The sequence below is a fragment of the Lynx rufus genome, unplaced genomic scaffold, assembly GCF_022079265.1.
Source record: "Lynx rufus isolate CCGP_SWC_20201006 ecotype Redwood Valley unplaced genomic scaffold, mLynRuf1.p SCAF_9, whole genome shotgun sequence".
Taxonomy (NCBI): Eukaryota; Metazoa; Chordata; class Mammalia; order Carnivora; family Felidae; genus Lynx; species Lynx rufus.
This window is the reverse complement of record NW_025814897.1, coordinates 102,615,409-102,683,134: the sequence shown is the minus strand read 5'-3', so window position 1 is coordinate 102,683,134 and position 67,726 is coordinate 102,615,409. Positions and strand designations below refer to the sequence as shown.

At 55.1% G+C, this 67,726-nt stretch overlaps 3 protein-coding genes across 4 annotated transcripts in view; 2 read left to right on the top strand and 1 right to left on the bottom strand.

Annotated features, from left to right (window-relative positions):
* The window catches only part of P2RX3 (purinergic receptor P2X 3), a 26,203-nt gene extending 4,058 nt beyond the window's left edge, over nucleotides 1-22,145 (bottom strand). Inside the window, exons 1-8 of the mRNA XM_047072254.1 lie at nucleotides 22,027-22,145; nucleotides 14,904-15,039; nucleotides 14,385-14,456; nucleotides 14,085-14,148; nucleotides 13,328-13,421; nucleotides 12,946-13,023; nucleotides 12,074-12,215; nucleotides 11,476-11,612 (exon numbers count right to left, since the gene is read on the bottom strand). Coding sequence (XP_046928210.1) covers nucleotides 11,476-11,612; nucleotides 12,074-12,215; nucleotides 12,946-13,023; nucleotides 13,328-13,421; nucleotides 14,085-14,148; nucleotides 14,385-14,456; nucleotides 14,904-15,039; nucleotides 22,027-22,145 — 842 coding nt within the window. The remainder of the gene's footprint in view (nucleotides 1-11,475; nucleotides 11,613-12,073; nucleotides 12,216-12,945; nucleotides 13,024-13,327; nucleotides 13,422-14,084; nucleotides 14,149-14,384; nucleotides 14,457-14,903; nucleotides 15,040-22,026) is intronic.
* A 1,895-nt stretch (nucleotides 22,146-24,040) lies between these two features.
* Nucleotides 24,041-33,658, top strand: SSRP1 (structure specific recognition protein 1). 2 transcript variants are annotated; one of them, XM_047071456.1, is made up of 17 exons: nucleotides 24,041-24,182; nucleotides 24,673-24,808; nucleotides 25,735-25,920; nucleotides 26,453-26,558; nucleotides 27,089-27,279; nucleotides 27,384-27,614; nucleotides 27,742-27,845; nucleotides 27,948-28,076; nucleotides 28,320-28,541; nucleotides 29,245-29,317; nucleotides 29,726-29,864; nucleotides 30,032-30,077; nucleotides 31,236-31,365; nucleotides 31,792-31,962; nucleotides 32,115-32,203; nucleotides 32,735-32,921; nucleotides 33,161-33,658. In XM_047071456.1, the coding sequence occupies exons 2-17, from the start codon at nucleotides 24,755-24,757 to the stop codon at nucleotides 33,230-33,232; spliced, it is 2,130 nt and encodes a 709-aa protein (XP_046927412.1). In that variant the 5' UTR covers nucleotides 24,041-24,182; nucleotides 24,673-24,754; the 3' UTR covers nucleotides 33,233-33,658. The 2 variants fall into 2 exon arrangements, with proteins under 2 accessions (XP_046927412.1, XP_046927413.1); XM_047071457.1 differs by lacking the exon at nucleotides 24,041-24,182 and adding an exon at nucleotides 24,344-24,547.
* Nucleotides 33,659-34,780: 1,122 nt separating this feature from the next.
* Nucleotides 34,781-59,109, top strand: TNKS1BP1 (tankyrase 1 binding protein 1). The gene is made up of 12 exons (XM_047071618.1): nucleotides 34,781-34,831; nucleotides 37,791-37,899; nucleotides 38,946-39,579; nucleotides 40,976-41,045; nucleotides 44,948-46,351; nucleotides 48,321-50,404; nucleotides 55,920-56,286; nucleotides 56,546-56,696; nucleotides 56,808-56,944; nucleotides 57,697-57,854; nucleotides 58,099-58,171; nucleotides 58,665-59,109. The coding sequence occupies exons 2-11, from the start codon at nucleotides 37,806-37,808 to the stop codon at nucleotides 58,157-58,159; spliced, it is 5,160 nt and encodes a 1,719-aa protein (XP_046927574.1). The 5' UTR covers nucleotides 34,781-34,831; nucleotides 37,791-37,805; the 3' UTR covers nucleotides 58,160-58,171; nucleotides 58,665-59,109.
* The last annotated feature ends 8,617 nt before the right edge of the window (nucleotides 59,110-67,726 follow it).

Here is a 67,726-nt window from a genome sequence, read left to right as displayed (position 1 = left end):
ACAGAGGGGAGGGGCTGGACCCACCTCCAAGATATGATAAGATACGGTCTGGGTGGCGGCGGAGGGCTTCACAGACCAGGCAGAAGGGAGTGGACCAGGCCGCACCAGCAGGAGGGGGGATGCAAAATAGACCCCAGAAAGGAAGTCACTCTTATGATGACGAGGAGGTCCAAGAATACAGTGGTCCAAGGAGGCCTCTCAGGAGATTTTAAAGAAGTCCAGAAAAGAAGCATCTGGAATGGACAGAGGCTCCAGGAAGTCCTCACTGTGGCTTTCAGGTTGGCCTGAGAAAAAGTGTAGACCATCACCTTCTCCACTCCTGTTAACTGAATACCAGAAAATATGCAAATCTCTTAAGACAAGTATCTCACGCAGTTAATCTCATGAAGAAGGGGCGAGGACCCATTTTGTAGATGGGGAGACAGAGGAGGAGGTGACCTGCCTGAGCCGGGATTCCAATCTCTGCCCTTAATGCTGAATGTGCTGCCTCCGAGCTCCAGGTGGCCAGTAAGGACAGAAGCAGACCTGGAGCCAGATCTCAAAGCCCGTCTGTATTCTGTGTTCTGCTCACATCCCTGGAGAGCTCAGGCACCTGCTGTCCACGGGGACCGGGCTGGGGTGGGACTGTGGGTCACAGGTGTTTGGGGCAGGGCAGAGGCTGGCACTGCGCTCCCGAAGTCTGCATTCCCGGCCTGAGGCTACCGTCATGAAAAATGCTCTCACATTGACTCGGAGAACAAAAAGTCAGCATCCTGGGCACTGTGTTCAAAGCGAGGGCTGGCTAAATTTATCTTGGGAAGGAATGTGAAGGAACAGGGAGAAAAACCAAAGCGGACTTGGTTTTTCTCCAGCACCTGCCTTCCAAGAGGCAATACGTATGATAAGATCATTATCTCACCAACCACCCACCCTCGGAGGCGGGTTGGCAGGGACTGGTTCTCTTCCTGGGTAGGAGGGAGGAAGCCCGGTGCTCAGGGAGGGAGGGGCCAGGCTAAAAGCAGGGAAGGGCCCGGGAGTCCTGACTTCTGCTCTCGAGTGGCCGGTGAGCGTCACGGCATCTGGCCCAGCCCTGTGGCACTAGGGTCTGGGGTGTCTTCTCTCTTGGCACGTGGCTGGACCATACTGCCCGCCCTCTTGCATCGAACTAAGGCGGGGGCCTTGGCTACTTCTTGCCAATGGAACGTGAATGGAAGTGAAGTCTGCCAAATGTGGGCTGAGGTGTGTTGGAACATCGTACCTTGTTTATCCTCTCTTTCCTCATGGCCGGCCACTGGGGAGCTAGGGGTGAACTCAGGCCCTAGGGGAGACTGATTCAAGAGGTGACAGGAGCCCAGCTGCCCGAACGACTGCGCTGACCCAGTGTGAACTGTGCCATGGGCAGTAAACAAACATTTGTGTGAAGCCTCCGAGCTGAGGGGGTGTTTGTTACAGCAGTTAGCAATATTTACCCTGACTGTTACAAACATCCATAATTTTCTATCTGAGAGACCTGGGGTTCAGGGAGGAGAAGTTACCCACCAAAGAATGAAGAGTGAGTTAAAATTGGGGAGTTTTGGGGGTGCCTGGGTGGCTCAGTCAGTTAAGCATCTGACTTCGACTCGGATCATGATCTCACGGTTGGTGAGTTCGAGCCCCACATGGGGCTCTCCGCTCTCAGGGCTGAGTCTGCTTCAGATCCTGTCTCCCTCCCCACCCCCAAATAAATAAACATTAAAAAAAATGGGGGAGGTTTTCAAGAGTAGCCAGGGAGAGAGCAAATTCCAATGATGCCACATGGCTAGGATTTTCCCCTCCAAGAGTCTTGGAGGTCTGGGCGTGGTTCTGTGGCCTTCGACTAATTTTTCCACCCTGGACAAGCGGAAACCTCTCTGAGCTTTCTTCCTCAACCGAGCGGTGAGAACAGAAAGAGCCACGGGGAGGACGGAAAAGTGCCTAAAGCTTGTCCCTTTCCTTTCATATCCTAGGATCATGATACATGAAACACTATCTATCCTGGAGAGAGTCCTACCAGTGGGAAGAACGGCCGGCATGTGCTCAGTGCTTACTATGTGCCCGGCACTGTGCCAAGTGCATGACACTTACTAGCGCATTGAATACTCAACCCCGTGGAATCGTGCACTGCTGCTCTTCCCATTTTACAGATGAGGAACCAGGATCACACAGGTTGAGCAATTTGTGTAAGGTCCCCAAACCACCAGTCGGTGAGCGAACCTGGGATTCAAACTCAGGCAGTCCAGTGCCACAGCCCACACTCGTAGCCAGCATTCTAGACTGTTCTTTTTGCTGCCTGACTTCTGTGAGATCCTGGCCAATTGCTTTCAGTTCTCCAGCGGGGGACCTTCTGTGTTGGGAAGGTGGGTCTCTCGACCCAGAGCCAATGACCCAGAGTCACTGGCTGGGAGCAGAACAGGAAGCACACGCCGGCCATGCAGTGTTGGGAGAGGGATGCCTAGCTTCCTTGTCTGTAAAGGGGATGGGCTGAGCTACACCGTGCCCGGCCCTGATTTCTCCCAAATCCTCCGATTCCTACCTCTGCAGCTTTGGTTTTCTCGGCTGGGAAATGCGGCTGGCGAGAGCGATGCCACCAACACCCAGCCGGGCCCAGTCCGCCTTCCTCACCTACTGGCAGATGCTCCCTCGGTGCCAGGCACCAGAAGTAACAGCCACACCACCCTGCCTGCCTTCCTGAGCCACCTCATAGACACGGACTTCTTGCCTCTGCCCATGCTGTTCCCCTCCCCTCCCTTCCCACCTTGCAAACTCCTATTCATCCACTAGGGCCCAGCAGATATTTAGAGCACACCTACCCTTTGCCAGGCACTGCGCTAGGCACTGCTGATACCTTGGCCAGCTCTGCTCTCCTCACAGGGAGAGAAATACTAACAGCCACACATTCCCATAAGTAGCTAAAGCCCGACATCGGGGCTGAAAAGGAGAGAGCACCATTCGAAGAGCTCATCGAGTGAAGAGCTAGGCTGGAGAGTCAAGGAAGGCTCTGTGCGAAGCGACATTAAAGCTGCGACCCATGGGGCGCCTGGGTGGCGCAGTCGGTTGAGCGTCCGACTTCAGCCAGGTCACGGTCTCGCGGTCCGTGAGTTCGAGCCCCGCGTCGGGCTCTGGGCTGATGGCCTGGAGCCTGTTTCCGATTCTGTGTCTCCCTCTCTCTCTGCCCCTCCCCCGTTCATGCTCTGTCTCTCTCTGTCCCCAAAATAAATAAAAAACGTTGAAAAAAATTAAAAAAAAAAAAAAAGCTGCGACCCGGAAGGAGAGGTGAGACGTGAGCAGGCCAGAGGCGGAGGCAGCTGTCCTGGCTGAGGGAACCGCAAGCCCTCTCGCGGAAAAGGACACGGTGTCTCTGAAGAAGCCGCAGGAGCTCGGTGGACTGGAGGACAGAGCCGGGTGGGCCCGTGCGTGCGTCTCTTCCCGAGTCCACACTCGGCGACCTCACGCTTGTAGCTTCGAGTTGACAAGGGAGGCGTATTTACACCGCAGAGATGGGCCGACGCGGGGAATCCGGTGTCTCCTTTTCCTCCAGAGCTGCTTTGTCAGCGTGGGGCGGAGGCTGTAACTGTAACGAGCTACCTGTCTTGCCTCTGCCCGGCCCCGGGGTCTCTGCCTCAGCACCTGCTGCCCCAGACTGTGGTTGACAGGACTCGGAGGCAGACCCCACGCTCCGCCGTTGCCCAAGGGCCTACCAAATGCAGTTGTCGCTGGTTCCCCAGATTCCTGACATCCCACAGACTCAGTTTAGCCACGTCGGCCTCTGGTTTCCCCCTCCTGATTCGGCCTCTCGGAACGCTCCCATTCTTTAGGTGGAGCTGCTCGAAGGTGGCAGCATCGGGCTGTTTGTCTCCCAAATAGAAAACATTTAGATGTGGCAGGTGGCTGGGTGGGAGAGTAGGCGCTGTCGGTGGGAACCAGCCCCTGTGGAGGAGAAGCGGGGACAACAGCAGAGACGTCATATGTGCGGAGTGCTTCATCCTGCTGAGCGCTGGGCCCGAGGCTTCCACACTTCCTGCCTCCCCGACACCTCACGGCCGCCCGGTGCTCTGGCCGTCGGTGGAAGGGCTTTGAAACGACACCGTCCTGGGCTGGCACCGCGGCTCCCAGTTAGCCCTCATCAGCTGAGGTGAAGCCCCTCACCTGGGTGTGTCTCAGTCTCCCCAGATGTGAAACAGAGGTGCCGGCAGGTGCTATGGGCTTGTTACGGAGGATTCTGTGAGCTGCTGGGCGTGAGGCACAGGGCTTTCGGGGAACCTCATCCCGTGATCATCGGGCTGGAGAGAAGAACGGCCAGCTCTGTTCCTGCTCCTGGGCCTGCCGGGGGCACAGACGGGATCTGAGCTCGAATGCCCCCCCTTGCCGCTCCCCCGGGACAGGGCCCAGAAAGGAGACTTTGTGGCGGCCTCAGGGTGGCGCAAGGACTTGCTAAGCTGGTGCCCTGTGAAAACAGCTGCTGGGGAGAGAGAGTGCGGCTGGGGCCCGCAAGGAGAGAATGGAGCTGGACGCCTGAGGCCACTGCGCCCGGAAGGGGCAGGGAGCCTGGGGGGCGGCCAGGCCCGGGCTGCAGCTGTTGGGGTCCGGAGGGTGTGTGCGCACGCACGTGATCCCTCATGCCGCGAGCAGCGATAGATAAAGAATGAGTAAGTACAAACATCAATTACCGTAATAAATCATTTGTCAGATGTGCTTCTGCTGGGCAGGGTTGAAAGTACGTTCTGATGAGACAGGTCCATAAATAACAGTGCACGCTTCAGCAGCCCGACCTTCCAAAGCCTCTCCCCAGACACCCACAGGCACTGGTTCAGACTTCTAGAGCCTGAAGGGGCCTTATCACCTTTGAACAGCCCATTTCACAGAAGAAGAAACTGAGGCCCCCGGAGGGGCTGAGACTTGCTGACGATCACACTGAGCATCTGGGGGGGCAGGGAACCTCAACCATAGCCTGCAGGCCTCCTGCCTCACCCCCCCCCACCCCCCCCCGGGGCTCTCTCTGCTTCACCTCTGCTTCACCTTCATTATTCTTGGCTCGCTCCGGCACAAAAGATTTGTCGTATAAAACATTTTGTTATTTGGGTTCAGGTTTGTATCATTTCCACTTGACCATAGGAACTGGTCTCGTTCACGTTTGTATGAGCCACAAAGCCTGATATAATCTGGAATTGGAAGAGATTTTCAGAGCCCTCCCCTCGTTAGCCACAAGAGGCTGGCCACCGCTGCCCGCTCCCGGGATCCCCCCAGAGAGGCGAAACTCGCTGCCTTCAGAAGCAGCCCAGTTCCAGCCTCGGGTGGCTCCAGCTCTTAGAAACGCTTCTCCACGCTGGGCTGACATTTGCACCAGTCGGCAGTCAATAACCGTCTGCTGAATGGAGAAGGGTTTTATCACAATGTACAAATCCCTTGGAAGCTCTCAGACATCTGTTTAGAAACGATCCCATGGAGTGATGGAGATTCCTTCCTAAAGCAGGGACACGTAACTGTCACAGCCGCAGAAAAAATAGCAGCAAACTTGCGGGATCCGGGTTGGACTTGTAAGGGAAAACTAGGGCCCGGAATGTGAGTTTCCAAGTGAAGGAAGTGGTGTTCCCAGCAAAGCTTTTGCCTGGTGAGAAGCAGTTTTGCCAGCTGAAATACACTTTTACAGTTGATTTTATACTGATAGGAAAATATCTCCTGGCAGACTCACTGCATGGGGTGGGGGGGCAACATCCTTGGAGCTGGGACGCCTTCCCTTAGCGAAGACCCCAAGCCATACTTACTTACTCATATTCTCGGAGCCTAATCAGCTTCAGGGGCGGACATTTAAACAATGGTTTGTTGTTGATCTTTTTACATATTACTATTAATTCATCTTTGATGAGGCAGGGAAAGATCAACGGACACACAGTTGGAAGAAGTACCTACCCGAGAGCCGGGTGGCTAGCCGTCTGTTCCGGGAGTAATCTTTGTAGCCTCAGTTTCCTCATCTGTCAAATGGGGGTAACCGTACGGTCCTACCGGGATAGTTGTGGTTACCAGCACAGGCTCTGGAGGCTGTCAGAATTTGAAATCCAGTCCAGCAGTATTTGCTGTGTGGCCTTGGGCAGATAATGAAACCTCTGAGCTTTCAGTTTCCAGCTATAAAATTCTTCAGAGTTGATGAGATAATCCACAAAGAGCACTTGCTAAGTCCCTGGCTCACTGGGTAAGCACTCAGTGAGGGTTAGCCATTATATTCTACAATAAAGTTGGTTGTTGTGTGGATAGGCTAGACAGGAACGTTATACAAGGCTGTAAAAATTCAGGATCGCTCCAGTGGCCTCTCTCCCACTTCCAGCTAAACAAAGGGAAGAGGAAAATGGATCACGGAGAATTCAAGCAAAATACACCCCCGTCGAAGGGGCCTTCGAGTGTCTCTGGGGAGATGACGGAAATGGCTGCTTTTAACACATGGCTTTTGGAAGGAGAAAAATCCAGATTGCAGAAAGAATGATCAAAGCCAAGGGCACACTTTCGATTCTGTCTCTGTCGATTGGCCTAAGATCTTGCTGATCCGCACGTTTCGGCGTGGAAACAGAGCAGGTGCCAGATTTCCGAGCTTCGTGGGTACATTTCCAACACGAAGCGATCACTAGAAACACCTACCGCATGAGGAACATCTCGCAGCTGAACAAGTGTTTTTTGTCCCAGACACCAAGAGAGGAAATCCAAAACCGCCTTGCCTTTTAGTCGCAAAGCTGTCTTAGCAGCGCTCGGGGGAGAAACGCGAATCAGACACTGCTGAATGCGTGCCCTTACTTCTCTCCCATCATCCCGGCCATCGGGCCATCGCTGCTGGGTGTCTCTCTTCTGGTTGCTTCCTTGTTGCAAACGATTTGAAGGTGACAGGTGTGCTAGGGGCACTGGCTGTAGATCAGGTCCCTGGGTTTGGGCCCCGATGCACCTCTTCTTTAAGCTGTGTGACCTGGGGCAAGTGTCTACTGTGGGGGGGGGGGTGTGGGCGTGAGCTGTGAATCCTGACAAAATAGGTGTGAAAAGGCTTTGCAAACTTAACTCTGGGGGGCTCTTCTTCTGAGGTCTGGGGATGGGCTTTTTAAAGATCTTCAGGGGCGCCTGGGTGGCGCAGTCGGTTAAGCGTCCGACTTCAGCCAGGTCACGATCTTGCGGTCTGTGAGTTCGAGCCCCGCGTCGGGCTCTGGGCTGATGGCTCGGAGCCTGGAGCCTGTTTCCGATGCTGTGTCTCCCTCTCTCTCTGCCCCTCCCCTGTTCATGCTCTGTTTCTCTCTGTCCCAAAAAAAATAAATAAAAAACGTTGAAAAAAAAAATTTAAAGATCTTCAAAGTCCTGGAATCTCTCTGTACAGAAAGGCAGAGAAAAAGCACTGGAGGGAAGCTCACCAAACTGTCCAGCACATTAACTTCCTGTAAGGGGAGCAAAACTGGAGGAGTGAAAGGGAGTGTCTACATATCGCTTGGATGTATTACTCTGAGGATGCATTTCTATCTTATTTGTGGAATTAAGGTGTTCTTTTTTTTTTTTTTTTTTAAAGAAAATGCCTGTCTATGAACACGTGCATCTTATGGGGCATTTGCTCCATGGGCTCCTCAGGGGCGTATGAGGGTTAGAGACCTCCCTGTGTTCATGAAGGACACCCCTGATCCACACTCCTGCCTCGGGCATCCTCAGTCCGTGGTTTGGATTCTGGCTTCGGGTGGAGCCTGGCGGGGTCACAACTCCTGTCCTGACAGCGGTGTCCCCAGGTGTCAGTCACTGCTTCCTGCCCTCGCCCCTTCAGACCCGGGCAGTCACCGGCATCCGGGTACTGGCCCCAGGCTCTGCGCTATCCGTTGCGGTTTTCCTACACCCTGCCCACACCTTTGAAACAGTCCCTTTATTAAACTCTCCTCAAATTACCCAGTTTGCATGTGCCATCTGTTTCCTGCTGGGACCCTGACTGCTATAGTATTTTTAATCCGTCTTTGTAACCATCTCTGCCCATATACTCATGCGCACTCATGTACATTCACTGACAGCGTGTTCACACACACGCACACACACGCACACACACTCACAGGCACGCTCAGGCACACAGTGCACTTACACACTCACCCGCAGACTCACACTCATCCCCTAACAAACACACCCACTCCCTCAAAACCTTACCCAATACTCACATTCACATGCGACACCGTCTGCCTGCTCCCAGCACTCTGGTTAAAATCCTGCTCTGGTGCACCGAGGGTCCACCTGGGATGCAGGGACCTGGCCCTTGTCTACACCGCTGCCACTGGGGTGCCTGTCACCTGCACACCACTACACCGGTGACTCTCGCCAGTTCCTCTTTTTGGAAATGCTGTACTTCGTCCACTACGAATCCGGATGGACCCACCAATGGCAACTCTCAATGTACTTGGAAAGAGGCTTCATAAAAATACCACGTTAAAGAGGCTCCTGGAGTGTTCAGCCATACAGAATAGACAGAGGAGTAAAAATAAAATCGTTCCACCAAGTTTCAGGTAGGGACAGATGGCAACCTCAGGAGATCACACAAACAAAGATTAATTTAGATGGACGGCACCACGTACTTTGGGTAGAAGTCGAAGGGAGACACATTCTGGCTCAATACGAGGTCACCTTTCCAATAACTGGAGCTGTCAATGAGGGACAGGCCATCTTGTGAGGCGGCCCCACGTCTGGGGCCGTGTTACAGCGAGACTGATAGTGGAGTTGGGACAAATGACCTCTCAGGCTCCTTAAGGTGTTCCTGAACCTTGGGCAAGTCACTTCCCCTCTGAAATTTCCACTTCCTCATCTGTAAAAAGGCCCCCTCAGTCTAGGGGTCTCCCAGGGGTCCTCATTGGCTATACATTCTCTCAATCTCTGATCCTACAGGAGAAGAGCGGCAAGAAGGAGGGGGAGGGAATTTGGAAAGGAGCTGCAGAAGTAATTAGTGATGGAAATGCGAATCTCTAGCTGCCTCTCATCTGAGTTTGCAGATTAAAACAAGGCTGACTCTTGGCTGAATGATTCCATTCCCTCCAGAGCGAATGGCAACCGTAGGACGTTGAAAAAAAAAATCTGGCCTGTGTTAGAGACAGAGCAGCAGGTGAATGTGTTTGGGGGACAAAAGGCCAGACCCCGAATTGTGCCTCCAGCAGCCCCTAGTCCCTTTAGCCTCTGTGGACCTCAGATTCTTCGTTTAAGTGGGGATGAAAGTGTCAAGCACACAAGCATGTTTTCCGGAGGGTTGACACATAGGAATGTCCGTAGCTTTCGTGGATGCATGGAAATCAGCTGAGAAAATAGGGTTGTGTCCAGGCTCCCACGCTTCCTGGTTGTGTGGCCTTGGGAAACTTATTTCAGGCTGCAAGCCTTTGTTTTCTCACCTGTGAAGTGGGGATACGGTGGCACCTACATCACAGAGCGTTGTGCCAAACAACGTATCGTGCTGGGGAATGAGGAGCTTTGTGGGTTCTTAGCTTTCCCGTGTCAGACACCCAAGTGTGGCCTGTGCCGAACTGGGCTGTGACCCTTAGCCTCTGTGGCCTCCCCCGATGTGGGCGCTTGCTTAGCTTAGCCTTGGGGGTCCATGTGGTGCCAGTAGCTTGAAGGGAACATGAGGGCAGTGGGTGGGCACCCGGGAGGAGGGGTTTGGGGGATCTTGGGCGGAGCCCTGTGTCTGTCACAGTCCCCAGATATTCCCCCACGCCAGAGCTATTCTTTGAGCCCCCTTGGAAACTCTTCTAAACTACAGGGGTTGAATTGAGCAGCTTTGCCCCTTCATACTCTGGCCTAGGAGCCTTCGGTGAGGCGGTTAGTTACCTGGGGTCCACACCTCTCACACAGCTCCCCGTAGGCCCCTGCAGGGGTTAGGCTCACAGGGTTCTTGGAGATCCTGGATCTGTCTGCCCAAATACAATCTAAGCTGATTCAGGACCAGTTCTACCTCGTGTCCTTCTGTGCCGGGCGGGAAGGGGGTGCGGGTGGCAGGGCGGCCATAGCACAACAAACTGGAGATCCAGAATGCCAGACCATTTCTTCTTTAAATGAAACAACTTGTTCTAAAACTGGGGGGGGGGCACCAGTAGTTGGGGGCTTCATAATACACACATCCTTCACCGGCTCATCTGCCCTGTAAGTTATTAGGAAAACTGAAGTGTTCCCACTGGCCAGGGGGAAGTTATGAAGATGAAAACTTTGCATTTTAGATCCTGAGAATTTTATTAATTACGTTGCTATTTTAAGCCACCGTACAAATATCCTTTGTATTGATTTCTGTGTGATGTACCCACTGAATAAATATGCCAATTTCTGCCAGGGAGCCGAACAGTATTTTTAACCTACTTTAAAATATGTGTTGTTTCCTATGGTTTTTTAAAGTTTGGAGTTGATTATGAAAGCACTTTCAATTTTAAAAAATTCTTCTTTCCAGAGAATATACATATATATTTTAAACTATTAAATATAAAGAGTAATGGGATGTAGTTTTAGACGTAGTTTTAAAACTACAAATAAAGGTTAAGAAAAAGGTGAAATGATTACTTTTTCGCTTATCTATGCCATTATGTTGGAAAACACCACTATAACAAAGAAAGTTCGAGTAACCATTCTTTGGACGTGTAACTGAAACCTATTCTGACGTGTACCATTTTCCCTGATCGCTGCCTAGTCAACCCGTTTAATGTATGACACTGTTGTGTGCAATCAAGGCCCTACCAGAGACCTCAGGATCTTCAAAAGTTAAGGGAAAAAAAAAAAAAACGAGAGAGCTGAAACTTTTCGCCCCTTGCTTACTAGGATCCTCAAGATAATGGCACTGCGGCCATTTCACAGATGGGGAAATCAGGTAGGGAGAAGGTCAAGGGCTTCGTCAGGGGCTTTCAGCTGGTTCCAAATAGTTAATTCTGGGTTCTTCTCTTTCCCCCTCTTCAAAATGGAGGTGATGGTGGTGGTGGTGGGTGTCAGGGAGAGGTTCCTTATGTCTCAAGGACATTGGGAGTATGAACCAGATGGTGCTTAAAGGCTGGTTTGAGCCCTTGGTTGGAAAGGCAAGAAAGAACCAACGGCCACCGTGGTTGTTCTTTGGGACCGAGATGAAGATGGACAGAACGGAAATACCTTCTTTCCATCTTGTAACCTGGCACCGCTGTTGCCCTTGCTGTGTGGATTGAGAAACCTGAGAAAACTCAGGTGCCCGACAAGGGCTGCCCGGGCGTTCCTGAGGCACACTCCAGCTTCAGAGCCCGAGCTCAGAAGGGCTCAGAATCACAGACCACACCCTCTGGGAGGCCTTGGTCGTGCGGTCTCACGGCTGACCTGGCCGCGCCGTCGCCGGGTGGCGGCACTTAGAAAGCCTTCTCTGATGTCGAGCTGAAGCCCGGGGCAGGGGGGGGACCACGTGGGCCCCTTTCTTCTCCACATGCGTTGCTGCTGGGGGTGGAACTCTAGAACGGCCCCTGCCTCCTCCTCCTGATGTCCCAGGAGCCCCGGGATTACCTGAAGTTGTAGCCTGGGGAGACGCTGCTCTTCTCGGAAACGCTGTCGAGCCTGGTGAAGGAGTATTTGGGGATGCACTGGTCCCACGCCCTGTCGAGGTCACACACCCAGCCGATCTTAATGCCGAGGACTCCGCCCTGTAGAAGGGGGCCAGGTGTGAGGAGGCAGGGCTGTCTCCACTGGGTGGGGACAGGGGGTCATGACAGACAGACACGTGATTCTTCCCATTCTCCAGGTGGAGGGAAAGTGGTTCGGCCAGTGCTGCTTCGTAAACAAAGTGCTGCACTCAGGGGTGAGGACCTTTGAGCCCATAAATCCCGTTTTTGTCTTCCGTCCCTTTGGCAGCAGGAAGGATCCACGCGGGCTTTTTCAGAGCTCCAACGTGGAGTGTGAAGGCGAGGATGGCGGACTGAGGCTTGGCAGGAAGGGTGAGGGAGGCAAGGCCCCCCGGGACAGGGGTGGGAGACCCCGTTGAGGCACGAAGCCAGTTGCAGACCTGTCATGCCTCCACCAGGTGGCGCTGCCCGGCCACAGCCCCGGGTTCCCGGGACCTCCACCCTCCGCCTGCCAAAGGGCCCCGGGTCCTCTAGGCGCTCACCGTGCTGGCCAGTTTGGCAAAATCCTGCCCTGCGAACTTGACCACGTCCCCCACCCGCAAGATGGGGCAGAAGGGGGCCTTGTCAGGGTGGAAACGGCACGTCTTCATGTCGGCGGCTGTGAGGTTGGGAAGGAGGTTTCCCCTGGGGAGGGAGGAGGAGAGATGAGAAGCAAGGGCCAGGGTTCACACGAAGATGGGCATACACAGCCTCCTCAGAGACCCTCTGGGCCCAGGCAGGGGGGACGGGGACCTGACATCTTGGACACTCGCAGGCTCCGTCACCTCTGTTCCTGCATCCTCCCTGCAACTCCGAGGCCCCTCTCTCTGCATCAGAGTTGAGTGTACCCATGTCTAACATCCCCCAGCACCCAGGCTGGGGCTCCCAGGGGCCAGGAGTCACGCCTGATTTCTCTCGGCACCTCCGTGGTAACTGGCACCGTGCTGCACACGCCCGATGCCCGCCGAGCACCGGCGGAGTGAAGGAGTCAACCAACTCCTAACTAGCTAGCGGGAAGGGACACACCCACTTGGGCTTGATGTGGGAGGAAAGAGGTGGGAACGGGCCCCTCAGGCCCCGAAGGTTGGTGGGATCTGGGTTCCAGGCCCAGGCTGACCTTGTCCCTCACCTGCCTGGAGCAGAACTCCCATCTGGGTTCTGAGCCCCGAGGCGGGAGGCTGGCACAGAGACTGGCCCCAGAGCCCTCCCTACTACTTGGTGGTCAAAACCAGCTGGGAGATTGGGAACAGGAGCCCCAGGGAGATGGGGAGACACCATGGGGAGAACCACGCGCAATGGGCTTCTCCACCCCTCTGAAAATGAGCTGGGGCGGGGGTGCACTGCTTCCTGCTTTAGGGAGGGAGTTGGGACTCACTTCTCAAAGTTGAAGAGGGGGAAACGGATGCTGTTCTTGATGAAAATAGTGAAGTTCTCGGCTTCCATCATGACAGGCCTGTGGGTGAGAACAAGGGGGCCTTAGCTTCTTGGGAAGAGACAGGGGAAACAGGGTGCTTTCGCCCAGGGACCACTTTTACTGCTGGACGTTTCCCACTGGGCACCTGGTCTTGGCCTCTCTGGGGCCGAGGGCCAGAGGGAGAGGAGGGTGGCAGGTGAGGCAGGGGGAAGGTGCCATCCTGAGACCACTTCCCGGCCCTGGACTGGACACCACTGGGGGTGCCCGTGACACCCTCTGCAGGCGCAGGGGTGCAGACAGAGCTCCCCACATTGTCAACGGAGAGCTGGGGCGGGGTCCTCACATTTCCACCGTGTCCACCTCGGTGGGGCACCAGCCCTGGATCTCACAGGTCCGGAGCACAGAGCTGTAGTTCACGCAGCGGCCGGTGAGGATCCCTGTAACGGGAGCCACGAGTGCTGGGGGTCTTTGCCACTCCCTCACCCCCACCCCACCTTTCATCAGGGGACCCCCGCCCCACACTCAGGGACCCCACAGGTGGAGGGGAGACACAGGGAGGGCAAGGGAGGTGGACCAATGGCACAGGAGCCCTGCCGAGCTCTCTCCCTCCTCTCCTCCTGAGCCCTAGACCAAGCCAGAGGGAGATGAGTCTCCTTGCTCCCCGGTCACGGTGTGCTCTTCCTTGCCTCTGAGGCTTTGCTGCAGTTGTTCCTTCTGTCTAGAATGTTCTTCTCAAAACCCTTCTATGCCGCCAACTCCTTCCCATCCTTCAGGGCCCACCTAAAATGTCACCGCCTCTAGGAAGCCATGTGGGGCCACCTACCTGGAGCCAATCTCTCTCCCTTCCCCAGCCCCCACTGTTCCTCCTTGACGGCACTTTGTCACCACCATCCCCGGGCTGTGGACTCCTCTGGGGGCAGCCCCCACTGGCTCTGGTTCACGTGAGCATCTATAAATGCTGGCAGAATTCCAAGAAACAGGCCAATTCCCATGCTCTCTCCTAGGGTGGACTCTCCCCCATGGGGGATGTGCTGCCCTCCAGGGTCCCACTAACACTCTGGGGTTGTGGGGGGGGCGGCAAGGGGAAGGGATGCACTCACCCCCACTCGGGAAGCGCTCAGGCCCGCACTGGCTGTCTGATACACAGCGGTACTTCTCCTCGCTCTGTGGGGAGACAGGGCTGCAGGTGGGTGTAGGACCCTGTGCTGGGCCTGGATGAGCCTCTCGGCTCCCAATGCTTCCCCATAACTGGGGGCCTTTGGAGATGGAGGTCCCAGGACACAGCTCCAAGGCTGGAATTCGGACCTCTGCTCACACCCATGCCCCTCCCTGCCACTGCTCCCCACCCACAAAGTTTTCTTCCTTGACCTGCTTCATCCAACCTCTCTTCCTCCCCTCACCTCTGGGCAGAATCCTTGCATCTGGTTTTCAGTAACTATCATCTTGGTGATGATGACAAAGACAGAGGTACCCTTGGTAGGAGAAGGGAGAGAAAAAAAAATGCACCAATGACAATCCAGGAGCTGGGTATCACTGTTATCCCCACTCTACAGACGAGGAAACCCATACTTGGGGTAAGAGATTCGGCCAAGGTCACAGGGCTAATAGAGGGCAGAGGTGGGTCCAAGTCAGGTCTAACCATCCACCCGTCCTCTCTTGCCTCCCTCTGCGTGTTGTGCTGATCACAGGATGAGTGTGGCAGGCCCTGAAGGGGACCCTGCTTCCCTGATGCCTAGTGCTGCACTCTGGAGGGCAGGCCCAAGCACCCCACCCCACCCCTTCATCCTCCAGCTGCAGGGGAAGGGCTTCTCTGATCACCGATGCCACAAACCCTGGTTGGGGGATTCCGTCGGCACTCTCCCTACCTTGCCCCAGCATCTGGGCATCCACATAGCACCCTGGGGGTAGGGGGACTGTACCTGGGGTGGGGTCACATAATCAGACACGTCCATGACTCTGTTGGCATAGCGTCCAAAGCCCTTGACCTTGGTTACGACGGAGGACTCAATGGCTGTGTCCCGCACCTGGTAAGCCTTCTCGTGTAAGAACACCCACCTGGGCAGAAGAGCAGGGATGGAGAGCAAGAGAAGAGGGTCTAGGCCCATCAGACAGAGGCCAGGAGAGGCTTCCTTCCCCAACATTAGACGGCACAGGGTCTGGCCCTGTGGCAGGGGGAAGGCCTGTGCTGGAGGGGAGAGACCTCGCCCTGTGTTGGCTTAGAGTTTTTCCATCTTTCCTGTTTACTGCTTCAGGACCACTTTTAGACTTTTTCCCCTCCCCCGCCCCCCCATCGTGAAATTTTAATACTACAGATATCAGCTTATGTACAGTATGTATATTTGTATTTTATACATAAAAATCTCAAGGATAGGTTTTCACCCCCTTGGGGGCAGCATCGCCCCCTTGAGGGCGACATGGTCCCTTTGCCAACGCATCGTCATTCCCGCTGACTCAGAGGCCACCTCTTTGGCAGGCGACTGGAAAGAGGAGGGGCAGGGGATCCTACACCTCTGACCCTGAGCACCCCAGGCTTTGCTCGTGGGTGAGCCTAAGTGCCGGCACATAGTAGGTGTGCGGTAAACAAGTCAGTGAAGGCATCTGGGAGCTGGACACTTGGTAGAGTCTCCACCTGTGCAAGCGCCAGATGAGGCTAGAGGAGGAGGGGAGGAGCAGCTCACTACCCGGCAGGTAGAAGGAGTTGGGTTAGCAGGCGGCGGCCGCTGACCTCATTCCTTGGACTGTGCTGCCACCCAGTGGAAGTTTACCTGTACTGCCTTCTTCTTGCCGCTTCAAGCCATTACTTGGGCCAGGATCAGGGCGGGCTCCCACTCTTCCACCTCCGCCTCTCTCCCCGGACTCCCGGACCCTCGCAGCCTTCCCCAGCAGCAAGAAGGGCCTGCAGGCCACTCTTCCCTCTGCACTCCTGCGAGAGCCCTCAAGGCGCGAGCCACTCTTGGCCTCAATAGCCCAGCCTGTAGCCAGTCGTATTAGCTCCGGACAGCACACGGGGAGGCAGATGCCGTCACTGTCCCCATTATACAGATGAGGAAGGGTCATCACATGCATTTGGAAAATGCTGCACACTCCTAGTTTTGGAGAAACACTGGTGACATCTCGTGGAATCCAGGAATGCACTTTGGGAATAGCTGGATTAGGGTCACTTTCTGCATGCTAACCGAGGACGGCACAAGGTTGGGGTGGCCCATCAGATGAGGATGAGCAGAAGGAAGGAACTGGAGGCTGTGTGTTGTGGAAAGCACAAAGCTGGGGAAGGGTCAGGCTGGGAAGCTGGCCTGAGGACTTTATAAGCAGGGAGTTAGGATTTCAGGCCCGGGAGTTTTCCAACCCCAGAAGGTTGTCTAAGAATGGGCTGCTATGGGAGGTGGTGAGCTCCACGTGCCTGGGAAGACTCAAGGAGATGTTTTCAGTTGAGAGGGGGTATTGGACTGGATGACCTCTGGAGTCCCCATAGCGGGGAACAGCTCCGGGGTCATGCTGGGGGTCACAGTCACTTGTAGGATGGGCACCTACCCGTCCTGTTTATGTGAACACAGGCTGACGTTTGCAAGAGACTCTTTGTGCAGTTTTCAGTGAGGGGGCTGGGAGTTACCCCATAATGGGGCTTCCCTCATGGGTCTGAATTCCAAATGCTCTCCTGAGTGGGACAGAGGGGGTGGGGTCACAGCCAGCACTGGCGGGTGGCTCCCAACCTGTCACCTGTTTTATTGTTGCCGCCTTATAGCAGGCAACATCCTGATTAATGCAACCTTAGGAGTTCATATGCTTGTACAGGGCTCGAACACCCTGCCTGTATGGACATCCGTGGTGTTGTATGCTTTACTTTCTTTTTCTTTTTTCTTTTTTTTTTTGCAAGGGGAGGGGTTTCATCAAGGTCTCGTAAGGAAATCTCACACACAAATCTCATCCACCACCTGACGTCCAAATGAGTATTATCAGCTCACGGCTGGGGCCCTGCCCAGTGGAGGGAGTGAGGCCAAGGGCCCAGGTCTCCCTGCTCCCAGCTGAGCTCGCCACTGCCCCAAGTAGAAGCCACAGTCACAATACGCCATCTGGAACCTCAGTGTGCCTGGCCATGGAGTGGCCACATCTCTGAGTGGTGATCTAATGACAAGGTTTCCTAAGACCCCTTGCCCTGTCCATAAAGCCCAGGAACATCTGCTGATGAGAAGCGGGGTTCAGATCATCACCTAACCAACACAGCCCGCTGAGTGCTCCGTGCGGTAGGGGTTCCCTGAGTCCTTACCACAACCCAGAGAGACATTTTTGTCAGTACTATTATTTTTTTATGCTTGTTTATTTTTGGGGGAGAGAACGAGTGGGGGAGGGGCTGAGAGAGAAGGGGGCAGAGGATCAGAAGTGGGCTCCGCACCGACAGCAGAGAGCCCGATATGGGGCTCGAACTCATGAACCATGAGATCACGACCTGGGCCGTAGTCAGAAGCCCAACCGACTGAGCCACCCAGGCGGCCCTTAGGTCACACATAAGGAACCAAAGGCACAGAGGTGTACTGACTTGCCAAGCTGAGAGGTGGGCTCCAACCCGGACAGACTGCTGGGAACCCCCTCACACCTCACACCCTGCACGGCTGGTCTTGGGGCTGCTGGCTCCCAGTCACCGGGGCAACAACTCTAGGCTTGGCAAAGTCGCAGGAGGAAGGGCCCCTAGGGCTTGGAAGAGTAATTAACCAATCTCTTTCCTTCTCCTTCTCCTCTAAAGCTCCTTCTTGTGCCCAGTGGGTAGGAGACTCCACATCAGAATTCTCTCTCTGAGTTAAATAATAAGTGGGAGAATTTCAGTGGCCCCTTGGGGCCCAAGGACGTCATCAGGGCAGCTCAAAATAAGGGGATGCTTCATTTCCAGAACAGAGGGACTGAGTCTGTCTCCAGAGGCCAGGGCTGAGGAGATAGGGCAGGACTGGGCCTTCGATTCTTGGCATTTACTCTGCTACTCTGACTTATTTTTTTCTTGTGTTCCTGGTTTATTATTTATAGAGCGGAAAGCGGGTGTCAGCTCCTTGGCAGGTGGGATGTGTGGGAAGGAGGCCAGAGCAGCATCCCAGCCCCTTCTGTCCACCCCCAAGGAGTCAGGGAGGAGGCCGGGGAGTGGGCGTGGGGGGTGTGTGTGTCCGGAGGAGAGGGGTCTCTAAGGAATGTGTGAGCCGGGAGGAAGGGGAAGGTGTGCTGGGGAGTCCATGAAATGATCATAGCTGCCATCTATCACTGACTCTCCCATTTCAGGCAAAGCACTTGACATGGCAGCTCGCCTCGCCATACCTCCCTGGGGCGGACATTCCTAAACCCATTTTCCAGATATGAGGCCTGAGACTTAGAGACATAAGGTGATCCGTCCAAGCCCCACTCATAGTTGTGTCAGAGCGAGGCTTCTAACCAGAGGCTCTTCATTCCATGGCCTCCCCTTCATGGGGTGTGGAGAGGGGAGAGGGAGACCAGAGTGAAAACCACTCCTCTCTCTGCACCTGTAACGTGGGAGGTTCCAGAAGGTCTTCCCACCATACTTGCCACCTAGTGTCCCATGGGGTGCCTAGGGTGCATCCAGGGGGGAGGATGGGGTGGTGGGCCAAGAAGGTGGAATTTCAGGCCCTTCTCTCTAAATGAGAGCAGTTCCCCTTTTAACTGCTGTATGTATTAAGCTTCTTTATAAGATTCAAAACGAGGCTGGATATTATGAACCAAATGGGGCAGCTGTGCAAATAGTCTATGGATTGGGCCGCGCAGGGGGAGGGAGGGACGGGGAGAGCAGAGCTGTGAGGGGTCCAAGGCACCATCAGCCACCACAGGTCCTTCTGATGATGAAGCACCAAAGGGCAGGGGGTACCCCTCTGTCACTTTGCAGGAAGGCACTTCCTTCAAGGAGGTCCTGCAAACCAGTCATGGAACCACCAGCACTTCTGTAAACTCAGTCCCCAGGGATCTCCTATTTCCTCCTCAGCTCCCCAGAGGATCCCAAAAAGAAACTGGCTCTTAGGAAGTCCCACCCCACAGAGGAGACAGGGGATTGCCACCGGGGCCCAGGAAGGCCACATGAGAAACACCAGGAAAGTCTTGGCCTCTCTGTGCACCTGGCTGGGTAAAGGAAACCAGGGATGAAGTGGTGTGAACCCCAGACAAGCAGCCGAGGTTGGAGCAGGGGTGAGAGCATACGTGCAGACGATGAGCTGGTGTGTTACTGCAAACGCATAAGAGGAATGGTTGGCTCATGTTACACGTGTCCTAGTAAGGTTGTGCATCTGGTCTACCTCGCAGGGATGATATGGCAGAGATTCAAGTGTTAGTTACATGTTACTATCACAGCATTAAAAATCCTTCCAAATGCTACTGTGTCCAAGCCATCCTCCTCTCTCTCCCTATGACTGCACCACCCTTAACGGATTATCCTGTGTCCATTCCTACCCACTCCAATCCCTTGGCATATGAGCCAGAATGATCTTCCCAATTCAGATCTCATTTGTCTGTCTCCTCTCTCTCTCCCCCTCTCCTTCCCTCCCTCCCTCCCTCCCTCCCTCCCTCCCTCCCTCCATCTCTGTCTCTCTGTCTCTGTCTCTGTCTCTCTGTCTCTCTGTTTCTCTCTCACACACACACACACACACACACACACACACACACACTTCCCATCCATTGTCCTTCTGTACGAATGAAAGCTCTGAGGGTGTCTGAGGTCTGGCTGGATCTGTGATCCCACCCCTATCTCACGCCACACTCACCTTTGCTCCTTCTGCTCCGGCCATAGAGACCTTCTTTTCTTCTCCCCATTTGCCAGGCCCTTTCCCTTTGCAGAGCTGGGTTTCTCTGCCTTGAATCCTCTTCCTTCCCTTTCCCCCACCCTGGGTTGTTCTTACTTGTCCTTCAGATCTTGCCTTGGGCACCACACCTCCAGAAAACCTTGTCTTAGCTCCCCAACCAGGTCAAATACCTCCATGCTGGCAGCTCTCTTAGCACCGTGTGCCTCTTCTTCAAATCATGGGCCTTGGTTGAAATTTTACATTTGTTCTTGGAGATAGTTTGATTAATGCCCATCTCTTGCACCGTAAGCTCCATGAGGGTGAGGGCCCTGTCTGCTTTTGCCCACCTTTCTGTCCTTGGTGCACAATGCCTGGCATGAAGAAATGCTCAGTAAATTTCTGCTAAATTAATGACAATGGATCATGAAGTCCTAATGGTGCATGGGCTCACGTGCACAGAGATGGGGCTCAGGCCAGGGGGCTGGGCTGCAGACTGCACGGATGTAACTGGAAAGAGCTGCTCCATGGGGAGCTGTCAGGCTGGGAGATGGATGGGGCTGGATATCAAGACGCCGAAGAGCCTCTCCTGCTTGTTCCTGCAGGCTGAGCTCCAGCGCTGAGGATCAGAGCATCAGATCGTATCACGATGAGGAAGAGACGGGGCAGGGGGAGAGCAGAGCAGACTGGCCCAGGAGGCGCTGTCTACCCTCCATCAACCTTCTGCCAGAGCCAACAGAGCCAGGAATGTGCTGAGGCAGCTTTGGGATCCACCTGGACCACCATACCGTCTCGTCTCGTGGCTATAAACAGTCACAGCATCGTATATACATGTGAACATGGAACAGTTAAGAACCAGCTTCCAGCCAGACTCTGGAGATGCGGACATGGAACATTGGCAAACATTGTATCTCACAAAACCTCCCAGTTGCAAGTAAACTTCAACACTGCTTATCCTACCCCTTCTCTCATATCCCGGAGAGGAGCACTGGATGCATACCCTGGTCCAAACAGGCACATAAGTGAAGCCTACTGGCTCCCACAAAGCACACAAAGCAAAAAAATCCCTTAAGCCACGTCTGCCTGCTTTTCCGAGCACACGCTCACACCCTGCTCTGACCTTTCAGGCAAGGAGGCCCATGCACGCACAGCTCCAGCTCACACATGCACCGGACGTCCCCTTTCACTTGCTTGAATTCACTCATGACAGGTGTCACTGGCTAGCTGTCTCTCACACGCAGAGCCATTGTCTCAAGGAACACCATGAGACTAGAGACCGGCACACCAGGAAAGAAAACTTGAGAGGTTTCTGCCTGTCATTTCTGGTGCCCCATCGGTGCGCGCAAATGACCACAAGAAAGACAGAACCTGTGTTTTCTCCCCAGCCATTGTCTGTTTCATGGCCCTTTGTGTATATATGTGTGTGCGTGTGTGTGTGTGGGGGGGAGTGCATGCCTTTAAAGGTGGGCACTGGGAGGGGGTCTTCTGACCACTGGCTCTTAAGCAGCCCCCAGGACGGGTTATATGGTAGAAAGTCAGGTAGCAGTAGAGAACATTCGCTTTCTGACAAAGGGGAGTGTTTCTGGATTCATGAGGAGGGCCCCTGTATCATGTTCAAATGGCCACCTTTCCCCCGAGCAACTCTTCCCTTGAGTGTTATTTGTGCCTGTGTCTCTCCTCCTCACCAAAGAGCAGACCCCCTGCTTTGTCCTACCCTCTAGGAGGAAGGGCTTCTCCCCTTGCCCCATTGTTTCACCATCTCCCCAAAGCCAGGAAGGGAATCCCTCATTCCAAAGTGGTTCAGTTCCCTCCTTCCCACCCCACCATCAACCGGATCAAACCAGCACTGTCTCCTATTTCAGTGCCTTCCCTTCCCCTTTCCTGTGCTTCCTCGTCTTTTTAGGACCCCAAAGCACTGGTTGAGGAGAACGGGAAGATGTGTGTGTGGGGGGGGTCTCTTCTCTGGTGGGGGCAGGATAGAAGGGAGAAGCGAGATGGTCACCTGGGACTTCTCCTGGTGGAGGGCGTGGTACCAGGGCAAAAACTCACTCCTTGGGGTGTGTGCCTAGAAACCACCCTCTGATTCCCGAGGATTTACTGGGGAAAAGAACTCATCTGGGGACCAGATCCCTGATGGGAGTGGCCGAGTCCAGTCCATGGGACACGGCTCCATAGAAGAGACTGCTTCCTCCAACAGAGAAGCCCAGGGCGCTGGACAGCAACAACACCGAGGGGACACCAGGCAGCCCTCCCCTGCCAGGACCCGAAGGCCCACAGGACTCACCCCACGAAGTAGGAGATGATCAAAAGCTGGACTGCTCGGTTGATGACCCCAATGGTCCAGCTTTTCACAACCACTGACTTGGTGGTCTCGTAGGTGAAGAAATCTGACACGCAGTTCATGCTGAGAGAGCACTCAGGGGCCACTGAGAAGGGACCCAATGGTGGCCTCAGGAGGGAGAGGTCCTCAGGACAGGGAGACAGAGATCAAAGCCTGGAGGGGACAGCTTGGAGGGGCTTGAGGAACGGGTGGGGAGCCTGTTCCTTTAAGTCAGGCAACCCTGGCTCAGTGCCCAGGCTCTCTCTGCTCTTGATACTCTGGGCTGCCAAGAGTCCAAGACCAGGGAGGGGGGACCCCCTTTTAGTTCGTCTCCACCCCACTCCCCTGTGATGTCACGGCAGGGGTGGGGTCTCCAGTCCCAGGCTCCTGATTGCCTGGGATGCAGCTGGCTAGGGCCCTCTGGGACTCGTGTTTTATCTGCACTGTCTACCCTTTCTGTTCCGTTCTCTCATGCCGCATCTTTATTCCAGCTCACCAGCTGCTTCATGCTCTTCTTAAAGCCCCTTGAAACGTCCCATCCCCCAGGCATCCAGCAGCCTTTCCTGGGCTGAGTGCCCCCTTCATTTGTGAGTGTCCTCCTAAGGTCGCTCGGTTTTGCAGCCCTCTACTCCTTTCTTGAGTTGCCTCCAATAGCACGGGTCAGTGGGGAAGGGTCTCTTGAATATTCCTCTTGACCTTCTGGGAGGAGTGAGTAAAGAGTTACATGGTTCACGTTCCTAACTCAAGCTGGCAGTGGCCCACAGTCTATCTGCAGCCTGACCTTATCACCTTGGGGTGTTTTGTTTTGCACTGTTTTACTGTGAGTTTACTTGTCTGAACCTTTTGTTTCATATTATGCTCCTGGAAGGCTGGGGCTGTTTCTATCTTGCTTCCTAGTCTCCTCAAATCCTAGAACTGAGTTGGAGGTCAATATATATTTACTGAATGTATGTCGCTAGATAGTGCTGAAGTGGCCTTTACTCAGAGGTTAAAGTCATGAATTCAGGGAGCAACAGTGCATTCTGTCTTTTATCCCAGGATTGAGTTAGCAAGCTGGCATAACTAAGTCAGACTAGCGGGGAAGTCTTGAATTTAAATACTGTGTCTTAACGTCTTCGTGCAGGACACATATTACCAATCATTCGGGATGTAGAGTCACCGTGATTAAGAGAGAAGGGAAGTGGACGGGTGTAAGGAGATTTGGGACCCTGGGCAAATCCTCTTTGGGCCTCAGTTTTCCCATCTGCAAAGGGAAGTCATAGTGGTCAAACTCAAACATCTCTGCCAGGAGGCCAGGCCTCCTCTGATTTTACCAGATGCGCCCTACGACTATATTTGTTGGGGGAGGGGGGGGGACGCGGCTTCCGAGATCCCACGCTGCTGGGGTTTCGAATCAGCGCCGCCTCTCAGGGGAATCTAACACGAGCACTTGAACTTGATACTGCCACGTGCCAGTCTCTTCCAGGCGACCCCTATACTGCAGTCTGGGGTGTGAAATTTTTGGGCGCCGTTAACTCCTTTCAGAGCATCCAGTCCCCCGACGTCAGGGGAGAGCGGTACAAGTCACCGTGACACCGACACCCAGGAGCCAACCAGGAGCCGGGCGGGTCACCTCTCTCCGCAACTCGAAATATTTTTCTTCTTGTACCCAGAGACTCCTTTCTACTCCACAGAAACTGCTCCTGTGCAAGACAGAGGGACAGACAGGCATACACAATCTGTGGCAAGTCTAACAAGATAAAACTACGCAATTTCCCTCCAGAACTTAGTCCTCCACTGGAGAGATGTAATTTTTAAAGAAAGAGCCCCGAGCGCTCCCATCTTTTTTTGTCAGGTTCGCGCCGCGCTGCTTCCTCGCGGATCTCCTTCTCTCAGGTCCTCCAGGGCGGCCGACGCTCTATACGACACCCTCGTAGGCGGGCCGGACTCACGCCTCTCTAGCCAGCTCGTCCTCTCTATGGTCAGTGCACGGCTTCCGGTGGCGGGACGCGGGGCCGCGCACGCGGGAAAAGCTTCCCCAGCGTCCCCCCCAAGTCCCCCTTGTCCCCGCCCCCCCTCCCGCGTCCCCCAGCGCGCCCACCGCCCGCACCTGGGCCGTAGCGAGGCTGCATCTTGAGAAGGTGGGTGGTCTCCGGCCCCGTGTCCCCGGAGGGCGCGGGCCCCGCTCCCCCGCGGGACGCTCAAGATGGACCGTTCCGCGTTCGAATCCACGGGCAGCGGGCGAATCCATTTTAGGAGGAGGGGGAACCGTGGGTCCCGGGCCGTGGCGCGGTGGGAGCGCTGGGAGAGAAACCTTGCGCTCGGAGCTGGGTCCGGGCGCGGGCCAAGTGCAAGCTCCGGGCAGGATCCGGGTTCTGCTACTCGTTGCCATGGCTCCCGGCGGAGCGCCCGGAGCGGGTTGTGGCCCGGGTGTGAGCACTCCTCCAGGCCGGGTTCTCCAGCCCCTGCGGGTCCTGACTCCTTGAGAAGTCTGCAGGGCCTTCCTGTAGGCTCCCAGGCAGAGGAGATCCTGAGACATCCCAGGCTCAGCCAGGGGTTGCCACCTGGCTCCGTCCATGGGTCGAGTGAGGTGTTGTCTTTGATGTTTCTCCGTCTCCCTCTTGAATTCAGATTCCCAGCCTGCTGAGTATCTGCACACTCAGCCGGGAGTTGGGGCCCAGCTCCCAGTGGAGGCCACCAGGGGCACATCAGTATGGCGGAAACACTGGAGTTCAACGACATCTATCAGGAGGTGAAAGGCTCCATGGTAAGAAGAGCTTGGGTTTTTAGTACAGGCCAACAGAGGGAAGGACAGTAGACTTTTTGTCCATTTGCAAGAGCTTGCTTTGCTGACGTTGCTACTTTGGAAAAGGAGTCCGAATATAACGTAGTCGGTGTTTTGCCAACAGAAAGCAGTGTGTATAGATCTTCCTCGACTTCCCTTATGTCCCTCCAAACCCACCGTAAAGTGAAAATACCCTTTAAGTCAAAAATACACTTAATACGTGAAACCTGATGAACATCCTAGGTTAGTCTAACCTACCTTACGCAGGGTTTCAGAATGTTTACATGGGGGTACAGCTGTGCAGAATCCTCAGACACAGAGCCTACCTTATAATAAAGTTTGAATACCCACGTGGTTTATTGCATACTGTCGTGAAAGTGAAACAATGGGTAGAGCACGGTCAGTCAGAGCGCGTGTGTTGGTTGTGGACGCTGGTGATCGTGGGGGCTGACTGGGGAGCCATGCCTCGCTGCCACTGCCCCGCATCATGAGAGAGTGTACCACATGCTGCTCGCTTGGGAGAAGACACAAATTCAAAATTCAGATAACGGTTTCTGTTGGACGTGTATCATTTTCACACCGCCGTCAAGTTGAAAAATTGTTAAGTGGAGCCATCGTAATTCAAAGACCAACTGTATAGGAATCCCAGGATCTGAGCTTGAGAGGGACCGCTTGTCCTGCTCAGTCCCGAGCGCTGAAACTGAGGACTCGCAAGGGTTTTGGATGCCTGCGTTTGGTGTTAGCATCCAGATTTCCTGGTTATTTGTCTCTTCTTTCTGACTCTCGCCCCTGCAGCTATTGGTCCCACATCTGTATCTGGCCAGCCCAGGATAGGTGTTGGGTGGGACTGTCTGAGCCCGGTGCACCTGTGCGTTGTACCCTTCCATTTGGGCCTGTTTTTCCAACAGAATGATGGTCGGCTGAGGTTGAGCCGCCAGGGTATCATCTTCAAGAATAGTAAGACGGGCAAAGTGGACAACATCCAGGCTGGGGAGTTGACAGAAGGCATCTGGCGCCGTGTCGCCCTGGGCCACGGACTGAAACTGCTTACAAAGAACGGCCATGTCTACAAGTATGACGGCTTCCGAGAATCGGTGAGATGTTCTGTGGCCATAAACCCTTTTTACTATGCCGTCTTGTTTGTTTTTGATCTAGAAAGAGTTGGGGCTCCTTTGAGCAGGGCCTTCGAGGCCGTTAAGCAGTGTTCAGCTTTGGGTGTCTTGTGCTTTGACTCCAGAAGCTTTTCTATCGTTACAGATTTTTGGTGGTTTCTGCTCATTGCCTTTATCCAGATTCAGAGTCTTAGTGCTTTAGTTTGAGTTTTCTTTTTCCGTTTTGAACTGCTCGAGTCAAAGGTCTTACTCCGTTTTTTATTTTCTCTCTCGTTAAAGCAGTACTTCTATAAAGTCAGGGGGCACTGTGAGGCCTATAACCAGAAATGTTATTCATATACTTTCCTCCTCCCCTGGTCTGAGGGTCTGGTCCTCGGCAACAACTTCTTTCAACAGCCTGGGTTTCTGATAGAAAGGATACTGAAGCAGTTTCTCACAGATAATCCCAGCATGCTTAAGTTTGTGTTAAGGCCACCGGGGTTTACAGGGATTGCTCTCTCCCCTCTACCCACAGGAGTTTGAGAAACTCTCAGATTTCTTCAAAACTCACTATCGTCTTGAGCTTATGGAGAAGGACCTCTGTGTGAAGGGCTGGAACTGGGGAACGGTGAAGTTTGGTGGTGAGTCCTGGGAAGACTAAGGTTTGGAGGAGAAGGTCCGATGAAGGATGTCAGCCTTTACCTTGTTTTGCTCCTTTCTGCTACTATTTCTGGTTCCTTGTCAGTTTGTAATTAATCATATATTCAAAAAAAATTTTTTTAATGTTTGTTTATTTTGAGAGAGAGGCAAAGAGCGCACGAGCAGGGGAGGGGCAGAGACAGAGGCAGAGAGAGAAAGAATCCCCATCAGGCCCTGTGCTGCCAGCACAGAGACCGACTAAGGGCTTGAACTCACGAACCGTGAGATCATGACATGAGCCAAATTCAAGAGCTGGACGTTTAACCGACTGAGCCACCCAGGTGCCCCTATAGTTCATCATATATTTATCAAGGACGAAGGGGGTATGAGGCACTGTGCCTCGTCTTGGGGGGACAGTGTGAACAGAACAGCCCCAGGTCCTACCCTCAGGAGGTCAGCAGTCTGGTGGGAAGGCTGTTTTCTGCACACCTTGAGGGAAGGAGCTTGTGGTTGATAAGCCCTTACCCCTCAGGGCAGCTGCTTTCCTTTGACATCGGTGACCAGCCGGTCTTCGAGATCCCCCTGAGCAACGTGTCCCAGTGTACCACAGGCAAGAATGAGGTGACACTAGAATTCCACCAGAACGATGACGCAGAGGTCTCTCTCATGGAGGTGCGCTTCTATGTGCCTCCCACCCAGGAGGATGGCGTGGACCCTGTTGAGGTGAGGCCTCCCCTCTTTGCCTTGGGAGCATATGGCGCTGAGCAGGCCCTGGCCGGCCTGGCAGCAGGTCGCCGCTGCCTGACTACCAGTGTGCACTTCTGCAGGCCTTTGCCCAGAACGTGCTGTCCAAGGCGGATGTGATCCAGGCCACTGGAGACGCCATCTGCATCTTCCGGGAGCTGCAGTGTCTGACTCCCCGAGGCCGTTATGACATTCGGATCTACCCCACCTTTCTGCACCTGCACGGCAAGACCTTCGACTACAAGATCCCCTATACCACCGTGCTGCGTCTCTTTCTGCTGCCCCACAAGGACCAGCGCCAGATGTTCTTTGTGGTAAGCAGAAGCCCCTGGGGGTGGATCGGCCTGGTTTGTGCCCGAGTCTTTAGTAGATGGATCTTGCCAGTGTTTGGTTCGTCAGCAGTTCTCGGGGTGCTAAACCTTGTCGGCTCTTCCTTACCAGATCAGCCTAGATCCCCCCATCAAGCAGGGCCAAACCCGTTACCACTTCCTGATCCTCCTCTTCTCCAAGGATGAGGACATCTCCTTGACTCTCAACATGAACGAGTGAGTGTGTCCCTGAACTCTTGTCCCCCGCTGTCCTGGCAGGAGACCGGCGTGCTGTTAGAAGGCAGCAGTGCTTGTGACCTCGCATTCCTCTGTTTGCAGGGAAGAGGTGGAGAAGCGCTTTGAGGGGCGGCTCACTAAGAACATGTCAGGATCCCTGTACGAGATGGTCAGCCGGGTCATGAAAGCCCTGGTCAACCGCAAGATTACAGTCCCAGGCAACTTCCAAGGGTGAGAGTGCTGGTCTGGGCTCTGGCCCGCCTAGGGGGCACCGTGCTGGGAACCTAATCTCTTGGAGGTCCGGTTGGGTCTGACCATGATGGGTGTCAGCTGTCTCCTTAGGGGTCAGCCTAGTGAGGTTTCCTCACGCGAGGGCCTGAGGACACTCATGTCGCTGCTGAGAGAGGTGCCTTTGGCTCTGTGCCACCTGCTGCTGAGGTAGGCACTGACTGGGCTCCCCACATCCTCCACCAGGCACTCAGGGGCCCAGTGCATCACCTGCTCCTACAAGGCGAGCTCAGGACTGCTGTACCCCCTGGAGCGGGGCTTCATCTACGTCCACAAGCCCCCCGTGCACATCCGCTTTGATGAGATCTCCTTTGTCAACTTCGCCCGCGGCACCACCACCACTCGCTCCTTTGACTTTGAAATTGAGACCAAGCAGGGCACCCAGTACACCTTCAGTAGCATTGAGAGGTGAGGGCTTCCACCAGTCACTTCCTAGGCATTCTGGGCCTGTGACTCTTCCCCAACTTTTCAAGGCGTGAGCAGAATTTTTCTTTTGCGTCCCGGGGATTTGGTCCTCCTTGGAGGAAAGCCTATCACTTTCTGTACTTAGATTGTTTCCCATATTAGGTGTCTGGTACTAGCCCTTCTTCTCCACTCCCCCTATGATGGAAATGCTATCTCTCCCTTTCCCGGAATGAGCTTTGTGCCCGGGAAGAGAGTAGCTAATGTTTATTGAGTGCTCACTGTGGGCTGAGCGTCTTACAAACATCTTCAGGCTGAGTCTTCATAACAACCTGTGAAGTACGAAATTCAGACTAGTACAAAGATGAGAACGTCCCTTTCCCTGATGTTCTACCCCTGCCCTGGGCATATCTGGTGCCTAAGTACACACCCTTCCCCATCCTTTCTTTCCCAGATGCTTGACACTGCAGGTTCCTTTGAAGACTAGTGTCTGACTCTCCCTCACCGCTGCCCCCAGGGGTCTGTGGGCTGTTAGGTTGGGCAGCGTGCTCGCCAGCTGCAGGCCCCACAGTCCGCCCTGGCTGACGGGTGTCGGACCAGCTCCAGGCCCCACGGTCTGTCTGCTCTGACCGACGGGTGTCGGACCAGCACACGATGCACCCCTGCGTCAGCCCCTCCATCTAGTAACATGGTGCCTCTCCCCACACAGGGAGGAGTATGGGAAACTGTTTGATTTTGTCAACGCAAAAAAACTCAACATCAAGAACCGAGGATTAAAAGAGGTATCTGTGTGTGTGGAAAGGATGACCCTCTTCTCCTGTCGGGGGTGGGCAGGGATGGATTCTCCTGGCTTCTTCTTCACTCTCTCTTTTCTTCTTACCCTTATAGAAAAAAGAGGTGCGTGTGACCCTTCCCCCCTCCTGGTGCAGGTTTCCTCAGCATGACCTTAGAGCAGCCTCTGCAGCCCCTCAGGAGCCCCCAGCGGGGCCGGGAGTGGGAGGGGCTGGGACTAACCCAGTTGGCAGGAAGTCCTTGGGCATCGGCCCTGCATGTTGGCTGTGTGTGGACAGTCCGGCCCCAGGGTCTTCTGGGAGCTGGTCTTACTCACAGGCATGGGGGTGTGCTTTTGAGTGTACAGGGCTTCTGCACCAGGGTGAGCCGGCCCTCACTCGCCTCTCTTCTCTGGCTAGGGCATGAACCCAAGCTACGACGAGTATGCCGACTCTGATGAGGACCAGCATGATGCCTACTTGGAGCGGATGAAGGAGGAGGGCAAGATCCGGGAAGAGAACGCCAACGACAGCAGCGATGACTCAGGAGAAGAAACCGGTGGGCTAGCCTTGGCGGTGCTGGGGCTGGGGGTACCAGTGGGCTAGCCTCGGCGGTGCTGGGGCTGGGGGCGGTCAGACTCTTGCCTGGGGCCAGAGCTGGGTGTCTGGGTAGGGGCTGGGGTCTCCGTATGGGGTGATGCTGATGCATCCCGTGTTCTTCTTCAGATGAGTCATTCAACCCAGGTGAAGAGGAGGAAGACATAGCAGAGGAGTGAGTTTTGGTTCCATTCACGGGGGTGAGGTGGAGGCCTGTAAGCTTGAGGGACCAGAAGATATCTGGACATTTCTCGTGTCCCAGCATTAGCTACTGACCCAGGGTGGGAACGTGACCTCCAATGAGGTAACACCCGGAAATGCTTTCAAAATCGTCCAGGGCTTGCAAGTGCAAGGCATGTCGGAAAGCCAAAAAAGCAGTGGGGAGAAAATGGCACTAAGAGCCAGTGCTTGCCCACTCACTAGCTGGGAGTGTTGGGGTCGGTTGCTGAATCTGTGTATTTTATTTTATTTCTTAAAATGTTTTATTTATTTTTGAGAGAGAGGGCATGAGCAGGGGAGGGGCAGAGAGAGAGGGAGACACAGAATCTGAAGCAGGCTCCAGGCTCTGAGCTGTCAGCACAGAGCCCAACACCGGGCTTGAACTCATGAACTGTGAGATCATGACCCAAGCTGAAGTTGGAAGCTTAACCAACTGAGCCACCCAGGTGCTCCTCCCTGTGTGTTTTAAAGAACCTAATTATATGGGTATGGATGGACTTGGACTGAAGTTAGTTTTCCTGTTTCTTTTCTTTTTCTTTTAAAGTAATCTCTACATCCAGTGTGGGGCTTGAACTCACAACCCTGAAATCAAGAATCGTGTGCTCTCCCGACTGAGCCCACTGGGCGGCCCTAGATTTTATTTTGTTATATTTACTTACAAAAAATTTTCCCTTTTCTATAATGATTGTCCCTTCATCACAAAAGACTCTAGGGTGGATTAAGACAAGTAGCTCAGAGGAGGTAGTGAAGAGGCCTTGGGGCATGTTCCGGGCAAGATGAGACCAAGTGTCTGTCCCCAAGAGTATGGGAGTGGAGGAGGTCGTGGGTTAGGCCTTGACCAAAGAGAGCAGCTGAAGCCTTTGTTACTTTGTGTCTCACTGGTTGACTGATGCCATGCTGGGTGTGAAGAGGCAGGGCCGGTGTGGGGAGGGGACCCAAAGCCACCTCAGTGGAGAGGAGGAAGCAGGGTGGAGACCAATGGTGGAGGCTGTCCTGTGGTCCCACCTCCCCTTTTCTGGGCAGGGAGCTTTAGACTCATTTCCCTCTTGCCCTGAGGCTGTGGGGTGCTGTCCTCACTCCTGGGTCTAAGCCCCCCCCCGCCCACCCCTGGCAGGTTTGACAGCAACGCCTCTGCCAGCTCCTCCAGTAATGAGGGTGACAGTGACCGGGACGAGAAGAAACGGAAGCAGCTTAAAAAGGCCAAGATGGCCAAGGACCGCAAGAGCCGCAAGAAGCCTGTGGAGGTACACGCTCGGGTTGGGAGGGTGTTGGGGAAGCCGTTCCCTTTGCCTTCTGTCCACCACCAGTGGGGCCTGTCAGGTGGGCCTGGGGCTGCTTTTTGTGGCCAATGAATATGGCCTTGAGGAGTATCTTCTTGGAAAGTTTTCTCTCTGGCCTTTGAGATAATTAGCTTCTGGGAGATCTGAATTAGGAGACTGGCTTCTTCTGTCCCAGCAGCCCCAGGCAAGAGGCCCCTGGTGAGCTAGGCACTGGGTACTGGGGGTAGGAAAACAGGGTTCCTGTCATTGGGAGCCCTTAGTTTAGCTCTATGCCTATTTAGTCCTTCTCCCCATTTTTCCTCCAAGTAGGTGTTGTCAGTACTTTCTTTCGGAGAACATGGGGGTGTCTGTGAGAAATAGATGGTTGAAGGCATTTGGGTTCTTATGTAGGTGAAGAAGGGCAAAGACCCCAATGCCCCCAAGAGGCCAATGTCTGCCTACATGCTGTGGCTCAACGCCAGCCGAGAGAAGATCAAGTCAGACCATCCCGGCATCAGTATCACAGATCTTTCCAAGAAGGCAGGCGAGATCTGGAAGGGAATGTCCAAAGAGAAGAAAGAGGTGAGCGGTAGCAGAGATAGAGGGGGCAGGGATGGGCCTTTGGTGAAACTTTTCTGTATAGATTTTGCCTGTGTCAGGGAAGAGGCCTCATTCTTATCTCTTTTTTTTCGTGTGTGTGTATGTGTGTGTGTGTGTGTTTGCGTGAGAGACAGGAGTGGGATCGCAAGGCTGAGGATGCCAGGAGGGAATATGAAAAAGCCATGAAAGAATATGAAGGGGGCCGGGGTGAGTCTTCTAAGAGGTGAGTGTTGGGAACAAAATGGCCCAGTGATTGCTTTTTCGACATCTATTTTTGCAGGTCTAGGTTGAGAATCAGGGTGCTGAAGATAATAGGTATGCTCTGACTGCAATAGGGCAGTGCTCCTCAAGTCTGGGTAGGCAATTACCCAAGTATGGGCAGTTTGCTAGGGAATTGCTGAAGTCACAGGATAAAGGGGGCCCTTTTCATGAGGGTCAGTTTTATTCAAAGGTATGGGGGAATTAACAAAAAATTACGATGGAACATCATTCAGATGAACTTTTAAAGACAAAGCAAGAGATGCCAGATAAGTCTGTGAGTGCAACTGCTTCAGGCTCTGGCCTGTGATTTTTCTGGTTATTTGCTTAGGATGCCCTCCCTTGGGGCTCTTGGGGCTGACCTGGCTGGCTGTTCGCGTTCATAGTGAGATAGCAGTGCGGCCGTGAGTGAGAAAAGTTCTGTTAAAAGTTAGGGTGGATTGGCTTTGGTGGGTGAGCCTGAAGGCCCAGACCCTTCTCCCTCTTGCTGTTATAGGGACAAGTCAAAGAAGAAAAAGAAAGTAAAGGTGAAGGTGGAAAAGAAATCAACGCCCTCGAGGGGTTCATCATCCAAGTCGTCGTCAAGGCAGCTGAGTGAGAGCTTTAAGAGCAAAGAGTTTGTGTCCAGTGATGAGAGCTCTTCTGGAGAGAACAAGAGCAAAAAGAAGAGAAGGCGGAGCGAGGTGAGGCAGGAGTTTGGGATGAGGGGCCCCTGAGGGGTGGTTGGCTGGGGGCCAGGGGCTGTGGTAGGTCTGTGAGAGTAATGAGGGGGGAAGGGAGTGCAGATTGGAGGTCTGAAGGCCAGTGTTGCAGCTCAGGGAGAGGGAGTAGGGAATTAGGGGTCCTTCCATCACTGAAAAGTGGCTCCCTGGGAGGGCAACCAGGACTCAACTTTTCTCCTTAAGAGACCTTTGATTTTCAGGACTCTGAAGAGGAGGAGCTGGCCAGTACTCCCCCCAGCTCAGAAGACTCAGCATCAGGATCTGATGAGTAGAGCAGGGGGAAATTCTCTTCTGGAGGTTGCCCTGTCACACCTGCAGTCTCTCCACCCGTGTTTTGGTACCAGTTTCTCCTATGAAATGTAGTCCTTGGATTTTGTGCCATCTGGACAAGCTCTTCTGGTGGGATGTGCACTTCAACTGGGGCAGGAGGGGAGGGGTTTTCCCTCTACTGCTTTCCGAGGATGGCTCTTTATAATTTGGGGAGAGATTGGGTGGGGGGCAGGTTAGTGCAGGGTGAAACACTTGGCCTGCTCTCCCGACCTTAGGGATGTAGCCGCTGCTTCTCCTGTTCAAGTTGCTGCAGCAGGGGTCATGTGCGATCAGGCCTGTAGCTCCTAACTGGGGTCTATTTCTACTTTTATTTTGTATTTCTGGTCTGTGAAAATTCAACATTTAATAAAGGGAACTGACTTTGGAAACCATGTCCTTATGCCTCCTCTCTAGCCCTGTTGTATTGTCCCCATTGTTTTTGGTGGTGTTTACCATGCTGTTGTGACTGGGCAAGGCTCTGCTGGCCAGCCGGGAAGCAAGTCTCCAGGTACATCCTGTTCTGTTCCCGGTTGGACAAGCATTGGTTTTCACTCTCTTCTGCCGGGATGGGCCACCTGAGAGTCTAGAAATGAGAGCTGATCTGATTAGGAAGTCACTTTCACAGTTCACTCCATTAGCCAAGCTGAGGGGAGGCAGCTTCTGGCGCAGTCCTCAATCACCTAGGAGTCAACGGTCTTCCAGCGCTTTAGATAATGGAATCAGGAGTGACTGGCACCCTTGCAGCGGGGAGAATGGAAACCTGAGCCTGGAGAGTGGTGCGTGCGTGCGTGCGTGTGTGCGCGTGTGTGTGTTGAGGGGGGTGTGGGTAGGGGTGCAGGAAAGCTGTGCAGTATGTGTGAAGCTTTTGTTCTTATGGGAGGCAAGGGGTATACCAGATTTTGAGGTCGAGAGGAACTTCCATCCGCGAAGGGGGCAAATCAGAAGATAAACGAGGACCCGCTAGGAAAATAGAGCTTGCAGTCGTCCTCACCGCGGCTCTGCCTCCGAACTGATACACGTGGAGCGGCCACGTTGGTACGTTCTCAGGTGTTTGCCACAGGAAGCCTCTCCAGTCCGCCAACGGTTCCCTTCTGTCTCGCCGTGACTCTATGGTGCTGCAATCAGTGCCGGCCGCCGGGCCCCAGTGGTTCTTCCCCAGGCAGCCTCTCTAGGCAGCCGTCTCGGTTGCATTTTGCCTGAGTGTTCCTAGCAGCCTAGTTGCGTCAGTTTCTCCGGGGTCTGAGCCTGGGGCAGGCCCCTTATTTGCAAGACTCATAAATAATTGGGTACCGGGGCTGCGCCTATTTGCATACGGCCCGGTGCTGACGGCCCGGTGCTTTCTGCCCGGGCTTCCCACTCCCGGTTTCCACCGGCTCATGGATATTCATGAGGCGCTCTGGGGGCGTGGGCCTGGGCGGAGCTAGGGGCGGGGTCCCGCCGGGGCTCGCTCTGGCTTGGTCCCGCGGTGACGGCGGCAGCGGCGGCGGCGGCGGCAGCGGCGGCGGGGACTGGCGTCGGGGCGCCGAGCCCGAGCCGAGCGGAGCCGGATCCCGGGGGAGCGCGTGAGTGCGCGGGGGCGGGCAGGAGGGCGAAGGAGGGGGCGGGGTCCGGGATAGGGGCGGGGGAGAGGCATGGAAGGAGTGGGCGCTTTCCTGCCGGGACCTCGGGTTTGAGGTAAAGCGGGGGGGTCATCAGGAAAGTTTGCAGGGGCCGGGGGTGCAGGGGAAGCGGGGGTCGCTGGGGAGCTGGCGCGTGTGCGCGGGGGCGGAGGGTGCACGGTCTGGAGCTCGTGCTGCCCGAGCTAGAAGAAAGGGGGGAGGGGGCGAGGGCTTGAGGCGGGGCCGGGGGCGGGCGGAGCTGCTGGGGGGACCCCCGCCTCTCCCTCCCCGGGCCTGTGCTCGCCCCCTCTCCCGGCTCCCTCGGCACGCCCCCAGCCACCCCATTCCGCCCCCACCCGGTCCGCGTCCCCAGTCCCTCGTCTGTTCGCCGGCTGCTTCATATCCAGCGCACAGGTCCTCCGCTTCTGCCGCCGCCCCCTCCTCCTCCTCCTCCACCCGCTTCTCTTCCTCTTCGGCTGCCGGCGTCCCCTCTGTGTCCAGAGCTCCCCACTGGGCCCCTCCAGACGGCCCCTCGCCCCGGGCTGTTCCGTCTTTTCGTTGGCCCTCCCTCCTCCAGCAGTTTACGTGCTGTCCCTGTCGACCTCTCTGTCCCGGATCCGGCCGGAGATCCCAGGGTCTTTAGAGGAGACCCCGCTTGCGCCGATGGCTGTCTGGGCCCTTGTCATCCGGCTGGAGCTGACCAGCCTCTCTCTCTAGCCCCTCTGGCGGCCTTTGCTCCCGGGGGTCAGCTAGTCTCCCCTGACTGCTGGGGGGCGGGAGTGCTCAGTGCCCCTGTGATTCTTCAGCTTTTGGCTATGGCCTTGGTCACCTGGGTTTCCTGGCCGGGGCCTCTGAGCTTCTCTGGCCCTCGCATTTGGGGAAGCCGAGGGCCCCACTTCATTGCTGCAGCCCCTCATACTGTAGAGGTGCCCATCAGGGCCCCAGGTAAAAGGGTTTTACATTTCTTGGTCAGTTTGCCCCTATTTCTAACCACCCACACCATGTCCCTTGTAATAGTGTTCAAGGACAAGGAAACAATCTTGTGTTTTTTTAATTTTTTTTCCTTGCCGTGTGCCCCTCCCCCATGCACATTGGGACTGGCTCTGCACGGTTCTCATCCACCTCTGGTGTGCAACCCTCCCTTGTAGTTGGTTGACCGAGGATGGACGGTACTGGGTTTCTCTTTACGCTCTTCATGTTCTCTCCTGTCTTAGAAACAAGCCGGGGCAGGGTCACATGTGAGGGGTGGGTGAATTGTGCAAAGGCTGGGCCACAGAGGTCCCTTCTTGGCATCTGGCGCTGCCTTCCCAGGCCAGCTGGAGTGGGTGCTGAGGAAGGCAGTGCCCCTTGCAGGTGGGAGAGTGTTGGGTGGTCCTCAGGGCTATGTGCATACCAGGTGATAGGAAACCTCTTCCTTCCTTTGGAATGAGAGCCCGGTGGTGGTGGCGGTGGGTTCTTGTGGGTGGGATGGTGCTCCAGGAGTCAGAATGGGAACTGAGGAGGTAGTGGAGTGTCTGAGGAGCAGGTGACCAGACTGGGGCCCTTGGGAGTGAAAGAATGGTCTGGAATGCTGGCAGCTTGTGGCCTGGGGAAAGGAGGAGGTACTTACCAAGGATCTTCCCTCCTTGGTGATACCCAATGGAATCATGCTAATAGTGGCCGACCTTTATTGGATACTTTTTCCGGGTTAGGCATTGTGCTAAGTTTGCATGTACCTTCTCACCTGGGCCTCCCACCTGTCTTGTTAACTCCTGTTTTTACAGAGGGAAACAGGCTTAGAGAAGTAAGCAGTGTGCCCCAGGTCACACAGCTGGAGAGTGGTAGACCCACCCAACATCTGAATCTGGTATATCAGACCCCCAAGCTCCTGCTACCGGCTTAGAGGAAGGGCATCATTTGGTCCCTGCCATAGGGCTGTGTCTCTTGGTTTAAAAATTCTTCTTCTGTCCCCCTTAATACCCCTCAGGCCAACCCTGGGCTGGTGAGTGATGCCCAATATCCCCTTTTCATCTGCCTTGGTTATCCCGCCCTGACTGCCCAGAGGGGAACCCCAGGGAGTTTCTCCCCCAAGCCACCCCACCCCCCGGATGTTCTCAAGTCCTGTCCCATTCTCCCAGCCCAGGCCTGGGCCGGCTCCTCCTTCCTCTTGGCGAGGCTCTGGAAATCCAGTGGGAGGCCATTGCTATGGCAACAGGACTAGGCCCTGGCTTTACCTCATCAAATTCCAAGCTGAAGCCAAAGCGATTGAGAAATTAAAGAAAAAAAAATGTATTCCAGATGTTTACTTTTTATTCCTTATTTTTCCGTGTTTGGATGAGACAGCTCCGAGGCAGGCGGGCGTGGGGCAGGGATGTGGAAGGAGGAGGGGAAAGAGGGGGGAGAGGGAACCACTCCCAGCTGCAGGAGGGGGGGGGGCAGGGTGAGCGGGAAGGGGGGAGGCAGGCGGTGGGGCGGAGCCCCAGGTTGGGGAGGAGCGGGTTTTTCCCGTCTCCCATGAGGTGATTCACGGAGAGACCTCAGACTTCGCGGCCCTCTTGCTCCGGCCCTGAGTGGATACCTCAGGCAGGGCTGCCGGACCCAAGGGGTGCCTTGGCAACGGTAAGTGGGGTGTCTTGGAGAGCTTGCCAGAGGGAGCAGTGGGCGGGTCCCTGAAGCTCCAGGACTCCGGGGTTAGGAGACCGGAGTTGAGAGAGCCGTCTGGGACGAGTGGAGGATACGGCTGCCGGGGACCTCCCTTGACCTCCCCCAGCCCCCTCTGAAGTTCCCGCTTCCGGTCCCACACTCTGCCCCTGCTGGAAGGACGCTTCCCTCAGCCGAGCCTGCTGCCAGCTCGCAGCCCCTGTGCCTTCTCAGTCTCTTGCTCTCATTTCCTGGGTCTCCGGCCACCCCGCTCACACCCCTCGGCTCCCCAATTCTCACGCAGGTTCTGCCGCATGTGATGAAAGTGTCGGCTCTCCGGGAAGGCGCAGCCATGGCTTCCCCACCACCCCGGGAAATGCAGGAGGAGCCGGTGTCTGCTGGCTCGGAGCCAGGTACCCATGGGTGCTGGGCGGAGCAGGGTGGCCCGGAGGAGGGTGGGGGCGCAGCAGCGGAACCCCTGCTCTGTCTTGGAGGGGGCGGGGGAGCGAGAGTGGGAGGCACACTGAGGCTACGCAGGATGAGTTCGCGAGGTCGTTTGCTCCCGTCGAGCCCTTTCAGACCAGGTTTGAGAACCTAGGTCCCCAGCAGATGAGAGCAGACTGCCCTTCGAGGTGTGGTGCGGATTAAACCATGTGTTCTGCAGAGGAGGAAACTGAGGCCTAGAGGAGAAATGGTGTGCACCTAGGGGGGTTTGAACCCAGACCTCCTGGCTCTGTGTCTAGACTCCTTTCTTGGGCTGAGTCCAATGAGTGGGTGATACAGGATTCTATTAGCAGGGCCATGGCCATGAGTAATTCCAAGTCTTTTATTTGGCAGTGGAATGCCTCATGTAGAAGGTAGGTTTCTGGTCTTGTTTTTTTCTTGTAGCAGGTTTACTTCTGTTTGGCTTAGGTCAATAGTAAGTTTCATTCCTGATCACACACCGGATGACAGTGGGAAGGTGGCCTGGGCGTGTACTCTGGGAGGGGGGTGGAGTAGGGAGCCAGAGTGGAGAAGCTGAGCTAGGTTTACTATGGGTGGTGGAGCAGTACAGTGTCATGTAAGAGGAAGGGACAGGACTGGGGACATGGTGGCCTGACTGCTTGATGTGGGCAGGCAGGCATCCATTTATTGGCTCTTTTGTTCATTCATTAGTGTGTTCGTTTGATAAGAACATTTGCTAGGGTGCAAAGGGGGCTATAAGGAGAAATTACATGCCAGCTGGGCCCTTAAGTAGCTTTAGCTTGTAAGGGAGATTGAGTAATGTTTTTGAAATTTGGAGATGGGAGAAGGTGCTTCTGAGATGTGTATGGATGATCAAGGAAGGCTTCATGGAAGAGGTGACATTTGCCCTGTACCTAGAAGGATGTGAACTTTCGGAGTTTGTACAGGGTGGGAGATGAAGTTCTGCTTCCTGGATCTTCTGACAGACCCCCAACCAATCCTTTCCTTTCGGTAGGTGACCCTCGGGCCAAACCCCCCGTCAAGCCCAAACCTCGGGCCCTGCCTGCCAAGCCAGCCCTGCCTGCCAAGCCCAGCCTGCTGGTGCCTGTTGGGCCTCGGCCCCCCCGGGGCCCCCTGGCTGAGCTGCCTTCTGCCCGGAAGATGAACATGCTCGCAGGACCCCAGCCCTATGGTGGCAGCAAGCGTCCCCTTCCCTTTGCACCAAGGCCTACGCCTGAGACCTCTACTGGAGGAGAAGCCACTCGAGAGACTGGGAAAGAGGAGGCCGGGAAAGAAGAGATGCCACCTTTGACACCCCCAGCTCGATGTGCTGCCCCAGGAGGCGTGCGGAAGGCCCCTGCCCCCTTCCGTCCGGCCTCAGAGCGCTTTGCAGCCACCACAGTGGAAGAGATCCTGGCCAAGATGGAGCAGCCTCGGAAGGAGGTCCCTGCCAGCCCTGATCGCCTCTGGGGCTCCCGCCTCACCTTTAACCATGATGGCAGCTCAAGATATGGCCCCCGGACGTATGGTGTGGCCACCGGTCCCAGGGATGAGGACAGCGGGACCCTCTCCAGGGGATGCTCCCAGGAGGTGCCGGCCAAGTCTCCCAGCGAGTGCCAGGAAGAGCAGAGCAAGACCCCTGAGGAGAGGTGAGCGGAGGGAGGCATCCTGGAGGACAAGGGGGTGGCTTTATCTGGGACTGTGACCTTCACGGTTAGGTTAGTTTGGGGTCAGTGTGCTATGAGTGCAGGCGGACCCTGGTCTAAGTCACAAAACACTCCCCTGGTAGATGGTGTCAGTGCTGCTGTGTTCTTTTACAGAGCTGATGTATGTTAACGGTGGAATTCAAATGTACTGTATGGAAGTTTATTTTTGGTTCTTTTTATCCGGAGAGTTGAGTTTGCCTCATGTGATTGACCGCCATGCTATTTGATGGAGAGAATATTAGTCGTGTTTTAGAGATGCAGAAACTGAGGTTCTAAACGACTTCCCGTGGTTCCTCAGCAAATAAGGGACAGAGCTAGGATTTGAATTCAGGTCTATTTGATTCCAAAGCTTGTTCTCTTTAGTACTACCTCCTACTGAGGTTGGGACAGCGTGCAGGTGCTGGTGTGTGTTGCAGGGGGTGGGGGGGGGGCGGCGAGGATAGGATCAGCAGGGTGCAGTCTGCCCACAAGGAGGAGTCTGATAGAACAGCTATGACACGAGCACACCTCGATGCCAGGCCGGCCAGCATCCGTGCACAGAGGTCACGGCCAGGTTGGAGACTGTGGGACGTGCTACAGTTGTCTGGGGTTGGTGCCAGTGTAAAGGAGGGCTGGCCAGGAGGTGCCCCTGGGAGTGGTGGGCACAGGCTCCCCTCCCCTTCCTACTGCTGTGAAGGGCAGGGCTCCTGTGGTCTGGGCTGAGTCCCAAGCTGAAGGCCCCTGCCCTACCCTGCCCCCCAGCCTGGCCCCATTCTCACCTGAACTTGCCTGGAGGGGCCCTAGTTCATCCTTCTTCGTCCCAGGCGTCCAGGAGGTCACATGCTGCCCAGGCCCGTCTGCTCTCAGACTTCCTCCCCTTCCTTGCTCTAAGCAGAACTCAAGAGGAGCAACTTCAACTTTGGAAAATCACTCTTCCCCCTCTTCCTCCCCCTGCAATCCTTCAAGAAGTATTGGCAGGGCAGCCGGGACCAGCTGCACTCTTCCTGGCTGGAGGAGAACGTTAACCCCTTATGGGCTAGGGGAAGGAGGAGTTAGCTTTTTGGGAACCACTGAGGGGCCTGGGCACGCAGGGTGCTTCTCCTAGAGGAGTGGGTGGGGGGGCATTTAACCCTTGATGTGCAGGTAGGGAATGGGCACTGTCTCCCGGGGCACTTTCTCTCTGGAAACGACACTGTTTCTCTGTCCTCAGTGATTCCAGGTGGGGCTCAGTAGTAGGTGCCTGGGGGGTTTGACTTTGGGGGCTATTGAAGTCACTTCGGCAGACTCTCCATCCAGTCTCCCCCTGGTCATCAGTGGCAGACTGCTCTATTCTCTGCCTACATTTCTTGTTCCCTCACAGGAATGCCCCTTTGGACCTGGCCTTCAACGGGGACCTGGCTCAGCCAGCCAGCTTGGACCCACCTGCCGATGTGAGTTAGCCTCCTGTTATGAATCAGAATCGTAGTATTTTAGAGCTGGAGGGGTCATCTCTGAGATCATTTGTGTGACCTCCTTGTGGTGTAGATGGGGAAACTGAGGCCTGTGGAGGAGGTGGCTTGCCCCACCCAGGTCTGGCCCCAAGACTCTGATTTCTTGACTCCCAGGTCACTGTTTTCAGTCCTCGAGGTGGTTAAGTGTGGTTCAAGCTGTGAAACTACTCGTTACAAGCAGTAATTATAATATTTATAACAACCAGCCCTGATCAGGTATCTGCGGCGTGTTGGGCACGTCCCAGGAATGGTGACTAACTTAGTCCTTATGAGAACTCTGGCTGCTGGGCCCTCCTGGTCCCGTGTGAGGTGTGGGGACGCCACGGCTCACCCAGGTTTGGCAGCCAGGGGCTGACGCAGGATCTGAAGTGCCTGATTCCAGTGTTCTCCCTGGTTGGGCTGTCTTCTCGGGGTTCAGATGAGGACAGTGGGACCCTCTCCAGGGGATGGTCCCAGGAGGGGCCAGCAATGTCTCCCAACGAGTGCCAGGAAGAGTAGAGCAAGACCCCTGAGGAGAGGTGAGTGGCTGGAGGCAGCCTGGAGGACAAGGGGGCAGAAGCAGGTGTTCCCTATTTCTTCCCCACTGCTCCCCACAGCGTGCTCAGAGGATGGTCAGCCTGCTTTCTCCCAAGTAACTGAAACCCCTTCTAGCTCATAGAGCCCTTCTGGCCAAGGGCTGTCCTGTCTCCCCATCGATGGAGACCCGACCACATTCCCTCGTCCATCCGACAGATACTCACTGAGCACTTACCGTGAGTCGAGTGCCGGGGACACAGCAGAGAACAAAGCGCACGGCCTCCTGCTCCCAGGGAGCTCACCCGGTGCAGGGAGGCAGACACAAGCACAGGCATCCCTTGAGCCCGCAGACTGCAGTGTGTCACAAGTGCGGGAGTCCCGTCGAGGCAGGGAGCTCTGGGCCCAAGGCAGTGAGAGAGGCCTTGCTGTGAAGGTGAGGGAGTGAGCTGCATGGGCGTTTGGGGAACAGCGTTTTGGGCAGAAAGAACTAAGTACAGGAGACTTAGTACCTTCCTGGCAAGGAAGCCAGGATGCCTGGATTGCAGTGAGAGAGGAGGAGTTGCCTGCCAGCGAGGTCTGACAGCTGGTGGGTCGGGTGCAGGGTTGGATGGTGTGGAGCCTCACAGGCCACTGGAAGCACTTTGCCTTGAGTGAGGGGAAGAAGCCACTGAGGGGTTTGGAGGAGACCAGCGACCTGGTGTTGGCCTGGTCACGAAGCGTCATCTTGGTTGCAAGGAGCCAAGAGTGGCAGCGGGGACCAGTGGGGGCATAAGCCTGGTGGCTGGACCCTGGAGGTCGACTCTGGATAGGGTTTAAAGGTGAGGCGGGCGGGCAGGGTTTGCAGGTGGCTTGATAGGAGAGCGAGCCAGTGCAGAGTCACAGATGACAGCAGGGCCTTTGGCCTGTGCAGTGGAAGGGTGGCGAGGTTACCATTCATTCAGGTGGGCACCTGGAAGGGTGAAGCAGGATCGGGGGGATATGAGGAGTTTGTTTCTAGATTTGCTGAGTTTGAGATGTCTCTTCGATGCCCCAGTGGAAATATTGAGGGGACAGCTGGACAGTTGTCAGCATACAACGTGGCAGTTAAGACGGGCAGGTCACCAGGGGGGTTAAGGTCACCAGAGGAGCCGGGGAGGCACAGGAGGGCAGGGGGCCCAGGCCCCATGTGTAGCAGGGGAGACCAGGAGGAGATTGGGGAGGTTGGGGTGCTAGAGGCCACACAGAGCTAGCAGCCACCTTTGGGGCTTGAGCAGGGCATGACCCACGGTCAGATGCTGCTATCAGGTCAAGGCAGGTGAGCCCTGGGAATGGGATTCAGCTACAGGGAGGTCATTGGTGACCTTGACGGTAGCATTAGCTGGCCGGGTGAAGGGAGAAGCCTGTCTGGAGGGGGTTCAGGAGAGAACGAGACAAGAGGACCTCCATGGATAGAGAGTGAATGTAGGCAACACATTCAAGAAACCTGGTGGTAAGCTTTAGAGAGAGGTGAGGTCAAGAGTGTTTTTTTTTTTTTTTTTTTAAGACAGAAGACATAAGAGCAGTTTGTGTGCTGGTGGAAATGAGCCAGTAGAGAAGGAAAAATCAATGATGCAGGGGAGAGAGAGAGAGCTCTGAGCCAGGACCGCTCACAAGCATAGGAGGGGAGCATGGTGCTTGGGCTCACACGCAGGCAGTAGGGTGTGAGGGCTGGTGGCTGATGGGGGCGGCAGGTGGTGTTGGGGTTTGAGAACACCAGACGCAGAAGCATCCCCTGGGAATGTGGGCACGTGAGGGGAAGTGTTAGGGGACGGCCGGGTACTCGGAGCCCGTTTGAGGTCCTGGAGGTTTGAGAGCTGATCAGGCGGTAGGGAGATCGGGCATCTGGCTTGTTTCCTGTCCTGCAGCCACGTCCAGCCCCAGGTACAGCTGCGGGGAGGTGGAGAGCTGGGTGGAAACGTTGCGTGGAGGTCGGTGGGGGGAATTGTGGAAAGAAGCGACTTAAACACCACCGAGAAGTGAGGGCAGGAGGGGAACAGGGACCATGAGAAGGAGGAGGGTTAGTAGGCTGTGCTTCCTGGAGGCAGAGGCGTTTGAAGGATCAGCGAGGTGGAAAGAGGTAGCGGGACCCACAGGAGGTGGGAGTGGGGAGCGGACACTTGGAGTGGAGATTATAGAGGGGCTGCAGTTACCAGTGAGGACAAGGAGTAGAGTATGACCTGGGAGAGGTGGCTCACAAAGTGACCATGCAAGAAGGGGTCAAGGAACGGAGAACCAGGATGCTGGAGGGCTCTGTAGGGGCTCAGACAGGAGGGGTGGTGGGTGGTGTAGTTTAGGGCGTGCGGTTGAACACTGGAGTTGTGTGGAGAGGAGGGAGGATGGGGGCAAAGGAAAGGGACTTGAGAAGCAAGTGGGACCTTCTCTCTCCCAGACCCAGTGGGCGATGATGCGGGAGAAACGGCCCCGTTGGAGGGGGTGGCAGGGGAAGCGTGACCCCTGGGGAGCAAGGCTTCCTTCAGTGTCTGGGGACAGGCCAAGGGTTGCAGTGGAATGCCAGGATGCCAGGTGCTCTGCCCCTTCCTCCTCTCCCAGACCCCTATCCCATAGCGTCTATTTTTTCTGTAAGTCCTATCCCGAGAGGCCCTGTGCACAGATCTTATTTAATCCTCAGCTAACTTTGAGATGGATGTTGTTGCCGTTAGCCCCAGTGTACAGATGGGAAAGCGGAGGCTCGGAGATACCACCTCACCACCATATGGGAGGGCATACGGCTCATAGGAGACAGTGCCGATGACTCCGAGCCATGTGCTTTCATGTCCCTTGGTGCCTTTTGCCTGGATCCCGAGGCAGGACCTGCCTGCTTCCTTGGGTAGCGCTGGGATGTGTGGATACACAGAACGGGGTGGGGAGCGCCACAGCGCCCCCTGTAGCTGCTCCTGTGGGTGGTCTGGCTCCACCCTGGGCTTACAGACCTGCCCAGATGGCAGATTCCCCATTTTCCTTCTCTGTTTGTCAAGCCGGGGTTCTTGACCGATGCACCACAGATTCTTACATCCTTAGGTGAGCTCTGGGAGTTGGGGGGGTGGGGAGGGAAGATCTGAACCACTGGAGATGGTGTGAGTGAGGCTGTGTGCATTTTCTGGGGAGAGGGCCTGGGGGGTGGGGTCTGCAGACCCTAAGAAGCATAAGGTGCCCCAAAATAATTCTCGGGGCTTCCCTTAGCTGCCCTGAGAGGCCGCCTTCTGAATTCCTGTTTCCTCCTCTGGTCTGTGGAGTTGAGAGTGTGAGGAAGCAGCCGACCTGGGGTCTCTGTGGGAGGGGAGTAATGGCTCTTGACCTTTCTCTTGCAGGTCTCCAAGCCCTGGGGCCCCTCGAGTCCAGGCTCCGCCTCAGAGAATGGAGGCTCCGCCAGCCCAAGCCTCCCCACTGAAGTCTCAGGCCTAGCCCCAGAGTCTCCCCGACTTCACTCACCTGCTGAGGGGTCTCCCAGACATCACTCACTTGATGAGAGCTCTCCCCGCCACTCTCAGCTTCCAGAAGCCCAGAGTCCTGCAGTTTCTGGGCCCTATCCCTGCCCCCCTGTGACCCCAGCAGCCCCAACTGTAGCCCTTCCCGATGAGGGTCAGAGCTCCGACTGCGCCCCGAGCTTAGGGCTCCCTGCTGAGGAAGCCCCAGAGGCCCCTGCAGCTGGCAGCCCGGCCCTTGAGAAGGTCTCAGGGCACCACAGCCTGGGGCAGCCCCCGGCTACCTCTGCCCAGCCCCTGACTGAGGGGGGTGAGTTGCCGGATCTTCCTCGGACGTTTCCATCTGGGGATGTGGCAGCCAAGGGTGACATAGATCTCCGTCCCATCAGCCTGGCTCAGCGCCGATTTTCTGAGGGTGTGCTCCGGCCGCCTGGCCAAGACCAGGAGAAGCTGGGGGGCTCGCTGGCTGCCCTGCCCCAAACCCAGGGGAGCCAGTCTGCCTTGGATCGTCCCTTTGGGAGTGGGACAGAGTCCAACTGGAGCTTGTCACAGTCCTTTGAATGGACCTTCCCCACTCGGCCTTCAGGTCTTGGGGTGTGGCGGCTGGACTCCCCACCTCCCTCCCCCATCACCGAAGCCACCGAGGCCGCCGAGGCTGCTGAGGCTGGTGACTGGGCTGCATCCAGCAGAGAGAAAGGAGTGTCCCAGCAGGGGCGAGAGACCCAGTCGGCTCCAGAGGGGCCAGGAATTCCTGGTTCCTGGGTGCAGATGGATGATCCAGGCATCTCCCCAGCCCAGAAGGGTGATGGCGAGAGTCAACCTCAGTCCCCAGTTGTTCCTCTCAAGCCCTTACCGACACCAGGGGACCCACCTGGAGTGGCCTTGCTGCAGGCAGAGGAGAGATATGAGGAGCGGGAGCCCGTGGCTGGACAGGAGTCCCTGCTCCCTCTGGCCACCAGGGAGGCTGCTCTGCCCATCCTGGAGCCGGTCCTGGGGCAGCAGCAGCCAGCACCCCCCGACCAGCCCTGCGTCCTCTTTGCTGGCACCCCTGACCCCCAGCAGGCGTTGCCTGCTGAGGAGGAGGCCATGACCTTGGCCCAGGCTGAGGCCACCCAACCCAGGACAGAAGGTCAAGATCCCTGTAGTGCGTCCCCCGAGCCTGCAGGCCCTGAAAGCAGCTCCCGCTGGCTGGATGACCTCCTGGCCTCGCCACCACCTAGTGCCGGCAGTGCAAGGCGGGGAGCCGGGTCTGAGCTGAAGGACACGCAGGCCCCAAGTGCCTGCTCCGAGGTGAGGACAGGGCCGCAGGGAGGGTGGGGGCCTCAGGGGATGGCAGCCAGGGCTTCGGTGTCCAGAGCCCAGGATGCCGCCGTGAGCAAGGCACCTGTGGATGTGCTCCTCATGGCTGGACAGTCTGGCAGAGCTGACAGAGCAGAGGGTATGGGATTGATGCTTCAGCTTTAGAGTGAGTTCGTATCCAAGTCGCGCTTCCGCCGCTGAGTCGTCTTGCTAACCCTAACCTCTAAGCTGCAGAAACCTTTCACCATAAGAACATTTGCCTCTTAGGGTGGTACCGTAGGGAATATGAAGCGTGCTGAGCGCAGTGCTTGACATATACTGAGCGTTCGAAGTGCCTCCTTACAAACAGTATCAAGGAAGGCAACGCAGTGCAGCTGTTTAGAGCTTGGGCTCCGGAACCAGACTGCCTGCGTTCTCTGCGGTTGGCCCAGATGTGACCTTGAACAAGTTACTTTCCTGTGCCTTGGATTCTGCCTCTGTAAAATGGGGGTAAAAATGATGAACTCTCCCTCACGGTGTGATGGCAAAGATTAAATAAGTTGTAATACCTGCAAAGTACTAAGAATAGCACCTGGCTCATCAAGAGTGTTCACTGAGTGTTGGCTTTATGACCATTGTTACCCTTGAGCTCAAGACTTGCCTTGCAGATAGGAAGCTCGGGGCCCAGAGAGGGCAGAGCCGTGTGCAGGGTTGCCCAGCAAGTTGGTGGCTGGGCCTTGATCAGAGCGCCAGCTCCCTGGCCAGTGCCCTTTCTCCTACTGGGCTGCCTCTGAATTTGAGGGCTGGGGTCCAGGTGGCTTTTGAAACGTAGTTTTCGAGGCCAGCCTGGGCTGGTAGGGGCGGGGCTAGAAGGAAGGAGGAGCCGGGAGGCCTCTGGGGGCAGGGGGTGGAGGGTAGAGAAGGAGGAGCAGGAAGGAGTTAAGACCGGGCTGGCTCCTGGTAGGTGTGTCTGTCCAGCGCTGGGTGACTCAACTGGCTTCTGGGCGGGGCTGCCGGAGCTGCAGCTGCCGTGGAGGGAGCCGGGCCAGGGCAAGCGGGAGCCAGAGTCGTTGGACAGGTCCAGGCGAGGGGAGCGGCCCAGTCCCGTCCCTGCACTCGGCTCAGCCGCACCCAGCAGCCCCGGGGCGGGCTGGGGGCAGGGGCCATGGCCCGGCTCGGGGACCAGGAGCCCAGCGTGTCTGTCTTGGAGAGGCTTTTAGCCAACGCGGCGCTGCGGGACGAGGCGGGCCGGCTCCGCAGCCCTGAGCCCAGGGCTGACCCGCCTGAAGGAGTGAGTCAGGGAGTATGGGGTTGGGGGGTGGTGGTGCAGGGGGCCCTGGGCCGGCTTTTTCCGCCTGTGGCAGCTCCTGTCCCTCCTGTCTCCTCCAGGGACAAGGCGAGGGCTGTGAGGTCTTCCTGGGAGGAGCCAGGCAGAAGGGCGCTTTCCTTAGGGAAGAAGGGCCTGGGAACTTACAGGGGCGAGTAGGGGCAGGGGCAGGGTCAGACTCTCCACCTGGAAAGCAGGTTGTGGAGGGGCTTTGAGTCTTGACCACCCCTCATGGAAACGTCACTCCTTCCACACCCCTGTGAAGACCACTCTGCTGGCAGCCTTTCTCTTGGCGCTTGGCCAAGTGTTACCCAAGGGCCTGTAAACATGACCATGGGATCATTGATTGAGTGTCCATATTGAGTGCCCCTTGCATGCCAGCCACTGTGCTGAGATTTGGCTTAAAATGATCTTGCTTAATTCTCCCAAACCACCCCAGGCAGTAGGAATTCTTCCCATTTAAGGGTGAGGACCCTGGGGCCCAGAGTAGTTAAGTGATTCGGTCAAGGTCACACAGCTGGGATCTAGACCCAGGGTTTCTCTTGCTAACGTGGGGCTCTCTGGACTAGGCAATGCTGATTCTCATTCTGGACTCCCACCCTGATTGACTCTAAGCATTGTTTCTTTGTGTCTCTCTCTTTTTCTGATTCCTAGGGACTCCTTGGCTGGGCCCAGAAAGATCTGCAGAGTGAATTTGGAATTACAGCAGACCCCTCTCCCAGCAGTTTTAGTCCTTCCCGCTGGTCTCAAGACACTTCTCAGGACTATGGCCTTGGTGGTGCAAGCCCTAGAGGGGACGCAGGCCTTGGAGAGGGGGACTGGACCAGCAAGCGTGGGCAAGGAGCTGGGGAAGCGAGTTCCAGGGATTGGGCCAGCAGGTGTGGCATCGGCCAGGAGGAGATCGAGGCTTCCAGCCAGGATGGGAGTGGAGTGTCTGCCCCAGGGGGGCCCGGGGCCCAGGACTGGGTGATTGGAAAGCCACCCCAGCTTGGCACTCAGCAGAGCCAGGAGGCAGATGTTCAGGACTGGGAGTTCAGGAAGAGGGATTCCCAGGGCACCTACTCCAGCCGGGATGCAGAACTCCAAGACCAGGAGTTTGGGAAGAGAGATTCGCTGGGTACTTACTGCAGTCGGGATGTAAGCCTTCAAGACTGGGAATTTGGGAAGAGAGATTCACTGGGTGCTTATGCCAGCCGGGATATAGACGAGCAGAACCAGAAATTGGGGAAGAAGGACCACCTGGCAGACGGGCAGGACGAGGAGTTTGGGAAGAGAGATTCTGCAGAGCAGCCAGATCAGGATTTCGGGAAGAGCGCCTGGATGAGGGACTATGGTGGCCGCGGCAGCTCCACAGCCCCTGGCCCCCAGGACAGAGGCTTCGGAATGAGAGCCCTGAGCGCTGGCTTCAGCCCTGAGGAAGCCCAACAGCAGGATGAGGAGTTTGAAAAGAAGGTTCCGAGTGGCAGAGACGGCCCGGGCCAGACCAGCAGGGATGCAAGCCCGCCCGAAGAGAGAGAATCAGGGGGCCTGTTCAGCCCCGGCACCCCTCAGGCCCAGGACGGGCCACTGGGACAGAGAGACCAGGGCAGCTGGCACGGTGGCGGGGCTGGCCAGGATGCTGGGGGGCTGCAGGGGGCGCAGCAGGCAGGGGGCCAGAGCCCGAGCGATGCTGGCCGGAATGACAGGGAGGTGGGCCTGCGAAGCTGGGCGGGCGACTTCAGCCTTGGTGTCGTACCCCAGCCGGAGGCTACCTTCAGCCCGGGGCAGCGAGACTGGCGAGGTGACTTCTGCGTGGAGGCTGCCGAGAGGGGCCATCAGTTTGGCATCATCGGTGACGATCGGGCAGGAGGTGTTGGCCTGAGCCCTTCTGGCCAGATGGCAGGTGGCCCCTTTGTGCCTCCAGAGAAGACCCCGACTGGGCCTGTGGACTGGACCGACCAGCTGGGCCTCAGGAACTTGGAGGTGTCCAGCTGTGTGGTTTCCGGGGGCTCAAGTGAGGCCAGGGAGGAAGCCGTGGGACACATGGGCTGGTCAGATGAGCTAGGCCTGAGAGACGTGGACCTGGCCAGCCGTTTGGAGGCTGGGGGATCCGAGGAGCCCAGGGGCATTGGGGTCGGGGAGAAGGACTGGACCTCCGATGTCAGCCTGAGGAGCAGGGATCTGGCTGGTGTCGGGGATGTAGGGGGCCCCAGCCAGGCCAGAGAGAGTGGTGTGGGGCAGACCGACTGGTCAGGTGTGGAGGCCGGAGAGTTCCTTAAATCCAGGGAGCGTGGGGTGGGACAGGCAGACTGGACCCCCGACCTTGGGCTGAGGAGCATGGCCCCGGGGGCAGGCTGCAGCCCCAGAGAGCTTGGGGCGGGCCAGGTAGACTGGGGCAGCAGTCTGGGCCTGAAGAATTTGGAGGTGCCATGTGACCTAGAGTCTGGAGGTTCTCGGGACTCACGGGGGTGCGGAGTGGGCCGGATGGATTGGACCCAGGACTTGGGACTCCGGAACGCGGAGCTCTCGGGGGCCCCAAGTGAAGCCAGGGAGCATGGGGTAGGAGAAGTCAGCCAGTGCCTAGAGCTGGGGCTGAGGGACAATGGTGTCTCGTCCCTGGGCCTGGAGGCCCGAGAGCTGGGACCTGGCGGGACCAGTGGGCCAGAGACCCAGGGTGAAGACCACTCCCCCCTTTCCCTGGAGAGCTGCCCTGAAGAACCCGGGATGGAGATGGGAGAAACCCCTGGCTTTGGAACCAGGTAAGGGAGCCCCATCCCTGTGTGGGAGGGAAGGTGCAGCCGCTGTATGAAACCCTGCAAGTGTTTTTGAGGAGGGAAGAAACCGCTTTCCCCTGAGGACATTTAGGGTTTGGAAAATGGAGATGGTTTGGACTGTGAAGTTTTAAATTTTTTAAGAATTGAAATGTGACATACCTACAGGTGAGTTCTCTCTCTCTCTCTCTCTCTTTTTTTTTTTTTTTGATGATGATTGTGATGTCTGAGGTGGTGTTCATTTGCTGCCCATGCTTTAGGCTTCCTCGGTGCTTCGTATCGCGACTATCCTGGAAGACAGGGGGTGTGTCTTGTCTTCTGGTGCCCAGGTTGTGCACAGCACCTATTCCCCAGGCCTCTTGGCCCAAAGCCGCGGGTTTTCCCAGGCCGGGAGATATGGATGCTTTCATGGGTGTCAGAAGGAGGATTCTGCGTGTCCCCGTGGCCTGGGCCACTGCAGGGCAGGACTGGAGTGCACAGTGGCGCTTGTTTCTTGCAGAGATTAGGGGCATCTTGCCTGCCCTGTCTTAAGGCCCAGAAGAGCAGACAATTTAAGAACCTGAAGGTCGTAGGGACCTGGCTCCTGACCCCATGATCTTGGCCTCCATGCACGGAGTTCCTGAAAGGGAGCTTTCCAGAGGAACAGACTGGTAGTTGTTGACCAGCCAGCTGCAGTCTGTCTCAGGGATTTTTACGTTCTGAAACCAGTGGAGGTGATTTCACCCCTAGAAAGGGTACTAAAAAGCCATCGCGACTATTTCCTTAACATTTCTGTTTATTGAGATTTGGTTTTATTCTCTTGACCGAGTAGAAAGTTCTACATTTCGGAAGAAGCTGGATCTTCTCACTGGGCAGTCGGGTGGGGGCTGTGTTGTAAGTGGAAGGGGCTGATGGTAGTGGAGGGGACAGGGAAGGGTCCAGAGGGAATCATGGGGTGTGGACAGGTTTAGAGAGGCATTGTGGCTAAGGAGAGAGAGAGGGAAAGGTGGGCAGAGCATGCGTTGGTGATGAAGGCTGCAGGAAGGGGTAGGTGCACAGGGTGGGGAGTGTGGAGGCCCCTGGGATCCAGGATGAGTTCCTGGACGTCTCTGAACCTGGCTTTCGAAGGTTAGCTTCGGGAAACCTTACCATTCCTACGCCCTGTGGTTGCTCCTGGTTTCTCTTCCCGAGACTCCACTCTACAGGGCTTAATGTCAACTGCACATCTTACCTCGTTGACCTTCACAGCTGCCCTAAGACGGGGAAAGGGATTTTTATCATCTCCAACTGGGTTTGACCTGCTTACGGCTGGCCGCACAGCAGGGCTTCCTTCTGATTTGCACATTGTAAATGCTGTCAGGTGTGGTTATGTTCAAGACTCTCAGATTACCAAGGAGCAGGACCCACAGCCCTCCACCTTTCCCCTCCGGTTGGGTGGCTGTTGAGAAGGGGAAAGCGGGAATATCTGGGTTGGGGAAGAGGAAGGTAGGAGCTGAGGAGGAAGGGAGTCCTTAACACTCAGGTAGCCTAGCCTCTATCACACCTTTAAGATGCTCTGGTTTTCTGTCTGTGTTGCACATTTGGGGAATGCTGTGCACTCTGTGGCCATGTCGGCGACCTCGAGTGTTTGTGTATGGGCACGTGGTAGCACATGAAAACACAGCCACAAGGAAACCTGTTCGCCTTTCTCTAGTGCAAGGTTTCCCAAGCTTATTTGACTAATATCCAAAGAACTTGTGTTCCGGGCATCTGACTTAGGGAAATTCTCCACCCTGGAAAATTGCTCTTGGAAGGCAATTTTGGAGGTTCCCCTGGGAAGTCCTTGAGGACAGTTCCGAGTAGTCTGGGTTTGGCACCATGTGCCAGGCTTGGGTACTGATTGTGCCACCGCCTCTGTGACCTTGGACACGTTCCTTCTCTTCCTCAGGGCCTCCCATTTCTTGTCTGTACGTTGGGAGTACTTTTCTCCGCAGACTCTCAGGGTTAAGAGTTGAAGACACATGTAAAGTGATAGAAACCTGCCTGACATGTGGGTGAACACTGAAAAAAAAAATGCTTGCTACTTGTAATTGTATCTGATGTGCAAATTTGGATTGTAAATTTGAGCTGTCCGTAAAGTGAGGCCCTTGGGGCATTTTTGTCATCGTCTCTGTGCGGGGAAAAGGTACCCCTGATGGCAGGTGGTCCTGTCCAGCACAGCTGTGACAAGACCAGCATGGGGGTGAGAGGTCATGGGGAGCTCCCAGGCCTCTCCTCTGTGTGTAGGGCCACCGTTTCCTGGTGGGAGTGGCTCTCTTAGGTCCCCCAGGAGCTCATGCACTGTCCTCTCTTCTCTGTGGCCTCCTGGTCATCTGCTCTCCCTCCCTGGGGCCCCAAGTGGTACAGAGACCTCTTTGTCATTTTGGGGTCTTCATAGAATCTGAGATGATCCTGAGAGATCATTGAGGCCAGCCCCCTCATTTCATGGGTGGGGAAACTGAGGCCCAGGGAGGCAGCATGACACGTACAAGGTTCACAGCTGGTGATTATGGCCCCCTTGTATTCCCTCGGGCCCCAGCCTTGTCGTCCTCTCTGGGCACTTTTCCTGTCTCTCGCGGGTCCAAGCCAGCTGCTGCCCATTTAGACACATCATTCTAGCTCCAGGCTTAAGCCTCCCCCTCATTTTGGGCCTTAGAGCCTTGAATACTGGGAAGCTGATTTTTTTTTTTAATTTTTATTTATTTTTATTATTTTTTAAATAAATTTCCTGATGTTTTATTTATTTTTGAGAGAGAGACAGAGCAAGAGGGGGAGGGACAGAGAGAGAGAGGGAGACACAGAATCCAAAATGGGCTCTAGGCTCTGAGCTGTCAGCACAGAGCCTGATGTGGGGCTGGAACCTGTGAACCAAGAGATTATGACCTGAGCCGAAGTCAGAGACTTAACTGACCTCGCTCCCCACGCGCTCCCTGGGAAGCTGATTTTGTGCACGTCTACCACATGCCATCCCCTGGGTTTGCACCTGGAGCAGCAGTCAGGAGACCCTAAGTCCAGATGGGGTGAGGGTTATAGATGGTGCAAAATGAGATAAGTCCTCAGGCCAGGAGCCTGTGTTGAGAAGGATGATTATCATAAAAATTCGTCAAAATTGAGCACACATTTCCAATATACTGCCTGCAGACCCAGTGAAGTATAGCTACGTTTTTTTTTTAAGTTTATTTATTTTGAGAGGTGGGGGGTGGGGGTGGGGTGGAAAGAGAGTAGGAGCAGGGGAGGGGCAGAGGGAGAGGGAGAGAGAGAATCCCAAGCAGGCTCTGTGCTATCAGGGCAGAGCCCTACTCAGGGCTCGAATTCGCGAACCGAGAGATCACGACTTGAGCCAGGATCGAGAGTCGGATGCTTAATGGACTGAGCCCGCCCCCCCCCCCCAGGTGTCCCTGTGTAGCTACTTTTAATCTCCCCATTTTGCAGATGAAGACGCCGAGGCTCAGAGTGGACAGGTAACCGCGGGCGTAGTGGGGGATGAGCCCGGATCTGTGCCAGTGTAAGCGCTCAGCACAGGCTCCTGACCGCTCTCCCCTGATTCCCTGCCAGGGAGGAGCTGAGGTTATAGGTGTTCCGGGTGCTCAGAGGCAGGAAAGCTTCTCCTGAGATGGGGGTTTACACAGGGATGAGGCATACCACATTCCCCAGTGCTCTTCCCACCCTCCCCTCCTTGTGGCCACCCCCAGAACCCACTGAGCTCATCCCCTGCCCTCTGCCCACGGGACTTAGGGCCAGATCTTGCTCTGGATGTGGATCTTTCCATCCACCCATCCGCTGTTTCACATCCCCTTCACTCAGGGCCTGCCCTCAGCCTTGTCTCGGCCTCACCCCAGGGAGAGGCTCTGGGCAGGGCCTCCTCAGGCTGGGTGGGGTGCCGCCGCTGCCCCCTCCCTTCCAGCCTCCCTGATTCGGAGCTGCAGGGTGAGCTGGCTTTGGCCCCCGTCCAGGGCTGCTCCGTTCTGCCACCACCCCCGCCTCCTCCCTCCTGCCCAGACCGCTTTAATTTCCATCTGTCAGCAGCTTGTGGAAAGACAGACTGACACACGTTCTCTCTCCTGCCCTCCCCTCTTCCGGCTGGCTTCTGACTCACCTGCCCCACTCCCCTCCCCTTGGGGAACTCTCCGAGGCCTGGCTTCCAGGCACTGCCCCTGCCAGCCTTTCCCACGCCCGCCCCCCGCCCTGTGTGTGTGTGTGGTGTCAGTGTGTGTGTGTGTGTGGGGTGTGGCTTGGCTGTGCTTATGGGGGCTGGGCCCTAGATGTACCTTGAGGGAGGGGCGTTGTGTGCGTGGGGTGTGTCCATATTTTAGGGGGTGGCGGCTGGCCCACACACCAGCTCCTCGAGTCGGTGAGCGTGTGTGATGTGCCCGTGTGTTGGTGCTGCTGTGTTTTGAAGGAGCGGCAGGCGGAAGATGCACAGGCCGAGTTGAGAGGCAAGGTGGCCCAGCCTCTTCATCACTGGGCAGACATCTGCCTTGTCCTGCTCCTCCTGGCCAGGCCCGGGCCCACGAGGGGCCCTTCTTGTCTTCTAGTTGGTCACAGACCTGGTGGGAGCTTGGGGGACTCACAGGGCTGAAGAAGGGTCGAGGCGCGGGGGAGGGGAGCGAGCCAGCTTCAGAAGAGGAACTGCAGGGAGACGCAGTGGAGAGGCAGTGGGGGAGCTCTCCGGGCAGAGGAACGGCTTGTCGACGCACACACACAGTGGTCCAGGAAGGCCCGGCGTGTTCTGGGAGTCCCTGGCTGTTCCTTGAGACTGGGGCACAGGAAGGGAGCAAGTGGGGGCTGAGGGCTGAAGATGTTGCACAGCCAGACCAGCCAGTGCCTGGCTCATCCCAGGGAGAGTTGGCTGCCCAGGCAGGCGCCCCCAGGAGGGGCACGTTGACAGCATGAACAGTAGCTGCGGCAGCAGTAACGACGGCTGGCTTTGTTTGATGGGTGCACGCTGGGTGCCAGGTGCTGCACTTTGTGCTGTGGTTCCCATTTCACGCCCCAGCGACTACAGAGGTAGAGGACCCCGAGACTTTTGTGGGTGGAGGGACTCATCTGAAGCCTCAGTGGGGCACCTGGGTGGCTCATTCGGGCTTCGGCTCGTGAACTTCGGCTCGTGTTCCTGGGTTCGGGCCCCGCGTCGGGCTCTGTGCTGACGGCTCAGAGCCTGGAGCCTGCTTCGGGTCCTGTGTCTCCCTCTCTCTCTGCCCCTCCCCTGCACATGCTCTGATTCTTTCCGACTCTCAAAAAATAAAATGGTGAAAAGAAAGAAAGAAAGAAAGCCTTAGTAAGTGGCAGACCCGGGATTTGAACCTGCCAGGCTGCCCAGCTTGTCCCCTCTGTGCTGTGCTGTACAAGGCTCTGACCGTGTCCTTCTGGGAGGAGGCTGGGAAAGCGTGGAAAGGAGGGAGAAAGAGAGGTGCGGGTAGGGGGCGCAGATACTGTGAAGTGAGCTTTGGGGGAGAGAGGTGTGACCTCATGGGTGACCTTGTCCTCTGGTCTGTCTCCTTTGCAGTCCTGGAAGGTGCCCGGCCCGCTCCCCACCCTCTGGCTCCCAGGGCCTGCTGGAGGGGATGCTGACTGCCAGCAGCTCCAGGGCGGCAGCCCGTAGGGAGTCGGCAGCCTCGGGCCCCAGGGGCCCGTTGGAGGAGGAAGGAGCCACAGCAGGTGCTGACCAAGGGGAGCCCCTGGAGCCTGGTGGGGACCCTCTGCCCTCCTGGAGGCCGCAGCCTGACGGTGAAGCCAGCCGGACAGAAGAGGTGGACGGCACCTGGAGCCCTTCAGGGGTCGGGCAGGGCGAGCAGGGCCCGACGCGGCCCCCTCGGCGGCCCCCCCCAGGCCCTCCTCCCCGTTCTCCCAGTCAGGACTTCTCCTTCATTGAGGTCAGTGTAGGCTGAGCCCAGGGCAGTGGTTGGGCTGCTGGGGGGCAGGTGGGTGATGCAGCCGGAGCCTCGTCCCTGGAGCCTGAGCCGTGCAGAGCCCTGAGCGCTGTCAGCCTGGGAGGCAGGAAGGGGGCAGCAGGCGAATCAAGTGAACAGGGGCTCTAGGCCGCTGGGGGGGGAGCAGCTCATAGGCAGCTGTTGCTGAGGTGTCTTGGGGACGGGACAGCGGTGCCAGTGGTGTTGCCCTTGTCCCGAGCAGGACACCGAGGTCCTGGACAGCGCCATGTACCGGAGCCGTGCCAACCTGGGGCGCAAGCGTGGGCACCGGGCCCCGGCCATCCGGCCTGGGGGCACCCTGGGCCTGTCAGAGGCGGCAGACTCGGAGGCACGCCTGTTCCAGGACTCCACGGGTAGGTCCCTGTCTTGTCTCCTGATGCCCGTGTCGCCGTCCGGGAGCCGTGCGAGGGAGGGGTGTTGTGGGCTTGTTGTCTGTGCTGAGTCCCCCCTCTGGGCCCTCGCAGAGCCACGAGCTTCTCGGGTGCCATCTTCAGACGAGGAGGTGGCAGAGGAGCCACAGAACCGCCGGACACGGATGTCCTTGGGCACCAAGGGGCTGAAAGTCAACCTCTTTCCTGGCCTGAGTCCGTCAGCCCTGAAGGTACCATCTGATCATTCAGCCGGCACGTCCAGCCAGCTAGCCACCTTGCGTCCAGCCTGTCTTCTGTCTTCATCTGTCTTCATCCGTCCGTCCATCCCTCCCCTGGCCCCTTCTTCCCGTTCCTCCTGCCATCCTGCTCTCCCTGCTGGCCCCTGTGCTGCGGGCTGAGTGTGGTGGAAGGAAGCACAGGGCATTCGTGTTCCAGAACTTCCCGGGGTGTGGGAGACACAAGCCTTGGCCCTGATTAGCTCTGGTGAAGGGAGAGGGAGAGGGAGACGTGTGACTGGGGAGGCACAGATAAGGGGCTGGGCCTGTTCAGAGACAGAGGAGTTACTTCATGCGGCCACACTGTGTGGGATGAGAGGGTATGTTGGGGAAGGCCTCACATAAGTATTTGAGCTTTAAGGCATGTATAGGAGCTGGTTGTGGAGGGTGGGGTGATGGGGAGGTGTTCTAGGCAGAGGGAACAGAATGAGCAAAGGCACAGGGGTGAGAAGTCACCACTGGCTTTGTCCAGCCCGGTGAGTCTGAATTGAGTATAGCAGTATCTTCTTGAGGACCTACTCGGCGCAAGGCACAGCTCCCTTCTTGGAAACTTGTCTTTAAACGATTTCCCATCGATCTGGGTGAAAGCACTGCAGAGGGGTCCGTGCCCGTTTCTGGGGACTGCGTCCGCTTGGGAGCAGGCCTTGTCCTCCATGAATCCCCCTGCTTGTTCCTCTGATGTCTCTGCATTCGGGCTCATCTCATAGGCCAAGCTGCGCCCCCGGAACCGCTCAGCTGAAGAGGGGGAGCCTGCGGAGAGCAAGCCGAGCCAGAAGGAGTCCGCAGTGCAGCGATCCAAGTCCTGCAAGGTCCCAGGGCTGGGGAAGCCCCTTGCGTTACCTCCCAAGCCAGAGAAATCCTCAGGGTAGGTGACCTCGACTGGCCTCACTGGGTTGGCTTGAAAAGGGAAACCCCGCTTTATGGAAGAGGAAAGCTGAGGCTCTAGAAGGGGTCGATAAGCCCTAAATTCACTGTTAAGTTGGCACGAGAGTTCCGGTTCCTCGGTGAGGCCTCAGCCCACCTCTTCCGGAGGATTGCTCTCCCTACCACTCCTCCCTCTGCTCACCTTTCCTGAGGTTTGCCTGTGACCTTTGCCCTGTACCATCTAGGTCCGAAGGATCATCGCCCAACTGGTTACAAGCCCTGAAGCTGAAGAAGAAGAAGGTCTGAGAAGTCCTCGAGGTGAGGGCGGGTTCCTAGGCTTGGGGCCTGTCTGGGACCTGGGGGTGAGTAGGGCTTGCCCTGAATGGCTCAGGAGGCCCTGTACCTTGTTCTAGGGCTTTCTCTGTGAGGCTGGCAGCAGGCAGCTGGAGCCAAGCTCCAGGACCTGGTGGGCCTCTTGGCTTCCCCTAGATCTTGCCCACAGAGCAGCGTGTTGTCTGGCCTGGGAGGGACTGGGAGGAGGGCGCCCATCCTGCCTTCCTCCCTGGGCCCAAGGACAGTCTTTCCTCCTCCCAGCGGCTGGCCTGAGTGGGGTCAGCCAGCCCTTCTGGTCTGGGACTCCTGGGGGCACTCACCAGGCTCAAAGTCCCCAGCTGGGACCCTCCTCACAACTGGGCCTATTGGCTAGGAGAGCCAAGATGGATGCGGGGAGAGGAAGCCAAGGCTGAAGAGGCCCCTCTGCCCGCCACTTGCGTCCCTCCCGCTCTGATCTCTCCCCCCTCCCCCTTTGCAGGTCCTTCCCATCTGGCAGTCTCAGGCAGTGCCCATTCCTGTGGGGTCCCCGGCGAGGAGATGACTGGAGCCCCACCATGCCCCAGGCTGCAGCCTCTGTCCCCCTCCACCTCTGAGGAGCGTCTGGGGAGGCACATTTATGCACTTTGTATCCCCTTCCTGACACCACCCCCCTCCCCAACTGACCAGATTCAGGCATTAGTGGTTGAAGGTTTTGGTCCCCCCTTACCGCCTTGCTCTCTTCACACCTCCCTCTCTGCTTCCTCCTCCAGCCTCCCTTGGGTTTTCTTTTGATACCAATTTATAGCATTTTTTATAAAAGCCTTTGATTTTTGTAATGGGCGGAGCCCTGCCCCAGCCCCACCCCAGGTCTCCCTCCGTCCTGCCAGGTGCCCCCCAGAGACCAATAACATTTTGCCACTTGAAACAATAAAGTTTTTTGGGAATTGGTGCTGCCCAGGTTGTGGTGTGTGGTTATGGTGCCCTGTCCCCCATCCAAGGCCATAGTTGGGAAGTTCTGGTCCCGGCCCTGTACTGGGAGCTCACCATGATACTGGTGCTTGCTTCCCTTGGCTCGTAGGCTCAGTGTCCCTGAGGAGGGCGGGTTGCTTTCAATAGGCTGACTGCTGATTCAGGCAACCCCCAAATCTCAGTAACTCAACCCTCAAAGGGTTCTTTTCCATTCATGGCACAGTCTGGGGTGGGCTGGTGGTCGGGGGGCCACCATAGTCATTTAGAGCCCAGGCTTCTTCGCTGTTGTGGCTCAGCTATCTATAGGGGCTCGGCGTTCCCTGAGGCACACAGTGGAGCGGGGAGGGTCTTGTGGGAGACCCTTCCCACAGGACCACAGGACCAATGGCCAGAATTCAGCTCACGGCCTCCGCTAACTGCAGGGGATACTGGGAAGTGTAGTTCAGCTGTGTGGCCAGAGAGGACTGGACGTTGGTGAAGATTCGGCCTTCTTGCCAGGGCTTTGACTTCTGTGATCCCTAAGGGCCCTTTCAGGCCATGCATTCTGGAATGTCCACTGGGCCCTGGCCACCGGCATCCTACTGTCCCTCGGCCTAGTTCTCTGTCATCCTGGGTTCCCCAGACTTGCCAGCCTCTTTCTCTGTGGCTTGGTGAGAGGAGAGGCTTGCCTTGATGGGGCCTGGACTGAGTCACTGAGGTCAGAGCTACACCTGAATTTAGAAATCATCCCACTCACCGCCTTAGTTTTTTATTTTATTTTATTTTAAGGTGTCTGGGGGCTGTTGACCCAATTTGAGAATTTGACCAAAGCTGTGGACTGTCTAGAAAAATGCCTGGGTACACAGTTTCACACACCAGCCCGGAATTCCCATTGTAGACCTCCCAGAGCAGTGGTTCTTAACCTTGAGACACACATCGCAATCTCCTTGGGGTGCTTATTAAAATGCACATTCCTGGGCCCACCTCCAGGCTGCCAATCCAGTGGTTGTGCCCAGGAATCTGCATTTCGAGAAACCCCTGAAGTAGACAAGAAAAGAAAGGCAGGGGGCCTCACGTTGGTGCCCGGCTGCACCCCCGGGTGGGTCTATGCCGGACAACCCCTGTGCCAGCCCTCCCAGGGCCCAGCAGAGCCGAGCTGGCATGAGCTTTGTTCTGTTCTCTCCCATTCTCTTTTCCCTGTAGGAGTAGGACTGGCAGGAGCCCAAGCCAAACACTTAAGACTCATTAGTGGGACAAATGGAGCCTGGGCTGTCCCAGTGCCCGGGCTCTGCTGGGCGGGAGAAGAGATGGGCCCGCTCCCAGGGAAGCCAAGCCAGATCTGGTGTGTGGGTGCGGGTGTCCCACGCTCTCTCTCTGTCCGGGGGACAGTTCAGGGCCTTTGTTGGGAGGCCAGGAGAGAGGGCAGCCCACGCAAGCTTTGACCGTAAAGGCAGGTGTCTGATAAACACCACAACAGGGGCAGTAACATTCTTGACCTGCTGCCAGTTTCCAGACTGTGCCTGGGGTTCTTTGGGAGTGGCCTCAGGGGGACAGGTCTTTGAACCTGGGTTTGGCTTTTGGAAACAGCTGAAAGTCACTTGGAGGCTTGGATTGGGGAATACTTTGGGCAATCAAGAGAGCTGATCAATTTTGATCAAAGGTGGCTCTGAAGGCATTTTCTGAAGAGTTGAATAAGCTCTGGAAGAGTTACTAGAATCTGTGTACAGCCTTTCAGGCTGAAGGCAACAGCTCAATGTGTTTACCAAGGACTCAAACCTTTTTCAACCCTATTCCTACATAATAGAAAGCTGAGGTGTCTCTTCTCAGAGAACCTTGTCTCAATCCCATTACAAGTAGAAATGTCTCAATACCGTCTCTCCCCTCTTCCTTGGTTCCGGGACCCTCACCAAGAGCCCATCCAGATGGATGGATGGAATTGGATACCAGATGACGGGGGGAAGCCTTTGGAAACTGAACAGGAGCCGAGCCCAGGGAGGTGTCCCACATTTCCCTATGATCCAGAAGCTGGAATTGGCGTTTGGGATGGGACTGAGCCTGAGAACAAGCTGGCCTTTGCCCATAGTGTCCTTGGGATCTGGGTGATAGCGGTGGGTATTGGGCGGTGGTCTTCTGAAGGGTTTTGCTGCCCACTTAGCTCTTCCTCCTTCCAAATGTGGTCCAGCCCTCTGCCGAGGTCACTGCCTGTCCTGAGAGGGTTGGAGACAGGCCAGTTCTGATGGAGCAGTAACTCCCTCGCCGATGGCTCAGAGAAGGCTGAAGCTGGTGGACAGGACTTCCTGGGGGCTGATTCGCCCAGAAGCATCGGTTCACCTGGGACAAGCCCTTTGGCCTCTGCAGCAGCCGCTCTGGCTCCCTCCCTTCCTCTGCCAGAAAGTGCTGATTGATCACAGACAGGAAGAGTGCTGGCAGGTTTCAGAGGCACAACACCCTGCCCTGGGGAGAGTGCCAGGCCCTTGCGGCTAGAGCCTCCTGGGCGCAGAGTGATAAAGTGGGTCTTAATCGCCGCCCAAGAAACGGCTCTAATTATACTTTTATTTATATCGCACTCTGCCTCCAAAGGGCCAAACACCCATTCATTCCTTTTTATTTATTTATTTTAAAACTTTGTTTTATTTTAGTTTTTAAGAACTTTGCAGTGAACTTTTTATTTTAGAGTAGTTTTAGGCTTACAGAAAAGTTGTCAAGATAGTACGGGGAGTTCCCATGTATACCCCCACACCCAGCTTCTTCTAACAGTAAGATCTTACAGTATATGGTGCATTCATCACAAAGACTGAATCAATATTGATACATTATTATTATTAATTAAAGTACGAGTCTATTTTCATTCACTGTGCCAGGACTTTGGAGACCACTTTCGTTTTGGGAATTCATGCCCTGACCACTTTCGTTTTGGGAATTCATGCCCTTCATTTCCGGGAAATTTTGTTGAATTATTGATAATATCTTCCCTTTTATTTTCCCGCTTTTCTCTTTATGGAATACTCCTATTTAGACATTAGACACTCTGGACTGACCCCATACTTTATTCATATTTTCTTAGTTTTTGTCTAATGTTCTTCCTTTTTTTCTTTTATTATTTGTAGTGTTTGTTTTTGAGAGAGAGAGAGACAGAGTATGAGCGGGGGAGGGGCAGAGAGAAAGAGAGGGAGACACAGAATCCAAAGCAGGCTCCAGGCTCTGAGCTGTCAATACAGAGCCCAATGCGGGGCTCGAACTCACAAACTGAGATCATGACCCAAGTCAAAGTCAGATGCTTAACCGACTGAGCCACCCAGGTGCCCCTTTCTCTTTCTTTTCTTAAAATGAGAGTCCTCTATTTTTTTCTTTAAGGTTTTTTGTTGTTGTTGTTGTGAGAGAGAGTGAGAACAGAGGAGGGGCAGAGAGAGAGCGAGAGAGAATCCCAAGCAGGCTCTGAACTACCAGTGCAGAGCCCGACGCGACCATGAACCTACAAACTGAGATCATGACCTGAGCCCAAATCAAGAGTTAGACACTTAACTGACTAAGCCACTCAGGCGCCCCTGCCTAATACTCTTTCTTTCTGTTCCAGGACTCCATCAAGATACCACACTGCAATGAGTTGTTAGCTCTCCTTATGCTCCTTCAGCAGTAACAGTTTCTCAGACTTTCCTTCTTTTTGAGGACTTGGGCATTTTGAAGAATATTGGTTAGCTGTCCTGTGGGATGTCAGTCAGGATGTGTGTGATGTTTTTCTCATGATTAGACTGAGGTTATGGTTTTTTGAGAAGGCTACAGAGGTGAAGTGCCATTCTCATTATGCCAAGAATATGTGCATATTATCAGCCTGACATTCCTGTTGAAGTTAGTCTTGATCACCTGATAGTGTTTGTTGGGTTTCTCCCATGTAAAGTTACTCTTTTTCCCTATGAGCAGCCCACACTTCAGTGGTAGGGAGTTATTTTCCACCTCTTCATGGATATTTATTTTATACTTTGGCTTATAATTCAACGTATTTATTTTATTGTGCAAATATCCTAGCTTCGGCCATTGGGAGATGTTTTAGTCGGCCCTTAAAAATTTTTTTTTTAAATGTTTATTTATTTTGAGAGAGAGAGAAAGAGAAAGAGTGTGAGCAGGGGAAGGGCAGAAAAAAAGGAAGAGAGAGAGAATCCCCAGCAGGCTCTGTGCTATCTGCACAGAGTCGGATGTGGAGCTCCATCTCATGAACCATGAGAACATGACCTGAGCTGAAGCCCAGAGTTGGATGCTTAGCTGACTGAGCGACCCGGGCGCCCTGGCCCCTGTGTTTCTTTGATGTGCTCTCATCATCATGGTTTTTTTTTTGAGTACTTCCTTACTTGTTGGCACTGTAAAACGCTCCAGGCTCCTCCTGTGTATTTCCAGCTCCAGTTAAAGAATCAACCATTTTCTAAGTAGTCTTGGTTCTTTGTATTGGTGAAGGGTATTAGAAACCAAGGTCTGGGTGCTAGCTGTGCTGGTCACTGGGGTGTTGTTACTTCTTGACCCTAGGGTAGTGCATTTTTTTTTTTCTTTTCAAATTTTTATTTAAATTCTAGTCGGTTAACATACAGTGCAATATTGGTTTCAGGAGTAGAATTCAGTGATTCATCACTTAAAACACCCAGTGCTCATCATAACAAGTACCTATCACCCATCTAGCCCATTCCCTGCCCACTTCCCTCCATCAACACTCAGTTCTCTATCGTTAAGAGTCTCTTATGGTTAGTTCCCCCCCCCTTATCTCACCCTCCCATATGTTCATCTGTTTTATTTCTTAAATTCCACATATGAGTGAAATCATATGATATTTGTCTTTCTCTGACTGACTTGCTTAGCATAATACACTCTAGCTCCATCCATGTCATTGCAAATGGCAGGATTTCATTCTTTCTGATGGCTGAGTAATATTCCAGTGTGTGTATACACGCTACATCTTTATCCCTTCATCAGTTGATGGACATTTGGTTTCTTTCCATAGTTTGGCTATCTTTGTGCTATCAGGGCACGAATCTGTATTTTTGTATCCTTTGGGTAAATACCTAGTAGTACAATTGGATCATAGGGTAGTTCTATTTTTAACTTTTTGAGGAGGCTTCATACCGTTTTCCAGAGTGGCTACACCAGTTTGCATTCCCACCAGTAGTGCAAGAGGGCTCCCCATTCATTTATTTATTTATTTTTAATGTTTATTTATTTTTTTTTTTTTATTTTTTTTTTTTAAATTTTTTTTTTTTTTCAACGTTTATTTATTTTTGGGACAGAGAGAGAGACAGAGCATGAACGGGGGAGGGCCAGAGGGAGAGGGAGACACAGAGTGGGAAACAGGCTCCAGGCTCTGAGCCATCAGCCCAGAGCCCGACGCGGGGCTCGAACTCACGGACTGCGAGATCGTGACCTGGCTGAAGTCGGACGCTTAACCGACTGCGCCACCCAGGCGCCCCTAATGTTTATTTATTTTTGAGAGAGAGAGTGTGCAAGCTGGGGAGAAGCAGAGGGAGAGGAGACAGAGGATCTGAAGCAGGCTCCCTGCTGTCAGCACAGAGCCCGACATGGGGCTCAAACTCATGAACTGTGAGATCGTGACCTGAGCCGAAGTCGGACACTCAACTGACTGAACCACCCAAGTGGCCCCCACTCATTTTTTTTTTTTTAAACAAAGTTTATTGAATCTTCTTCTGAGGGAAAAAAGCAAAACATTCATGGTAGATCACCTAGAAAACACAGAGATGTAAAATTCAGAAATTTTCCTAGAATGTCACCACCCAGATATACTGCTGACATTTTTTAAAAAGAATACTTTTTATTTTAGATTTGTATTTACAGACAAGTTGCAAAAATGGTACAGAGAGTTCCTCTAAATCCACATCCAGTTTATCCTAATTTTAATAGTTTACATTTGTATGGTCCATTTGTTACCAACAATGAAAGCAATAGTATACTTTATTGTTTATGAAAAGCCACACTTTATTCACATTCCTTTGTTTTTGCCTAATGTCCCCCTTTCTGTTCCGGGATCCCATCTAGGACACCACCTTACATTTAGTTGTCATGTCTCCTTAGACTCCTCTAGACTGTCAGTTTCTCAGACTTTCCTTGTTTTTGTGACCTTGATGGTGTCAAGGAGTCCTGGTCTGGTATTTTGTAGCATGTCCTTCGTTTTGAGAGGGTCTGATGTTTTTCCTGTGATTCAACAGGGATTAAGGTTTTGGGGACGTTGAGGTAAAGTATCATTCTCATCCTTTTGAAGATACACGCTCTCATCATGACCTAGTGTTTGTTCATTTTATCCTTGTCCGTTGGCCGAGGCAGTGTTAGTCTCTGCTGTAAAGTTACTCAATCCCCTTTCCATACTGTATTTGGAAGGAAGACCCTAGCTCTGGCATTTTCACAGATGGCCTTCCAGTCTCAGCCTTTCCCCTCTCCCACGACATGAAAGCAAAATCCCAACGGGCACTTGTGAATTCCTGACCCCTATCGGTCTTGTCAGAAGCTGGAATCTGGGTTCTAGCCTTGACACTTTTATTTTCGTAATTTCTGGAAATCTTAGACGTAGGCACGTATGACCATTTTGCACGTGTCTGTGCCTTAGTTTCATCAATGAAAACCAAACTGTTGAGTACTTCCTATGTGCCAGTCCCGGTGCTAAATGCATTCCACGCCTTATTAATCCGCAGATGACCCCGTGACAGGGATGATGTTACTGTCTTCATGTTATGGATGAGAAAACTCTGACGTGCGGAAGTGAAGCAAGCTGCCTGGGGTCACACGGCTTGCAAATGGCACAGCTGGAATTCAGACCTTGGTCTGTGACCTCAGGACTCAGCACTAAACCATGCACAGCTGGTTACGGGCAGTCACAGAGAAGGGGGGTTCCGGGTGCAGGCTCAGGAGTTTCAATCATAGCTCTTCCATTTACTAGCTGTGTGGCCTTGGGTAAGTCTCTTCGTGCCTCAGTTTTCTTATCTGTTCAGTGGGGACAACAACATCTTCCAGACGGGACTGTTGTGAGGCTTAGATTACTTAAAAAAAAAAAAAAAAAAAAGCTTGGCCCAGGGTAGGCAGTCAGTGAGGGCTATTATTATCGCTATTACTGTGGTATTTTTTTCATTTGCCCACCCATCCATCCATCCATCCATCCTGGAAAAACCCTGCCTGCTCTGGGCCCCAGTTTCCCATCTATAGTGGGTGTTGAACCACTATGGACCCTTCTGGCAAACTGGTAAAACAAGACAAAACATAGGATCACAAAGGAAACTATACTGAAATAAAGCTATCAAAATATTAAAACAAATTTGTGGTATATGTGTTTATTTAGTAACACATAAAACAAGATCTACAATTTTGATGTGCTAGTGTTCACACACACACACACACACACACACACACACATCACACACTAGATTAGTGCTGCGATGACTAATGAGCGATGAGAAAACCTGTCATCATTTTTAGTGACAAAGCCTTAGGTACTCTGCACTCTACTGTGGTTTGATGCCTGCGTTCAAGATAGGGAAAAAACGCTAAATTTCAGTTATAGATGTGTGAACATTTTTTCCTTCAGTCCAAGTTCGCAGATGGCTGAATTGTTAACACGGACCCCAGATTAAGAACGGAGTTGGAGGATGCCTGGGGTTCCTTCCAGCTCTCACAAGTGTGAGTGTGATCCTCCGTGGGGTCCGGTGGGTGGGGAGAGGGCTGGGCTCTGAGGCTGTTGGCCCCAGGACAGATATGCCGCAGGGCCTTTCCAGCCTCAGCCTGGCTTTCCTGAATTGCTCTGTTTTAGATGTTTCAGAGACTCTGGCTGGCAGAACCCACGGAGCCTTTGCCCTCATCGATCAGCTCAGTGGCTGCTGCTGCAGATCTATTGACCCAGCCCTTTGTGTTCAAGAAGCAACCCGCCTTTCTCTTGTTAACCCCTGCTAGTCTGGCCCCACGCAGGATGCGCTCCGGGCTCGGCACTAGGTCCAGGCGGATGTCAGGAGGAGGGTGGCACCCCGTGGATGAAGGGCACCTACCAAAAGCCAGCGGCTATGCTGGGTCCTCTCATCTCAAGGTTTGGCTCACCGCATCAGCCGGCAGCAAAGGAGCTAGACTTCGAGCCTCGGGCCTGTCTGGACTTCAAATGCTGTGTTCTCTTCAGAGGACCAGAAGCCTGTATCCCTGCTTCACAGCACAGGTGGGTTTGGGGACTTTTCCACCCCAAGATCCATACATAACCATCCCCGTTCCCCATCTCTTCTCTCTCTCTCTCTCTCTCTCTCTCTCACACACACACACACACACACACACACACACACCCTCCTTCAGATTCACATACAGGTTAGGGCTGGTCTCACCCAGCATGAGAAGGAGCCATAGACTCAAGTTTTGGGGTGCTGGGAAGGTGGCAAAGGACTTCCCTTCCTGAAAGTCTCCAATTTTCAGCCTCTGGCAGCCTGTATTGTCATCACTAACAACCCATATCTGGGGGTTAAGCATTGCCCCCCGGCCTCCGCCTGGGGTTTTTGTCTTCTGATCTCTAAGGAAGTGTTAATTCTTCTGACCTTAAAGCCTTTCTTAGAATTTGTGCAGGGAGCAGGGCAGAGGCCCTGAAGGGGAGGCCACGGG

What these genes read in the sequence shown, in the direction of transcription:
- SSRP1 (XM_047071456.1), top strand. Translation starts at nt 24,755, where the DNA reads ATGGCGGAAACACTGGAGTTCAACGACATCTATCAGGAGGTGAAAGGC. An exon ending in GAGGAAGACATAGCAGAGGA is followed by an intron (nt 30,078 to 31,235) that starts GTGAGTTTTGGT and finishes CACCCCTGGCAG; the next exon opens with GTTTGACAGCAACGCCTCTG. An exon ending in AGAAGAGAAGGCGGAGCGAG is followed by an intron (nt 32,922 to 33,160) that starts GTGAGGCAGGAG and finishes TTTGATTTTCAG; the next exon opens with GACTCTGAAGAGGAGGAGCT.
- TNKS1BP1 (XM_047071618.1), top strand. Translation starts at nt 37,806, where the DNA reads ATGAAAGTGTCGGCTCTCCGGGAAGGCGCAGCCATGGCTTCCCCACCA. An exon ending in AGCAAGACCCCTGAGGAGAG is followed by an intron (nt 39,580 to 40,975) that starts GTGAGCGGAGGG and finishes GTTCCCTCACAG; the next exon opens with GAATGCCCCTTTGGACCTGG. An exon ending in GCTTGGACCCACCTGCCGAT is followed by an intron (nt 41,046 to 44,947) that starts GTGAGTTAGCCT and finishes TTTCTCTTGCAG; the next exon opens with GTCTCCAAGCCCTGGGGCCC.